The 65,082-nt window shown below is 40.2% G+C and overlaps 3 protein-coding genes across 3 annotated transcripts; 2 read left to right on the top strand and 1 right to left on the bottom strand.

The window, feature by feature from the left end:
* Nucleotides 1-12,908: 12,908 nt before the first annotated feature.
* rpgrb (retinitis pigmentosa GTPase regulator b) lies at nt 12,909-33,286 on the top strand. The gene is made up of 20 exons (XM_053314833.1): nt 12,909-12,988; nt 14,943-15,068; nt 15,202-15,294; nt 17,472-17,534; nt 17,635-17,793; nt 18,358-18,507; nt 19,277-19,435; nt 20,069-20,224; nt 20,332-20,456; nt 21,112-21,303; nt 21,904-22,087; nt 23,194-23,288; nt 23,396-23,455; nt 24,279-25,517; nt 26,013-26,558; nt 30,916-31,062; nt 31,144-31,192; nt 31,506-31,627; nt 33,052-33,123; nt 33,158-33,286. Exons 1-20 carry the CDS (start codon nt 12,958-12,960, stop codon nt 33,284-33,286), a joined length of 3,897 nt encoding a protein of 1,298 aa, XP_053170808.1. The 5' UTR covers nt 12,909-12,957.
* Nucleotides 33,287-36,634: 3,348 nt separating this feature from the next.
* On the top strand, nt 36,635-42,434 carry LOC128354532 (dynein light chain Tctex-type 3-like). Its single transcript, XM_053314754.1, has 5 exons — nt 36,635-36,767; nt 37,653-37,694; nt 40,135-40,258; nt 40,976-41,053; nt 41,882-42,434. The coding sequence occupies exons 1-5, from the start codon at nt 36,741-36,743 to the stop codon at nt 41,953-41,955; spliced, it is 345 nt and encodes a 114-aa protein (XP_053170729.1). The 5' UTR covers nt 36,635-36,740; the 3' UTR covers nt 41,956-42,434.
* A 1,784-nt stretch (nt 42,435-44,218) lies between these two features.
* On the bottom strand, nt 44,219-55,263 carry LOC128354522 (cytochrome b-245 heavy chain). The gene is made up of 13 exons (XM_053314744.1): nt 55,158-55,263; nt 54,221-54,313; nt 51,107-51,217; nt 50,405-50,489; nt 50,127-50,275; nt 49,098-49,279; nt 48,777-48,906; nt 48,515-48,607; nt 47,283-47,536; nt 46,539-46,701; nt 46,129-46,275; nt 45,787-45,911; nt 44,219-44,409 (listed from the first exon to the last, which is right to left on the bottom strand). Exons 1-13 carry the CDS (start codon nt 55,200-55,202, stop codon nt 44,292-44,294), a joined length of 1,695 nt encoding a protein of 564 aa, XP_053170719.1. The 5' UTR covers nt 55,203-55,263; the 3' UTR covers nt 44,219-44,291.
* Nucleotides 55,264-65,082: the final 9,819 nt, after the last annotated feature.

The following is a 65,082-nucleotide window of genomic DNA, read 5'->3' as shown; positions in this document are numbered from 1 at the left end:
CAAGATAGAGTGAGAAAATGTTTTAATTCACATTTTAAGTCCCATTAAAGTCATTATGCTGTTGATCACATGATTGGTTAATGAAATCTATCTCCTTTTTCAATTTATCTCCAAACAGTACCCAGCCATATGTTTCCTGCATTGAAGAAAAACCCCCAGATGTCTTCTCGATATTCATTAAAGGTACATGTGAGGAAGTGATGTGGGTGACTGAATTGGGCCAGCCTTAAAACTAGCCAATAGGACCGCAGACATCTTTGATTTGCAGCAGAATCGACCAATATAAGACTGTAAACTGCTTTCTACGGTTCAACCTCAGTTTCGTCTCATTGATGTCTTTATTGTAAACAATTAATTTAATAAATCCTTAACATTTTAAATGATACACTTTTCAACATATGTGGTCCCTGAGGAATAATAAGTAATATGCCTATTTCAAATTGGCCTGTTTTGAACAGGCACTACACTATTTAATTCAGATACCAGTCATTTGAATTATTATCGGTCTGTGAAGTCTGGATCAAAACCTGTTAAAAAATGTTTGGCTGCAGTTTCTGAGAGTAGAAAACATCTCCATCAACAACCATGTGTGCTTATCAAGTGTCATTTAACAAGATGATGAGACTCCAACCAGTGTGATCAGTGTATAAGTAACATAAACAAGAAGTAAGAATGAATAATAATCCTATTGTTTTTTTTTTATGTTCATTCTCAGGTACCAGCAGCTCTTACGGGAAATCCAATCTTGATGATAAACCTTTTGACGAAACCAAAGAATTTTATAGAAACCCCAACCCCAAGGTAACTGCTCCATGAGTTAAATGCTTTATTCTGTTATTTTTCTTGTGGGGTTTTCTGCTGTCATGTCAGTCATATATGTGCGAGTGCATCCGCCATCTTGGACATCTATGTCCAAGATGTGACATCTACAGAGTCTGACATCTGACTTGAGGTCTTTGAGAGTGTAATCATTTATAACTTTATTTTTTTTACAGATCAAAGTTTCTTTCCAAAAAACAAGGCCAACAAGATGACAATGACCAGCTGATGATGTTCTTCTCGAGTGTTGATGGAGATGATCCCAACATCCAGCCAAAAATACTCATTGTGCTCAGCTCCTTCTTTATCTTGTAAGTCTCTTCAACTTTGCTTCACTCACATTACAGAAAGCAGACTTTCTCACTTGTTCCCATCACATAGTTTTATGCAGTCTTGGCCTGATTTACCTCCAAGCAGACCCTGGGCAAAAGTCAGTTGTTGGTTACCTTTTTGTCACATCTGTTTCACAATTTTCATTCAGTCACAATTTGACTGTCAACACAATTGTTAACAGCTTGAGTTATTTGATAAAAATGTAAAGGCGTGGTTGATCCAGGAAATGTTGCTCTACATAGCTGTCCAACATGGTGCAGCAGCAGGAAGAGTTTTTTAAGAATATTAGAAAAGAAGTAATTCCAGTCATTTTGAAACTTTTCCCTCAACCAACAGTTACTTGTCTTCCAAACACTAATATACAAAACAGTTGTGAGGATTTAGAGAGGAAACTCCCCTCAGCTTTGAATATTGTTTCATTAAATGAGGTAGAATGGCTTCAGTCATTTCTAAACATTGAACTTGGCCAAAGTAAAGAAGGTAAAAATCAATTTGGATTTGCTGTTCTCCTCATGAAAAACGGTGAAGCAAATATTTCGAAAAGAGTTTATCCAGAAAACCGTACAGTTCACTCTGAGGTTATTTTAATTCAAAATCTTAATAATTTTCTTCAGCTCCATGGAGCTGAAGTGAAACGTATTTTAATTTACACATTTTACAGTCCATGTTTAAAGAGAAAAGACAACACTCAGTGTTGTTTTATTGAGCTTTCAAATAGTGCACAGCATTGGCATGATCTATATGGAATTTATACGACTGTGGGCTACACAGAGATTTGGATTTCTTTTGACATCTCCAGTCAACTCAGGGATGTTTACTCATATTTCAACAAATGTAAAGACAAATACAAATTGTATTATAAAAAGCTAAAAAATGTTGAAAAAGCAGTAAATGAAATACCCGAAATAGAATTTAAAGATCGTTTAAAGATGAAAACCAAAGGATTTCTGGATAAACTTATGAAAAAAGCCAAAAGTTCCTCTCTAAATCTGAAACAACAGCATTTAGAAAGTGGGAGGGAAAAGATTTCTACATTCAGCATTGATCCAAAATTCAGTCAGATTCTGAACAAGGCATGGGAGGAAATGGTCAACTTCAGTCACATAGAATATATTAAAGATCAAGTAAATCTAGATTTCAACACAGCAACATTTAACCGCAAAGTAAAATTTCACAAGGTTGTTTTTTAAACCTCAATTATCTTATTAAAAGGAGTGACCCATTTAGTCTTAACCCACATTAACACAAACATCTGTGTTTCAAACCCAGCTGTTGACCTTTTTTAGGGTCAACAGCTGGGTTTTGAAATATATTTCTATATTTTATATATTTGTTTATATCACATTGAGCTTGCTTTGGGACTTGACTTGGGGATGATGGGGACTGGGCATAACAGTATATTATATCTGTATTGTTATTATTTACTCTGTTCCCGGATCTTGGCAATAAAATGTTTAACTGTTGAACAAAATGGCTCTTGTCTTCTCTTCAAACTGAATGGGGTACCTCTGACTGCTTTATGTCTGTGTTTTGTTTTTTGTTTTTGTCTGTTGTGTTGTATGTGTTGTTTGCCATATTGTCTTAATAAAAAAAAAAAATAAAATAAAATAAAAAAAACCTAGGAGACGTTTTGTTTACTTCCGGGTTGACAACCAGACGGGCACTAACAACAACAACCTGACAGCGAGCAAAGCGGATTACCGTCCTGCAGAGATGGCAGGAGAGGCTGAGGACGATATACCGGGTAAATAACGGGTTATATGTTATTATTTAACGCTTCAACTGCTTTATAACTAAACGTTTCAATATAAAACCAACACACTAGTTCATGTTAGCTTCTGTTTTAGCTCGCTGGCTAACTGTAGTAAAAGTACTGCAGTATTATAGTGATGTAGTATGCAGTATTACAGTAAAAGTACTGCAGTATTATAGTGATGTAGTATGCAGTATTACAGTTAAAGTACTGCAGTATTATAGTGATGTAGTATGCAGTATTACAGTTAAAGTACTGCAGTATTATGAGTGATGTAGTATGCAGTATTACAGTAAAAGTACTGCAGTATTATGAGTGATGTAGTATGCAGTATTACAGTAAAAGTACTGCAGTATTATAGTGATGTAGTATGCAGTATTACAGTAAAAGTACTGCAGTATTATAGTGATGTAGTATGCAGTATTACAGTAAAAGTACTGCAGTATTATAGTGATGTAGTATGCAGTATTACAGTAAAAGTACTGCAGTATTATGAGTGATGTAGTATGCAGTATTACAGTTAAAGTACTGCAGTATTATGAGTGATGTAGTATGCAGTATTACAGTAAAAGTACTGCAGTATTATGAGTGATGTAGTATGCAGTATTACAGTAAAAGTACTGCAGTATTATAGTGATGTAGTATGCAGTATTACAGTAAAAGTACTGCAGTATTATAGTGATGTAGTATGCAGTATTACAGTAAAAGTACTGCAGTATTATAGTGATGTAGTATGCAGTATTACAGTAAAAGTACTGCAGTATTATAGTGATGTAGTATGCAGTATTACAGTTAAAGTACTGCAGTATTATAGTGATGTAGTATGCAGTATTACAGTTAAAGTACTGCAGTATTATGAGTGATGTAGTATGCAGTATTACAGTAAAAGTACTGCAGTATTATGAGTGATGTAGTATGCAGTATTACAGTAAAAGTACTGCAGTATTATAGTGATGTAGTATGCAGTATTACAGTAAAAGTACTGCAGTATTATAGTGATGTAGTATGCAGTATTACAGTAAAAGTACTGCAGTATTATAGTGATGTAGTATGCAGTATTACAGTAAAAGTACTGCAGTATTATGAGTGATGTAGTATGCAGTATTACAGTTAAAGTACTGCAGTATTATGAGTGATGTAGTATGCAGTATTACAGTAAAAGTACTGCAGTATTATGAGTGATGTAGTATGCAGTATTACAGTAAAAGTACTGCAGTATTATAGTGATGTAGTATGCAGTATTACAGTAAAAGTACTGCAGTATTATAGTGATGTAGTATGCAGTATTACAGTAAAAGTACTGCAGTATTATAGTGATGTAGTATGCAGTATTACAGTAAAAGTACTGCAGTATAGTTTGTAAATGAAGTAATGTTATTTCTTGGGGGTAACAGCCCAATAAATTTACAGTGCGTCACATATTCAGAATAAACTAACAAAAATTAATCATTAAACATTGGAACTCATTAAAAACAGGAACTTTTGTCCCAAAACTCACCAAAATTTGCATTCATGCCAGACGCGGTTTATATTTTAAGGAGCCAAAAAGGTGGGCCAAAATGACTTAATAGTACCCTAGAAAATGAAAGAAATTGAGCCCCTCGACTTAGATTGACATAGACAAACAACATTCAGTATGAATATGTATCATGTAAAGACGAATATCTTCAGATATTTAGATGAAAAGTTATCAAATGTTTTTGAATACTGGTTGCCATGGCGATGTGGAGAATTTTGATGTTTCACCATTAAACAGGAACTGCTGGCCAAATGGCACCACTGGACCCTGTAGGACATTAATAAAATTGAGCCCCTCCCTCCAGATTGACGTAGATTAACAAAATTCGGTACATATATGTGTCATCTAAAGACACACAAAAAAGTCTCCTGGACCCATGACGTCACTCCAACAGGAAGTCAGCCTTTTTTTTTTGTTGAACTTTTGAACGAAACTGTGTATGTATTTTATTTATAATTTTTTTTTTTAAATGAACTTTTGGTACCAATAGTAATTAAAAGTAGTAATTACTATTGTACCATAAGTGTGTCTTCTGTGTATTTTTTGAACTTATAATTTAAAAAAAATGATATATATAATATGCGTCACACAGTTGATGCCATCGCTACATAATTTGTTTCTCAACATGTTGTTGATGTTTCTCACTTCTCATGTAGAAGTGAGAGTGTATCATTATTGTCTCTGTTCTGAGCTCTAGACAATAAAATGTTGAATTGAGCAACAAAATGTATCTTGTCTTCTCTTAAACTTGATTGGATAGAGTGTGCAATGTTTCCTGTGACATTAAAAACAATGTGGTAACTTGTGCTCTCACCTTTACCATCATCACATCCAAGCAGTGACTCTCCTTCATGTAATAAAACATGATGAAACACAGAGATTCAATGTATCTGTCTTTCACGTTCAATGCCAACACTTTATTCAGGTGTGTACTGATCTGTCAGTGTCATTCACATAATTGAGTAAAGCTGTGAGGGAAATCAGGAAATACAAAAGTGTCCACAAAAGCTGCAAGTTTAAACCAAGTTGTACTAATTTATTGAACATTTGGAAGACTGCTCTACTAAAACACATTATGAGCTGATATGATCGACAGACGGCTGTAAAACACCAACAAAGGCAAAAAATCTGCCTTAAAACCTTCATTATTTCTGAAGTTGTTGTTTTATTGTTTTATTGTTTTTATTATTAATATTATATGTACACTTTGAGTGCCGATGGACTGCTGCCTGGATGAATACATGATTTATTTCCAGTGTTCAAAAGTCACCCTGATCATATTCTAGTTTTGGTAATTGCACTAACACTCAATAACTCTTACTGGTCAGTATCAAGTGTGACAGTAGATCTAAGCAGAGAATAGCACACAGAGCACGAGGCATTAGCAACATGCACTACACTACAGCACTTTACACACACACACACACACACACACACCCCTGCCTGCATTTGAGCAGTAAGAGTGTCAATATATTGAAGTTGTTATATTATTTTCATGTAGCCTTGAACTGTTGCATTGTTTAATCTGCTGAGTATACGGGAAATGACTGTGATGATTAAAGGGAGATATGTTGCAAAGGGTTTTTATAAGTGATAAGAAGTGAATGCTTGCATTATCTTAGCCAGAGTCACACCACTGTACCAAAAGAAAAACACAATGTAACTTGAAGTGGAAAAATACGGAGCGTGAAAAGATGACCTTTAATGTGTTCTCAGCAAGTATGTATCAGAACACAGAGACTGGCGAACACAAATGCAGGCAGGCAGAATCAGTTCTCAAGTGAATTTATTCAGTCCAAGAGTCGGAAACCAGGAAGTCCAAAATCACAAGGCAGAAAACTCAGAATCCAAAAGGCAAAGCGGGTCGATAACACGAGGAATCTAAACAAGGAATAACGCTGGAACTCTGACAGAAAACTGACAAGACGATCTGGCACTGACACACAGGGGAGCACTGGTTATATACACACAGGAGGGAAGGGATAACGAGACACAGGTGAAACACATAAGGGCGGGGACAGGTAATCACACGGGGAGCAGGAAGTGAGCACAGAGACTAGGGTGTCAAAATAAAACAGGAAACAGACACATGACAGACCCTGACAGTATGTGAAAGTAGGATGCTTGTCTCTGAATGGTTGTGTTTCAGGTTGGGCTCTAAGGCGTCACAACAACGGATGGAGTCAGATATCACGAGGAGAAGGAATGACACGTCTTGAGCCAATCAGAAGAGGACGCCGGCTTGCGTTACACCTATTGCTCTGTACGCTGTAAAACACTGGGTCAGGGAAGAGATAGTCAGTCAGACTTCGTGAACTGATGAACACTCTGTTGCTTTTCAGGGATACTATAAGTCAGACCCAGAGCTCTGTAACATTGCATATTCTACTGGTGTTAAAAATAAACTGATTGTTTTGAACTAAAATGCTTCTCCTCCTATTTCATTAAAAGAATATGCGAGGACAAACTGACAGAAAAGAGGTATGATAGTTACATACCAGAGTAGATTTAGGAGAGGAAGGAGCACTATGGATCCAGTATTGTGTCTGGAGGATGAGGTAAAGGTTCAGGTTAATAAAAAGTGGTGGCAGGGTTTTTTTATATGGAAAAAGTTTATGACATGTTATGTAAAGAGTTAATTAAAGGAAACAGAGATACAAAAAAAGTCACTCAAAATCAGAGAGTATGAGGATTATATGGGAAGAAATGAATAAAGAGAGAGAGCAGCACCGGAAACAGACAAAAAAGGAGATTTACAATGCTACTATGTTAAAAAAGGGTGGAGTCTGCGGGTATAAAAGTTTCTCCATCTAACTTCCCGGTACACTTCGTCCGGACATCACGCCAGGTAGGTGCTCTTCTTTAGACCAGAGTGGTAAATGAAAGATTTGTTACATAGTTGTTAAAACTGTGTTATTTGTTAAATTCTTTGTGTTTGATGAGGGGTTAAAACTTAGTTTTACTTGAGCTAGAGCTGAGATTACTTTAGCACATTGGCCAAGAAACTCAGATGGGCCGAGGCAGGCGGCGAGGCCGAAGAGCTCGATGCTGCTCGAGGTTTCTTCCTGTTTAAGGGACGTTTTTCAAGCAGAGCGGAAATGTTCTAACATAGTTTTTAATACAATAATTAACATGATTATTATAGATATAGATTACAGTCATGTCACCGACTGAAGAGCAAGTTTTTACCAGAGGAACCAAATTACATTTTAGATTTTAGTGTGCCTTTACTCATCAATTGAATAGGCCATTTCCTGTTGTTTGTCTGTGGGGTTTTTCCACTGTAGATAGATTTCAATCCAACCATTAACAATATATTAGCTGTTTAGAGCTGTACAGCTTTATGTATGTAGAGAATCTTACATCGGAACAATTAAACATAATGTTTAGTATCATTTAACCTGTGAACTCAACCTTTTTCCTTTTTCAGGATGGAGTGCCAACATCAACAGGAGACCCAACAACAGGAAGACCCGCAACTGCAAGAAGACCTTCCCTCTGGGCCTATGAAACCCATATTTGATTATAATTTTCAACAAACTAAAATATTAAATCCTAAAATGATTGACTCTGATGGTCTCAATCAAAATTCTGAAATACACCCAAATTTAAATGCTGGAAATTGTCTAGCAATATGTGACGACAAATACAAAGTGATAGCTGAGACAAACAAAAATATTTGTTATTGGTTGTTTGCAGAAGAGTCAGAGAGGTGCTGATTCAGTTCTGTATTTAATTTAATATAGTTGTTGTCCAGGACTCCGTTATGAGTAATATCATAATAGTTTGTCCATCCCAATTTTTAAAAAAGGGGAGACAATATTAGAAATATTTTCCAACTCACCACCACAAAGCACAATTAACATAGATTTCGATCCAACCATTAACAATACATTAGCTGTTTAGAGCTGTACAGCTTTATGTATGTAGAGAATCTTACATCTGAATTAATGAATAACATAATGTTTAGTGTATCATTTAACCTGTGAATTAAAATGGAACCCTTTTCTTTTTTCAGGCAAGAAGACCAGCAGCATGTGGACCAGCAGCAGGAGGAGTTTTTTAATATTAGAAAAGAAATAATCCCAGTCATTTTAAAACTTTTCCCTCAACCAACAGTTACTTGTCTTCCAAACACTAATATACAAAACAGTAGTGATCATTTAGGGAAGAAACTCCCCTCAGCTTTGAATAGTGTTACATTAAATGAGGTAGAAGATTTTGAGTCATTTCTAAACAAGCAGTTTGGTCAAAGTAAAGAAGGTAAAAATCAATTTGGATTTGCTGTTGTCCTCATGAAAAACGGTGAAGCAAAGATTTCGAAAAGAGTTTATCCAGAAAACCGTACAGTTCACTCTGAGGTTATTTTAATTCAAAATCTTAATAATTTTCTCCAGCTCCATGGAGCTGAAGTGAAACGTATTTTAATTTACACGTTCTACAGTCCATGTTTAAAGAGAAAAGACAACACTCAGTGTTGTTTTATTGAGCTTTCAGAGAGTGCACAGCACTGGCATGATCTATATGGCATTGATACGACTGTGGGCTACACAAAGGTTTGGATTTCTTTGGACATCTCAAGACACCTCAGGGATTTTAACTCATATTTCTACAAATTTAAAGACAAATTCAAATTGTATCATAAAAAGTTAAAAGATTTTTTTGAAAAAGCAGTAAATGAAATATCCGAAAAAGAATTTAAAGATCGTTTAAAGATGAAAACCAATGGTTTTCTGGATAAACTTACAAAAGAAGCCAAAAATTCCTCTCCAAATCTGAAACAAGACCATTTAGAACCTTGGAGGAAAAAGATTTCTACATTCAGCGTTGATCCAGAATTCAGTCAGATTCTGAACAAGGCATGGGAGGAAATGGTCGACTACAGTCACATTGAATATATTAAAGATCAAGTAAATTTAGATTTCAACACAGCAACATTTAAGCTCAATGTAAAATTTAATTGTGTTCTAAAGTTTGTTGAGTTGAAAGATAAAAAGACATCATCGCAATTTTATTTTTTTAATTAATTATTTTACAATAAAAAATATTTGTTGAAACATTATTTTACAAAAACAATCTATTTCGTAAAAAACCCACATCAATCAGAGGTCGTCCACCAATTGGAAGATTGGCGGTTCGATTCTGCATGTCAAGGTGTCCTTGGGCAAGATACTTCGTAATATTAACTTAAGGTTAATAATATCAATTGTACCAACATTTCCTCACCTTTAAAGCTCTCAATGATCAGGCTCCATCATATCTTAAAGGCTGATAGTACCTTATGTACCTACCAGAACACTTTGCTCCCAGCATGCAGGTCTACTGCTGGTTCCTAGTCTCTCTAAAAGTAGAACAGGAGGTAGAGCCTTCAGCTATCAGGCTCCTCTTCTATGGAACCATCTCCCAGATTTGGTCCGGGGGGCAGACACCCTCCCTACATTTAAGAGTAGGCTTAAAACTTTCCTTTTTGATAAAGTTTATAGTTAGGGCTCTTAGAGCTCTTAACTTATGCTGCTATAGGCTTAGACTGCTGGGGGACTCCCATGATGCACTGAGCTCCTCTCTCCTCTCTCTCTCTCTCTCTCTTTATCCATCTATATATTAACATTCACGTACTATTAATGCATTCAATAACCTAAACTTCTTCCCCGGAGTTGTCTGTGCTTTCTCGTCTCACAGGTAATCTGGGCCTGGAGACGTCCGGATGACGGATTCCAGTCCCGGACCTTCTAGCTTCATTGTTGATTTTCATTGTGCTTCTCTCCTCTATCCTTCTTTTCTCTCCTCTCAACCCCAACCGGTCGAGGCAGATGTCCGCCCACTTCTGAGTCTGGTTCTGCCTGAGGTTTCTTCCTGTTAAAAGGGAGTTTTTTCTCTCCACTGTTGCTCATGTGGGAATGTTGGGTCTCTTTAAAGTTAAAACCTGAAGAGTTCGGTTTAGATCCTGCTCTATGTGGAAAGTGCCTTGAGATAACTTTGTTGTGATTTGGCGCTATACAAATAAAGATTGATTGATAAAGATTGATTGATTGAATAAAATGTATCTTGTCTTCTTTTAAACTGAATTTGATAAAGTGTATAATGTTTTCTGTGACATTAAAAACAATGTGGTAGCTTGTGCTCTCATCTTTAACCATCATCATGTCCAAGCAGTGATTCTCATTCATGTAATAAAAATTGGATTATAATAATTTGGGGAGACATTTTTAAGAACACTACTACTATTAATAATACAATAAAATAAAATAAAATGAAACAAAATAAAAATGAAATTAAAACTGCAAGCAGTGATGAACGGGCCCTCGCGCCCCCACGCACCGCCTCGTACGCGCATGGCGGTGCGTGCTGCAGGCACACGGCAAACACAGCGGGCACGTAGACGTCTTGGCACCCGGGCTCGTAATGGACGTTGTGTGATGGGGCTAAGTCACATTGCATGTGTCCACTAGGTGGCGCTAGAGATGACCCACCAATGACATGTCATGTTGCAGTGTGTGATGTGGAGAACACATCCTGTAAATGTCATGTAAATCGGATAATGTTTGTCATATGAGGCTGACTTCCTGTGTCCAGTAGGTGGCGCTGTGTATATGAAGCTGTATTGATGCATAGATGTGTTCAGGGCGGGACCCTCTACATGTGTGATCAATTTGGTGTAGGTGGGACAATGTCTGTAGGAGTTATAAGGACTTCCTGCTTTATGGCGAAGCATCGAAATTGTTTGCACAGCCACGCCCAACAGGAAGAAGTCATAAAAAAGATTTTGATAACTTGTCATCTCCAATGTCTCAAGCTGACTCTGTGTGAATTTGAAGTGGATGGGATGAAATCTCTAGGACTAGTGCGTTCAAATATGAGGCCTGGAAATGACCACAAAACTCACCAAAATTGAGCATTTTTCCCAAGATGGCCGACTTCCTGTTGGACTTAGGGTATGGGTCCAAATGGCGTTTTTGTGCGTCTGGAGATGATACATAAACCTACCGAATTTCATTCTTCTATGTCAATCGGGAAGTCTGAGGTTCAATTATGAAATATTCAAGGGGGCGCTATTGAGCCATTTAGTCACGGCCATCCCATTGAAGTATATAGGATGTGAAATGACCCCACTCCAGACGTATGTGTTGAGTTTCGTTACCATGGAGGCATCCTTTGCCTCTGAAAACTGTAATCGTATTTCATGGCGTTGAATGCGTTGTCATGGAAACAGTATTTGATGATGGGTCACGAGTTGCAGAATGTAGCATCACCAAGGTCTTATGTCTCAGCTGAGTCAATTTCAGGTGTAAATACTTAAGATTATGGGAGTAATTAGTGAAAGAATGAAGCAAGTGACTTCCTGTTGCCAGTAGGGGGCGCTATGACTGTCACTAAATATGAGACTGTACATGTGTTCAGACGGGGACACTGTACAAGCATATTAAATTTGGAAAAGCTCAGACCATGTGGAGTCAAGTTATGAGGGTTTGAATTTTCATGGCGAAGGATCGAAATTCGCCACGTCACCACGGCAACCAGGAATGACGAGGGAAAAAGCTTTTGATAACTTGTCATCTCCAATGTCTCAAGATGATCCTGTGTGAATTTGAAGTGGATGGGATGAAGATTATGGGAGGAATTAGTGAAAGAATGAAGCAAGTGACTTCCTGTTGCCAGTAGGGGGCGCTATGACTGTCACTAAATATGAGACTGTACATGTGTTCAGAGCAGGACCCTGAACAAGCATCTGAAATTTGGAAAGGCTCAGACCATGTGGAGTCAAGTTATGAGGGTTTGAATTTTCATGGCGAAGGATCGAAATTCGCCACATCACCACGGCAACCAGGAATGACGGGGGGAAAAACCTTTTGATAACTTTTCATCTCCAATGTCTCAAGATGATTCTGTGTGAATTTGAAGTGGATGGGAAGAAAACTCTAGGAGTAGTGCATTCAAATATGATGCCACAATTTGCATTAAAATCAATATTTTGATTCAAAATGGCCGACTTCCTGTTGGTGTTAGGGTATGTGTCCAAGAGACTTTTTGGTGCGTCTTGACATGTTGAACATGTGTACCAACTTTCGTTTCTCTATGTCAATCTGTCACGAGGGGCTCGCTTTTATTGATTTTGTAGGGGGCGCTAGAGAGCCATTTTGTCACGCCCATTTGTGCAAACCATGAAATATCGAAATTTTCGCCGGGTCTGGCTTGCGTGCAAACTTTGGTGATTTTCGGGGCACGTTCAGGGGGGCAAAAAGGCCGTCGTCGTGCAAGAAAAAGAAAAATAATAATAATAATCTTGACAGATACAATAGGGCTTCGCGCTGGTCAGCGCTCGGGCCCTAATAAAACAAAATAAAGTAAAATTAAATATAAAAAGGATGAATAACGAATAACTAAAGCCTTAAAAACAGACGTCGTTGCTCTGTAACGGTCACGTAGGGTAGCGTCGTAACCTAGGAGACGTTTTGTTTACTTCCGGGTTGACAACCAGACGGGCACTAACAACAACAACCTGACAGCGAGCAAAGCGGATTACCGTCCTGCAGAGATGGCAGGAGAGGCTGAGGACGATATACCGGGTAAATAACGGTTATATGTTATTATTTAACGCTTCAACTGCTTTATAACTAAACGTTTCAATATAAAACCAACACACTAGTTCATGTTAGCTTCTGTTTTAGCTCGCTGGCTAACTGTAGTAAAAGTACTGCAGTATTATAAGTGATGTAGTATGCAATATTACAGTAAAAGTACTGCAGTATTATAGTGATGTAGTATGCAGTATTACAGTAAAAGTACTGCAGTATTATAGTGATGTAGTATGCAGTATTACAGTAAAAGTACTGCAGTATTATAGTGATGTAGTATGCAGTTTTACAGTAAAAGTACTGCAGTATTATAGTGATGTAGTATGCAGTATTACAGTAAAAGTACTGCAGTATTATGAATGATGTAGTATGCAGTATTACAGTAAAAGTACTGCAATATTATGAGTGGTGTAGTATGCAGTATTACAGTAAAAGTAGTGCAGTATTATGAGTGATGTAGTATGCAGTATTACAGTAAAAGTACTGCAGTATTATGAGTGATGTAGTATGCAGTATTACAGTAAAAGTACTGCAGTATTATAGTGATGTAGTATGCAGTATTACAGTAAAAGTACTGCAGTATTATAGTGATGTAGTATGCAGTATTACAGTAAAAGTACTGCAGTATTATAGTGATGTAGTATGCAGTATTACAGTAAAAGTACTGCAGTATTATGAATGATGTAGTATGCAGTATTACAGTAAAAGTACTGCAATATTATGAGTGGTGTAGTATGCAGTATTACAGTAAAAGTACTGCAGTATTATGAGTGGTGTAGTATGCAGTATTACAGTAAAAGTACTGCAGTATTATAGTGATGTAGTATGCAGTATTACAGTAAAAGTACTGGAGTATTATGAGTGGTGTAGTATGCAGTATTACAGTAAAAGTACTGCAGTATTATAGTGATGTAGTATGCAGTATTACAGTAAAAGTACTGCAGTATTATAGTGATGTAGTATGCAGTATTACAGTAAAAGTACTGGAGTATTATGAGTGGTGTAGTATGCAGTATTACAGTAAAAGTACTGCAGTATTATGAGTGATGTAGCATGCAGTATTACAGTAAAAGTAGTGATATATTATTATATATGACATCATTAGATTATTAATAGTGAAGCATCAGTGTTAGAGCAGCATGTTACTGGTGTAGCTGCTGGAGGTGGAGCTAGTTTATACTACTTTATATACAGTTAGCTAGTTTACACTACTTTATATACAGTTAGCTAGTTTACACTACTTTATATACAGTTAGCTAGTTTATACTACTTTATATACAGTTAGCTAGTTTATACTACTTTATATACAGTTAGCTAGTTTACACTACTTTATATACAGTTAGCTAGTTTATACTACTTTATATACAGTTAGCTAGTTTACACTACTTTATATACAGTTAGCTAGTTTACACTACTTTATATACAGTTAGCTAGTTAATACTACTTTATATACAGTTAGCTAGTTTACGCTACTTTATATACAGTTAGCTAGTTTATACTACTTTATATACAGTTAGCTAGTTAATACTACTTTATATATAGTTAGCTAGTTTACGCTACTTTATATACAGTTAGCTAGTTTATACTACTTTATATACAGTTAGCTAGTTTATACTACTTTATATACAGTTAGCTAGTTTATACTGCTTTATATACAGTTAGCTAGTTTACACTACTTTATATACAGTTAGCTAGTTTATACTACTTTATATACAGTTAGCTAGTTTATACTACTTTATATACAGTTAGCTAGTTTATACTGCTTTATATACAGTTAGCTAGTTTATACTACTTTATATACAGTTAGCTAGTTTAGTCCAGTGGTTCCCAACCTAGGGGCGGGGCCCCTCCAAAGGGTCACCAGATAAATGTGAGGGCTGCTGAGATGATTAATGGGAGAGGAAAGAAGAAAAAACAAAGTTCTGATGTCTTTTTTCTCTCACAGAATCAGGAGCAGTTTTCACATTTGGAAAGAGCAAATTTGCCGACAACGTCCCGAGTAAATTCTGGCTCAAAAATGACGTCCCGCTTAAAATAGCTTGTGGGGACGAACATACCGCCTTAATAACAGGTAAGAGCCTCTCCCAGCATTATATCAGTTAACTAAAGCTCTGATGCACCTGGATCACAGTTTACTTTGTTCTGCTGCTAAATGATGTCATTATGTAGATGAAGCTCAGTCCTGTCCGTCTTTGTCTCCACAGAAAATGGAAAACTCTTCATGTTCGGCAGCAACAACTGGGGTCAGCTCGGTCTGGGAACCAAACTTACCGTCAGCAAGCCCACCTGTGTCAAAGGTGGGTGTTAAAATAGCTCTGTGTTCCCTTTTTAAATCAGAAAGAAAAGAAAGAAAGAAGAGAGGAGTGTTTAGTGTGAGTGCTGCCACAGACAGCTGCTGTCAGTCTGCTTCACTGAGAGGCTGAAATAGAAACCAATTAACAAGAATAACACTTTAAAATCTTCACATTAAATATTGTTACATAATTTAGAAGGTGGAGGAGATTTAAGGGCTGCAACTATCCTTTATTTTATGATTAATCAGTGTGTTGCTTGGTTAATAAAATGTGGATTAATGTCTCTCAAAGCCAGAGCTGAAGTCCTAAAATGTAAAATATTGTGTCCACAGCTTTAAAATATTAAATTTAGTGTCACAGAGGATTAAAGATACCCCCAAATATTCACATTTAAGAAGTTTTAATGAGAGAATTTGGACATTTTCTTCTTAAGAAATGACTAAAATCTCTTGCTGGTTAATTTAATCATTGCAGCTCTAGTTCTAAATTATTTTAAACAGACTTAACCCTTTACATACTGTTCATATTCTGATTTATAATTAAAAAAAAGACATTTATAATCACCATTGTCCAGTCCAGGTGAATATTGTATAGAATATGAAGAATGCAGCTGATTTTTGAAGCTTTTTTTAAATAAACACACTAATTTTTGTACATTTGCATAAATAAAAATGTAAAAATCAGCTGCACAAATATTTAAATTAAAGGGTCCTATTATATATTCCTCCATGCTCATATTAAGTCTTATTTAAACATATATAGAAACACAGATAGAGACACATATTATACAGTAGTGATGTAGTATTATTGATATTCTCAGTGTGTGTGTTGTTGTTGTTGAGCATCGTGCTGCAGAGACCAGAGAGGATTTTAGTAATGACGGGATTATCCTGATTTTAATTGAACGTGATGAAGAAATCTGACAGGTGATATCTCCTTAGTAAAATTAATCCAACACTGCTGAGGGTTTTTTTTTTTTTAACTGAAGCATTTATTGAGACTTTATTTCACTATTTATAGGTTATTAGATGCTGTGTTTAAGTGTTAAAAAGAAAAGGAAACCTGCAGATTTGTAATCCCAGACTGAATAATCTGCTCTAATCCAGAGAAGAAGAAGAAGACAATAAGTAGAAGCTGCTCATCAGGTTTTTGTTCTTCTTCACTGATTTAAATAAATAAAATAACATGAAACTAAATTAAATATCTACATGCATACATATCCAGGATGGTAAAGTATTTATACTGAGTGGATTATAGTGCAGAAATAAATAAAAATGATATTTAAATTGAGTTAATCTCAAGATATCAGGATATAAAAATGACCTGCAGCTGTTTTTATCATAAACAGGCAACATTCACTTTTTAAATATTTTTAAAATGACTTAAAATAAGTTTAGACTAAAATCTAAACTGTGTCTATTTGATATATAGGAAGGAAGGAGGGAAGGAAAGACAGATGAAAGGAAGGGAGGACAGAAGGAAGAAAGGAATGAAGGAGGGAGGGGAGGAGGGAAGGACAGACAAAAGGAAGGAAGGAAGGAGGGAAGACCGAAAGAATGAGAGGAGGGAAGGAACAAAGGAAGGAAGGACAGAAGGAATGAGGGAAGGCAGAAAGGAAAGTGGGACAGAAAGAAGGAAGGAAGGAGGGAGGGAAGGACAGATGATACGAAGGAAGGAAGGAAGGAAGGAAGAAAGGAAGGAAGGAATGAACGAGGGAGGGGAGGAGGGAAGGACAGACGAAAGGAAGGAAGGAAGAAAGGAAGGGAGGACAGAAGGAAGGAGGGAAGGAAGAAAGGAAGGGAGGACAGAAAGAAGGAAGAAAGGAAGGAAGAAAGGAAGGAGGGAGGGAAGGACAGACGATAGGAAGGAAGGAAGGACAGATGGAAGGAATGAAGGAGGGAGGGGAGGGGGGAAGGACAGACAAAAGGAAGGAAGGAAGGAAGGAGGGAAGAAAGAAAGGAAGGACAGAGTTTATAGAGTGCTTTTAACAAAACTCAAAGATGCTTTACAAAATAAAAGACAATTAAAACAATAAAAGCAAACAGAATAACTGAATCAATAAAAGCGATGCAGAGAAGGAAGGAGGGAAGGAAGGAATGAAGGAGGGAAGGAAGGAAGAACAAACCGCCACGGAGGGATTTTTAACAGTTAATGTGAGTTTGTGTTTTTTATAATTTCAGCTCTGAAGTCGGAGAAGGTCCAGCTGGTTGCTTGCGGGAGGAATCACACGCTGATCTGCACCAGTCAGTATCTGATCCCACTTCCTCTTCCTCTTCACTTCCTCTTCTCTTCACTGAGGAATTTAAACTCTTATAGATTAATCGTTATTTTCTGTCTGTGTAGCTCAGGGGAAGGTGTTTGCCGCCGGCGGGAACAGCGAGGGTCAGCTGGGGCTCGGACACTGCGAGGAGAGGACGGCCTTCCAGAGACTCAACTTCTTTAACTCACGTGGTCCAATCAGGATGCTCGCTGCTGGCTCAAATACGTCCGCTGCTCTCACAGGTAAATTCAAGGAAGGATGGAAGGAAGGAAGGAAAGGATGGAAGGAAGGAAGGATGGAAGGAGGGAGGGAGGAAGGGAGGAAGGGAGGAAGGGAGGAAGAAAGGACGGAAGGAAGTGAAGGAAGGAAGGAAGGAGGGAAGGAAGGAAGGACAGACAGAAGGGAGGGAAGGAAGGAAGGAAGAAAGGAGGGACAGACAGAAGGAAGGAATGAAAAAAGGGAAAGAACAAAGGAAAGAACAAAGGAAGGACAGAAGGAAGAAAGGGAGTATGGAAAGAAGGATAGATGGAAGGAAGGAAGGAAGGAAGGAAGGAAGGAAAGAAAGGACAAATGGAAGGAAGGAGGGAAGGAAGGAAAGAATGAAGCAAGGGAATACAGACAGAAGGATAGATGGAAGGAGGCAAGAAAGGAAGGAAGGATAGAAGGAAAGAAGGACAGATGGAGGGAAGGAAAAGAACATAGAAAGGAGAGTGGGCCGGATTGGACCCCTCAGATGGCTGGTTTTGGCCCACGAGCCTCATGTTTAGTAACGTGTCCTGACGTCCTGGATGTGATCTCTGCCGCAGAGAGCGGGAAGCTGTTCATGTGGGGCGACAACACCGAGGGTCAGATCGGTTTGGGGAAGGAGAGCCAAGCCTCGTCTCCGCAGGAAGTCATCGTGGGACGGCCCATCACCTGGGTGTCCTGCGGGTACTACCACTCCGCCTTAGTCACAGGTGAGCCGCAGGAAAACTATAAAATGGAGAAAATCACACTTCCTGGTTTGTACTGTAAAATACTCTGAATTAAGTTTTAAATGTCAAAAATCTATCTTTCAACCACTTCTCTTCCCCAAAAGTCTCAGAAAGTCTTTTATATTCCTAAACTCATCATAATCAATCATAGTGTTTTAAAATCTGTGGAAGGACAGAAGGAGGGAAGGAAGGAAGGAAGGAAGGAAGGAAGGAAGGAAGGAAGGAAGGAGGGAGAGAAGGAAGGACAGAAGGAAGGACGGGAGGAAGGGAGGAGGGAGGGAAGGATAGAAAGAAGGAAAGAGGGAAGAAAGGAAGGAAGGAAGAAGGGAGGGATGGAAGGAAGGACAGAGGGAATGAGGGAAAGAAGGAAGGACAGAAGCAAGGAAGGAAGGAGGGAGGGAGGGAAGGAAGTAAGGAAGGACAGAAGGAATGAGGGAGGGAAGGACAGAAGGAATGAGGGAAGGAAGGAAGGAAGGACAGAAGGAAGGAAGGAGGAAGGGAAGGAGGAAAGGAAGGACAGAAGGAAGGAGGGAGGGAAGGACAGAAGGAAGGAAGGAAGGAAGGAGGGAAGGAATAAAGGAAGGAGGGAAGGACAGAAGGAAGGAAGGAAGGAAGGTGACGTTCCTCTTTCATCCCCGTCAGTAAAATCACTTCCTGTTTGTATTTGTCCTCTTCCTCTTCGTCTCTTTTCCTAAACTCGTCACAATCGATCATCATGTTTTAAAATCCGTGGGTTTGTGTCCTTCTTCAGCGACCGGCGCTCTCTACACGTTCGGCGAGCTGGACAGCGGTAAACTGGGACTGGGAACGGACCAGCTGGCCGGACATCGACTCCCTCAGCGGGTGAAGAGCATCAAGGAACCGGTGAAGCAGGTGGCGTGCGGCGGAGGACACACGGTGGCGCTCACGGGTAAAAAACCACGACGACAGGATGTTAAAGGATCACTCTGAGGATTCTTCTTCATGTTCCTCTGTTAATGTCCGAAAACTACTATAAAACACTATAAACTCTTCAAAATAAAGGAACAGACTTCATCATAAAGGCACACACTCTTCAAAATAAAGGCACACACTCTTCAAAATAAAGGAACACACTCTTCAAAATAAAAGGCACAAACTCTGTTAGTAACAAATTATTTTAGAGAGAGAGTTACTTTACTTTGAAGAGTTTGTGCCTTTATTTTGAAGTCTTTTATTTTGAAGAGTTTGTTCTTTTTATTATGAAGAGTTTCTTTATTTTGAGGAGTTTGTGCTTTTATTATGAAGGTTTTTATTTATTTATTTTGAAGAGTTTACTCCTTTATTTTAAAATCTTTTATTTTAAAGAGTTTGTTCCTGTCCAGGCTACTGAGCATGTGTGATAACAGTTCAGTTTATATCTTCACTAGTTTATACGTCAGACTTCAGACACACAGTAAATATTTGTTAGAGGATCAGTTCAACAAGGAGAAAAATATAGAATTTGACTCACCAGTCATCCTTTAAACTATCTTAAAATAAATCAAAACCACTGAGAGTGAAACTAATATTTGTGTCTTTTCAGAGGACAACGTCTTCACCTTCGGCCTCGGTCAGTTCGGGCAGCTCGGTCACGGCACGTTCATCTTCGAGTCGCGGCTGCCTCGCCCGGTGGAGCATTTCAGGAAGGGTCGGGTGTGTTCGGTGACCTGCGGAGAAAACCACACGGCCGTCGTCACGGGTAACGAACAGCTGATGAGCAGATATCAGAGGAGACGTTAAGGGTCTCAGACTGATGGTTAAAATGCTTCCTCTTCCTCTTCCTGTTCCTCTTCCTGTTCCCCTCAGACGGAGGTTTGCTCTACACGTTCGGAGACGGCAGACACGGGAAACTGGGACTGGGAGAGGAGAACTTCACCAACCAGTTCAAACCAACTCTGTGTCCGCGCTTCCTCAAATACAACGTTCAGGCGGTAAGTGGGTTTCATTTATATCAGAACCAGAATCTGTATCAGCGTCATAAATCTAGCATCAGTCAGATCTTAATTTATATTTTATAAAGGAGGTTCACAGCTGTTTAGTCTGATGTGGGTCAGAAGGAAGGAAGGAAGGAAGGAAGGAAAGAAAGAGGGAGGGAAGGAAGGTAGGATGCACAGAATGAAGGAAGGAGGAAAGATGGAAGGATGGAAGGAAGGAACGGAGTTAGAGAGGAAAGACGGAAGGAAGAAAGGGAAGAGGAAAGGAAAGAAGAAAGGGAGGAAGGAAAGATGAAAGGGAGGAAGGAAAGATGGAAGGAAGGAAGGGAGGAAGAGAGGAAAGAAGGAAGGAAGAGGAAAGGAAAGAAGAAACGGAGGAAGGAAAGAAGGAAGGAAAAAGGGAGAGAAGAAAAGAGGGAAGGGGGGAAGAAAGGAAGGAAGGAGGGAAGACAGTAAGGAAAGTGGACCAGAACTGACCCTTCGGAGGGCCGGTTCTGGCCCACGGGCCTCATGTTTAACCTCCCTGGTTTAAAGTAAGTAAAGCTTATTAATAAACTACTTTTCATAGATATTAGTCACAAAGGGCTTTTTTAAAACCAGTCCTCCAAATAACCGACACTTCCTGTCCCCCCCCCCCCCCCCCCCCCCCCAGGCTCCGTGCGGCGGCTGTCACATGGTGGTTCTGGCTCGGCCGAGGGACGAGAGCTGCGGAGACGTTTCCCTGGAGGAGGACGACGTGACGGAGGACTTCCTGGAAAAACCGTACGTGGAGCTGCTGGGAGACACGGCCGACTCGTCAACCCTGCAGAGGAGCCTCTCCGCTCGGGTCCGCAGGAGGGAGCGGGTGGGTCCGCCGCTCCGGAAGATCAGATCGGGGGGGGGGGTCAAACTCATCTTCATTCAAGGGTCACATACAAACCAATTTGATCTCATGTGGGCCGGATCATTAAAAAGATGGAGGGAAGGAAGGAAGGATGGAAATAAGAAGGGAAGAAAATGAAAGACATACAAAAGGAAGGAGGGAAGAAAAGTAGCAAGGACAGACAGAAGGAAAGAAGGAAGGACAGATGGAAGGAAGAAAGGGAAAAAAGGAAGGTAGGAAGGACAGATGGAAGGAAGGAAGGAAGGAAGATAGCAAAATAGGAAAATAGGAAGGTAGGAGGGACAGATGGAAGGAAGGAAGGAAGATAGCAAAATAGGAAAATAGGAAGGTAGGAAGGACAGATGGAAGGAAGGAAGGAAGGAAATAGCAAAAAAGGAAGGTAGGAAGGACAGATGGAAGGAAGGAAAAGAACACAGGAAGGAAAGTGGGACGGACTGGACCCCTCGACGGGCAACAAGATAAACAGAATAAATAGAAGTACATCTTCCCTCACAAGATAAAAATATGCATGCATACACATAAAATCAAACTCTCTCCTAACCCCCCCCCCCCTCTCTACAGGAGCGATCACCGGACCAGTTCGGCCCCTCGTTCCGCACGCTTCCCGCCATGACGCTCGGCCTCCTCCACCCGCCGCCCGTCTCCGGTCAGACCGTCCCGCCCAGACTGCCTCCGCCCGAGCTGAGCCACAGAAAGGTGCTCAACGGCGCTCACCAACACGGGAAAGCACGGTCACACCACAAGGGTACCTACCTCCCCTCCACCTCCTCATGCGTCCTCCGGGACTAGGACTCAATTACACACATTTTAATAATCTTAATTTAAATCTAATTAAATTAATAATCCAATATATTTAAAAAAAAAGAGTCAAAAATCTAATTACATTTCATATTATATCACTTTTATTTCTATTATCTTACTGGCCGTTAACATAAAGCTGAACTACTGTCGTCCTCCCGGGTCAAATTAACCCCGTCTGTTTTGACTCTTCCTTCCTTCCTTCCTCCTTCCTTACCTCCTTCCCTCCTTTCCTTCCTTCTTCCTTCCCTCCTTTCCTCCTTCCCTCCTTCCTTCCTTCTTCCTTCCCTCCTCCCCTCCTTTCCTTCCTTCCTTCCTCCCTCCTTCCTTCTTCCTTCCCTCCTTTCCTTCCTTGCTTCCTTCCCTTCCTTCTTCCTTCCTTTCCTTCCCCCCTTTCCTTCCTTTTTCCTTCCTTCCTCCCTCCTTCCTTCTTCCTTCTTTCATTTCCTTCCTTCTTCCTTCCTCCTTCCCTCCCTCCTTCCTTCCTTCCCTCCTTCCTTCTTCCTACCCTCCTCCCCTCCTTTCCTTCCTTCTTCCTTCCTTCCTCCCTCCTTCCTTCTTCCTTCCCTCCTTTCCTTCCTTCTTCCTTCCCTCCTTTCCTCCTTTCCTTCCTTCTTCCTTCCTTCCTCCCCCCTTCCTTCTCCCCCCCCCCTTTCCTCCCTCCCTCATTTCCTTCCTTCTTCCTTCCTCCCTTCATTCCCTTCCTTCCTTCTTCCTCCCTTCCTTCCTTCTTCCTCCCTTCCTTCCTTGACTCGAGGACAACAGGAAGGTTAATAAAGCAAATCATAACTAGATTCTTAATAGATTAAGTTACTTTTATACAGCGTGTTTCAAAGTGCCGTACAGGTGAGTGACGAGCTGATAACTGTGGACTCATGAACGCAAAGAAAAATACATAAAGAGAGAAATTAAAGACTAAAAATTAAATTAAAATATTAAAGGGAAGACTTATTATAAAGTGGTACCCATAAATAGTGCTGACATATCACTCAAGTCAGGAGAAGTCAGCTGTTCCTCTGGTCTAACGTGCCGCCGTGTTTCCTCCGTCATCAGAGCAAACAGGGGACGAGACAGACAGCGTTGTGGAGAGCCTGACGGACACCGACAGCGTCCGAGGACTGGGAGACACGACGGACTTCCTCAACATGGTGAGAGAGGAATAAACCATCATAATCCACCCCTGAATGAACGCTGTCTTCTTTGGCACATGATGAAGTTCTCATTTCTCTTCCTGTTGTTAATTCCCTCCCAATAGACGCACATGATGAAGATGGACCCCAGTGATAAAACACTCATGCTGTCTCCAGTTCAGAAGGTAACTCGGCATCATTACTATCGAGTCCCCGTCATTCTCCTCTCTTCCTGTTTCTACTTGAGTCCGATCATTTCTGTGAGGTGCATCAGGTCGAACAACTCTTCTTCACACTTGGAGTTTCTTTCCTGATCAGACTTTTGTGGCTTCCAATTTCTCCAAAACATCATCAATTAGCCAAAAGAAACATTTAATTTAAACATTTATTTGATATAAACTGAAAAAATAGGGCTGGGTGATATGGGCAGAACCAAATATCACAATATGTCTGACCAAATACCTCGATATTGATATGTTGACAATATTGTAGAGATGACTATCGATGCTTTCACAAAATATTTATGCAATGAGATTTTTGATAAGTAATCATCAGTAATGTGGATATAATGACTAAGTGGGTAAAAACAGATAATATAACAGTCTGTTAAGCTCAGTAAATTACATTTTTACTGTAATTCAGCCTTTAAAAGCAGGAAAAGACACTTATTCCATATCAACATATTACAATATTCAAAATCTAAGACGATATCTATAAAACACAAACAACCTCAAATCTACTTTTTCTAATCTACAAAATCAAATGAATCTAAATTGTCTTCTTGTTGTTAAAGAAACCTTCAAACTTTCTATATATTTTAGGAAATTGACTCAATGTTTCAACACCAAGAGGTTTGAGGAAGACTTGTGCGACTTGATGGCCTTTGGTCATTATTCCGTCTTAAACTACTGATTTCTTTCTGTCTCTTGATTTTTCTGCATGTCTCTTTTCCATCTCTAATGCATGCCTGTTTTCCATCCTCTTCTTGCTCTCTCGTGCCTGGGATAGAGGAAGGGTAAGCATGGTATGGCCTTAAAATCTCAGAAAGAGGACCTAAAAAAGGAGAGAACGCCCTCGAAGCAGAGCAGTTTCTCTTCGACGGCTTCGTCTCGTAGAAGCCAGACCGTCTCGCCTCGCCGGGCGTTACCTACCGAGCTCCTGAAGAGCCACAGCAGGGCTCGCTCTCTGTCCGCTCAGAGACAGAAGACAGCCGGCCAGAACAAAGAGAATCTGATCCTGGCTGTGGAGGAGCTGGACAGGAGCCGCAGTAAAAACAAACCTCCGAGTGTCGGCGACATTAGGAAGGCGGCGTCCACGCAGCGGTTCAGGCCGGTTCAGGCGAAAAGCCAGCTGATAGAGGTCGGCGGGAAAATGGCGCCAGACTCTAAACAGAGTAAACGTCCAGAAAGCAGAAAGACACTTTTAGGGGTTGGCTCTGAATCTGCTGAGGCGAAAGTTAAACAGTCCAAAAGCAAACCGATAGCCGTAAAAAGTCAACACAAACGAGAGAGCTCGCCAGAAATGTCAAAAGACTTAAAAAAGTCAAAGAATGAGAGAAATAAAAGAGAGGCTGAGTCCAAGAAAGAGGCTCAATCTAAAAAAGAGGCTCAATCTAGGAAAGAGGCTCAATCTAAAAAAGAGGCTCAATCTAAGAAAGAGGCTCAATATAAAAAAGAAGCTCAATCTAAGAAAGAGGCTCAATCTAAGAAAGAGGCTCAATCTAAAAAAGAGGCTCAATCTAAGAAAGAGTCTCAATCTAAGAAAGAGTCTCAATCTAAAAAGCAAACATCTAAAGAAGCTTTATCTCGCGGGTTGGTCGCCGGAGCTGCCTCTGTGGTCGCAGGATCAGCATTACTCCGAGAGGCGACGTCCAGGAGTCGCTCTAGCTCGCCGTCGCCGTCCGCATCCGAGAGCAGCCGCCGCCGCGTCCGAAGGGAAGTCACGAGGAAGTCACAGAGCGCCGAAGATTCAGGATCCGACACCGCCGATTTTAGCAACAGATCTAAAGTCAGCATCCACATCACCCCTGATTCAGAGGGTCAAGAAGCCGGGACGAGTCAGGACGAGAAGAGCGAGGAGGAAAGCGAGGATCAGACGGATTCTGCAACAGCTGAAGGGGAAGAGGAAGAGGAAGAGGAAGAGGAAGGGAAGACGACAAGTGCAGAAGGAAGCGATGAAGAAGAGGAGCACAGCAAGAGTACAGAGAAAGGCTCAGAAGAAGAAGAAGATGAAGATGATAGTGACACGGTTCAGCCAGATGATAAGTCGGACACCGATGAAGATGAAGAGGGAAGTAAGGATGAGGAAGAGGAAGAGGAGGAGGAAGAGGAAGAGGAGGAGGAAGAGGAGGAGAAGAGTAGTGAAAGTGAGGATGAACGGAAGAAGAGAAAAGGCAAAGGAGGAAATGCAGAAGAAGAAGAGGAGGAAGGCGAGGAAGGCTCGAGTCATGAGTCAGGAAGCAGAGTAGGAGAGTCTGAAAAGGAGGAAGATGAAGCTGAGGAGGAAGAGGAGGGGGAGGAAGAGGAGGGTGAATTAGAGGAAGAATCTGCAGAGGAGAAAGAAAAGAGTGATGTAGAGAGTGAGGCAGAAGAGGAGGAGGAGGAGGAGGAAGAGGAGAGAGAGAAGAGTGATATAGAGAGTGGGGCAGAAGAGGAGGAGGAGGAGGAGGAAGAGGAGAGAGAAAAGAGTGATATCGAGAGTGAGGCAGAAGAAGAAGCAGAAGAGGAGGAGGAAGGTGAGGAAGAGGAGGAGGAGGAGAAAAAGGAGAGTAGTGCTGAGGAGGAAGAGGAGGAGAGTAGTGAGAAAGCAGAAAGTGAAGAAGAGGGTGAAGAAGGAGAAGAGGAGGAGGCCGAAGAGGAGGAGCAGAGTGAAAGAGAAGAAGAAGAAGAAGAAGAAGGAGAAGCAGTGGAGGAGGAAGAAGAAGAAGCAGCGGCAGAGGAAGAGGAGGAGAATGAAAAAGAGAGCGAGGAAGAAGTGGAAGAAGAAGAAGAGGAACAAAAAAGTGAGGATGAGGCAGACGAGGAGGGAGAAGAGGAGGAAGAGGTTGACAATGAAGATGAGCAGGAGGAGGAGGAAGAAGAAGAGGAAGAGAAAGAGGAAGAAGAGGAAGAAGAGGAGGAGGAAGAAGAAGAGGAAGAGGTTGTCAAAAAGAAAAAGTCTGCTGACGTTAAAAGACAAAGTGCTAAAACTACGACCAGAGGTAAACTGAGGTCAGGGGTCAAAGGTCAGGCAGCCGGAGAAGCAGAGGAGTTCTGGGACGATGTTTTACCTCAATACCTCAACCTCAAATAATCACCAATAATCAATAATCAATAATCACGATCAGCTCTACTATCATCAGTTCGCAAAAGTCCAAGATTAACCCTCCTGTTGTCCTGGAAGGAAGGAAGGGAGGGAGGAAGAAGGAAGGAAGGGAGGAAGGAAGGAAGGAAGGAAGGAAAGGAGGTGAGAAGGAAGGGAGGAAAGGAGTATGGACGAAAAGAGGAAGGAATTAAGGAGAGAAGGAAGAAAGGAAGGAAGGAAGGAAAGGAGTAAGGACGAAAAGAGGAAGGAATTAAGGAGAGAAGGAAGGAGGGAAGGAGGGAGGGAAAGAGGAAGGAAGTAAGGAGAGAAGGAAGGGAGTAAGGAAAGGCGTAAGGAGGGAAGGAAGGAAGGAAGTAAGTAAGTTAGTAAGGAGAGAAGGAAGGGAGGAAGGAAGGAAGGAAAGAAAGAAGAGATGGGGTCAATTTGACCCAGGAGGACGACACAAGGGTTAAAAAATATATAAAACTGAGAAAAGCAGATAATCTTCACACTAAAGGAACTGGTTTATTATTGATTAGTGATCGATGAATCAGCTGACTAATTGATTAATCATTATCTGTTTCAGCACTAAAAGAAATAATGTAAGAAAAAAGCTCATATTTGTGTTTTTATCTGTAAAAAAGAGAGCGGTGTCGTCTGCAAAGAAAATCTCCTAAACAGACTTTTAACCCTTTCATGCTGTTCAGGGTCTAAAAACACCGTAAAAAAACTTTTATTTTAGCCCCAAAATGTTGATGAGTTATCCTCATGTGACCCAGGTTATACAAAAACAGGAAGATTTTGTTTGTGTTTGACTCATATTTATTCAAAAATGGTCAAAAACCACCATTTAAAAATACCGTTCATTCGAATTTAATATCACTGACTGAAAGCGTTTTGTTCTCCAGTGTAAAGTTGGACCATTATATTATATTATATACTTCTGAAATTATATATAGAGACTAAATATGAGTTGAATGTGAACAGCATGTAAGGGTTAAAATGGAAAGATGAACACAAACTGGAGAAGATAACTAATAACTGATTAAAAAATGAAAAAGTTGGGTTGGGTCTCACAAGAAACATATTTTAAGGTCAAGTAATTTTAGATTTCTTACAGTTTTATAGATAAATGTTAACTGATATTTTCAGATTATGGCAAATTTTACCTTCATTTCCAGATTTACAAAAGAGCAAGTTGTCATCTGCAAAGAAAAGCCTCCCAAAAATACTTTTGAAATAGAAAGATGGATATAAACTGGAGAAGATAACTAATTGCTGATTAGGGGGAGAGGGTTAAAAAGCAAAGTTTGGGTTGAGTCTCACCATAAAAACATATTTTAAGGTCAAAGATTACTATATTTATTAAAGTTTTATGGAAAAATGTTTACTCATATTTTTGGATCAGGGCGAGTTTTACCTCAATTTTAAGGTCAGATGCTGCCAGAAGGTTTTTTCTTACCTGAAGTTTCTGAGTTTGACTTCAGCCATCATCATGTTTACTTGAATGTTGTGCTTCTGTGTTTGAGGCTCAGTCTTCATCAACCTGAAGCTACAACTATCCGTTTACAAGTTTGAATTTTAGGAGGCAGCTGCTTATCACAAAGAGTGCCTTTCACCGTCTCCTTTATTTAACATTTATTTAACGCATTGCTATTTTTTCTTTTTAAGCTGTTTCTGTCTCAGATGTTTTATTCAGACCTGCCTCGTCTCACGCTGCTCATGTAGTCGCTGCAAAGTGAAAGCTATACTTGTTTTATTCTTTCTACTTTCTGTTTTTTTTAACTTTTCCTGTTTCTTTGCTTTTGTTCAGTTCTGCTTTTTCTAATAAATATGTTTTGTTTGTTTTATATTGTGTTTGAGTCTTTAAGAAATGAGTTCAAGTTGAAATCCTAAAAGAAAATGAAAGCAGGTTGCTAGCAGGCGGGGAGTACCGATCCTCTGAAATGAAGCCAACCAGGAAGTAACTTAGACCTGCATTCTATCAAAAGGCCACCAGGGGGCGACCGTCTCTATACAAGTCAATGGAGAATTCACCAACTTCTCACTTGATTTCTAACCTCAGTAAACGTTTTCAAAATGTGTTTATGGTCTCAATCGCTAGTTTAAAGCCTTCTTCAATGCAGTATGATGTTCATTTGGGACATTTTGGCCTCCCTGATTTTATATGTGACGATAAAGCAGGGTATGCATTAGGGCGTGGCTACGTCCTGATTGACAGGTTGATTGACCAATGTCCTCGAGATCCAGCCCTAGCAACCATAGCAACCTCCCCGCTCCGCCCATGGTCCCGCCTCATGCCCATATAAGTAGAATCTGTATTTTTATTTTTCCCAGCATGCACCTGAAATTTTCAAGATGGCGCTGCCTAGATTCGAAACTATTGGCTTCCGAGCAGCAGTCCACAAACCAATGGGTGACGTCATGGATGTTACGTCCATTTCTTTTATACAGTCTATGGTTGCTAGTTTAATACGTGTTATATAAAGGTAGAAAATATTATCCACTGTTCTGTATGTTTGAAGAAAGCTTTACTTTATTTACTATATTTATAATATTTGATATTTTGTCTTCTTTCACTTTTTGAACGCAGTTACGTTTTCATTGGCTTATTATTTCCAGTCCTTTTCTACCATGCTGTTGTCGTGTTGTTGAATCGCTGTTAATCTGCCGTCAATGAACCTCAACACTTCATGGCTTTAAGATGTTTCACACTTAAAGTTTTCCAGCAGTTCAAGTGGAACAAATGCGTCACAATTATAATGTGAAACATCTGTGCAGGAAGTGTTGGATTTCATTGACGATTGCTTAACAACGATTAAAAAAAAATAAAAAAGCCAACACAAAGTAGGTTGGAAATAATGTCTTGAATGAAAACATGAAGCTAATATATAACTAACGAGCAAAATATTAAACAATTGGAGGTAATCAGCGGTCTAAAACAGTGTTTCCTTTATGAAAAGAGAAAGCGAGGGCAGCAGACTGTGTCAAAGCCAGTAGAGTAGAGCTAATTCAACACTTCCTTTATATTTTTACTTTGCCTTCATTCATCATTCATTCATTTATTTAACCAGGAAAAGCCTCATTGAGATTAAAACGCTCTTTTTACAAGAGTGAAAAACACAATTAACCCTCCTGTTGTGTTTGAGTCAAGGAAGGAAGGGAGGAAAGGAGGGAGGGAGGAAGGAGGGAAGGAAGGGAGTAAAGGAAAGAAGGCAGGGAGGAAGAAGGTAGGAAAGAAGGTAGGAGGGAGGGAGGAAGGAAGGAAAGGAAGGGAGGGAGGGAGGAAGAAGGGAAGGAAGGGAGTAAAGGAAAGAAGGCAGGGAGGGAGGAAGAAGGAAGGAAGAAAGGAAGGACGGAGGTGGGAAAGAAGGTAGGAGGGAGGGAGAAAGGAAAGGTGGGAGGTAGGAGGGAGGGAGAAAGGAAAGGTAGGAGGAATGAGGAAAGGAAGGACAGAGGAAGGAAAGAAGGAACAATCAAACCAGACGGGTCAATTTAGGGACCCTTTAGGACGACACGAGGGTTAACAAAGTGAAGACTAACCCTCCAAACTGCAGCCTGCCACTTATTATCTGATCGGCCGCCTCCAGCAGCAGGTGGGGCTTCTTTTCTTTTCCTTTCGAGTCACGTCATTGTCTTTGTGATTATAATCCTGTAATCCTCCTACCATCAGTCCCTGCTGTAGCTGTAGTCCCTGCTGCTGCTTGTCTCCTTACCGGCTTCATTCAGCACTAAAGAGAACAGAGTTGTTACAGAGAGCCTCTAGTTCATGATGTTTAGTTCAAACATATTCCCAGTTTTATAGCGTTGATACAAGATTTTAGTTTTTTTATTTCCTGCCACATTTTTCATGCTTTCCTCCCGTTTAGAAACCAATTATCCCTCTCTCTCCACCAGTAGTTCTCATACATCATATTTAGATTAAAATAAGTTTGTGGAGGTTTTATGCTGTGAACTTTTATTCTATTCTCTTCCTTCCTTCCTCATTCCGTCTTTCCTCTCCTTACTTCCTTCCTCTTTTCCTCCTTCCTTCCTTCCTTCCTTCCACCTTTCCTTCCTCCCTTCCTTCTTTCCTCACTTCCTTCCTTCCTCCGCTCCTTCCTTCCACCTTTCCTTCCTCCCTCCTTTCCTTCCTTCCTTCTTTCCTTCCTTCCTTCCTTCCTTCCTTCCTCTTTCCCTCCCTCCCTCCTTACTCCTTTCCTTCCTCATTCCTTCCTTCCTTCTTTCCTTCCTTCCTTCCTTCTTCCTGTCCTTCATTGACCTGAGGACAACAGGAGGGTTAATTCACTTCTTTTTTCTTTTTTTTTTGGCTCAGACGTGGAGTAAAGATAAGGAGGGAGAAGATGAAGAAGAAGAAGAAGGAGGTGATGAGGAGGAGGAGGAGGAGGACAATATTGATGATGAAGACGTGGAAGACGAGGAAGAGGTGAACGATACTTCAGCGGAGGCAGAGGAACCGTCCTCGCAGAGTTTGGAGGATTCAACAGAGAAACCAGCAGAAGAGACTCCTGTAAATCAATATTTCAATATATTTTTAATATTTTTTGACTTTTTTTAATTTCCAATGTGACTTTTTATTTTATTTTTCCAGAAACCTGAAGAGCTGAAAGAAGAATCTGTGCCTGACGGAGAGCAGAGAGGTAAACGTTTGTTTTCTCTCTATGAAAAAAATTAACCTTCCTGTCGTCCTCCCGGGTCAAATTGACCCCGTCTTATTCTTCTTTCCTCCCTTCCTTCCTTCCATCTGTACTTCCTCCACCCCCCTTTCTTCCCTCCTTCTTTCCTTCCCTTCTTTCCTTCCTTCTTCCTTCTTTCCTTTCCTCCCTTCCTTCTTCCTCCCTTCCTTCCTTCCTTCCTCCCTCCCTCCCTCCCTTCCTTCCTTCCAGGACAACAGGAGGGTTAATCATAGTTTTTTTGCATCCATGAAACACAGATTTACCTTTTTTTAACCAGCAGCAGAAATCACAGAGGAGCCCTCGGACTCCGCTGCTGAAGAGAAGACGAACGACGGCTCCAAACCGGCCAACGGGACGACAGAGAGCGACTCAAAGAACCAATCAGGCTCCAACAAAAAGGTACGAGAATATATCGTTATACAAGAAAAAACTGATGAATATGAGAACGATTAGTCCAATAATCGATAAGTTGATCGATGGAAGTCTGTGACAGTAAATTGAATGAAGTGAAGACATCTGTTTGGAAACCTTGATGTAAAGAGGGTTAAAGGCTAAAATATGATTAACCCTCCTGTTGTCCTCAAGTCAAGGAAGGAAGGGAGGGAGGGAGGGAGGGAGGAAGGAAAGAAAGAAGGGAGGAAGGGAGGAAAGTAAAGGAAAGGGAAAGAAGGAAGGAAAGGAGGGAGGAAGGGAGTAAGGTATGAAAGAAGGACAGAAGAAAGAAAGAGAGAGGGGTGGAGGGAGGAAAGAATGAAGGGAGGAAGGAATGAGGAAAGAATAAGGAAGGAAAGGAGGGAGGGAGGAGGGAAGAAAGGAGGAAGGGAGGAAGAAGGAAGGAAGGGAGGGAGGAAAAGAGTAAGGAAGGAAGGAAGGATGAAGGAAGGAAAGGAGGGAGGAAGAAGGAAGGAAGGAAAGGAGGGAGGAGGAAGGAAGGAAGGAAATGAGGGAAGGAAGAAGGAAAGAAGGAAGGAGGAAGGAAATGAGAGAGGGAGGAAGGAAAGGAGTAAGGAAGGAAGGAAAGAAGGAAGGAAGGAAAGAAGGAAAGATAGAAGGAACAGTCAAAAGAGACGTTAAGGCTGAACTAAAAGGCAGATGTGTCCTTTGTCGTCCTGTCAGCTGTCTCTCTTCAGACGGCTGTCCTTCTCCAGGTCGAAGCAAGGAAAGAAGGAAAGGAGGAAGGAAGGGAGGAAAGAAAGAGAGGAAGGAAAGGTAGGAAGGATGGAAGGGAGGAAGAAGGAAGGAAGGGAGAAAGAAGGAAGGAAAGAAATGAGGAAGGGAGGGAGGAAAGAAGGAAAGGAGTAAGGAAGGATGGAAAGAAATGGAGGAAGGAATGGAAGGAAGGAGGGAGGGAGGGAGGGAGAGAGGAAGGAAGTAAGGATGGAAGGGAGGAAGAAGGAAGGAAGGAAAGGAGTAAGGAAGGAAGGAGGAAGGAAAGGAGGAAGGAAGGAAGGGAGGAAGGAAGGAAGGGAGGAAAGGAAAGAAGGAAGAAGGAAGGTATGAAAGAAGGACAGAGGAAAGAAAGAGAGAGGGAGGGAGGGAGGAAAGAAGGAAGGGAGGAAGGAATAAGGAAGGAGGGAAGAAAGGAGGGAGGAAGGAGGGAAGAAAGGAGGAAGGAAGGAAGGGAGGAAGGGAGGGAGGAACGGAGTAAGGAAGGAAGGAAAGGAGGGAGGAAGAAGAAAGGGAGGAAGGAGGGAGGGAGGAAGGAAGGAAGGAAAGGAGTAAGGAAGGAAGGAAGGAAGGAAAGAAGGACAGAAAGAAGGAACAGTCAAAAGAGACATAAAGGAGAAACTAAAAGGCAGCTCTATCCTTTGTCGTCCTGTCAGCTGTCTCTCTTCAGACGGCTGTCCTTCTCCAGGTCGAAGCAGAGCAGCGAGAGAGACCAAACCCCGGCGGAGGCAACCGCCAGCGGGGACGCAGCCGTCCAGGGAGACGCAGCCGTCCAGGGAGAGCCTCCGTCCCCCGCTGCAGCCGGCGGCGGAGGCAGCAGCAGTAACCGGGGCAACGCACAGCAAAGACCTCGCTCCGAAGCCTGCACTGTCCTGTGATCCTGAGAACTGAAGCCTCAGGTGGTTGTCATGGAAACCAAAGTGTGAAAAGGTTCGTTAGCAGTCGGTTCACGTCGGCCTGAATCACAAATTCTATTAAAGGAATACGCCACCGAAAAATCTGATCACACACTTTATACACTCACAGCAGTTACAGCAGAGATGTCAAACATGCGGCCCGGGGGCCAGAACCGGCCCGCCGAGGGGTCCATTCCTTCCTTCTGTCCTTCCTTCCTTCCTCCCTTTCTTTCCTTGCTGTCTCCTTTTCGTTCCTTTTACTTCCTTCTTTCCTTCTGTCCTTCCTTCCTTCCTTCCTTCCTTCCCTCCTCTCTTCTGTCCTTCCTTCTTTTCATCCTTCCTTCCTTCCTTCCTTCTGTCCTTCCTTCCTTCCCTCCTCTCTTCTGCCCTTCCTTCTTTTCATCCCTCCTTCCTTCCTTCTGTCCTTCTTTCCATATTTCCTTCCTGCCTTTCTTTCCTTCCTGTCTTCTTTTCGTTCCTTTTATCCTTCCTTCCTTCCTTCCTTCTTTCCTTCTATCCTTCCTTCCTTCCTTCCCTCCTCTCTTCTGTCCTTCCTTCTTTTCATCCTTCCTTTCTTCCTTCCTTCTGTCCTTCCTTCCTTCCTTCCTTCCTTCCTTCCTTCCCTCCTCTCTTCTGTCCTTCCTTCTTTTCATCCATCCATCCTTCCTTCCTTCTGTCCTTCCTCCCATATTTCCTTCCTCCCTTTCTTTCCTTCCTGTCTTCTTTTCGTTCCTTTTATTCTTCCTTTCATCTTTCCATACTTCCTCCCTCCTTCCTTCCATCTTTCTTTCCTGTCTCCTTTTCGTTCGTTCGTCCCTCTTTTCCTTCCTTCCCTCCTTCTTTTTAATGATCCGGCCCACATCAGATCGAATTGGGCAGTATGTGGCCCTTGAATGAAGATGAGTTTGACACCTCTGAGTTACAGTAAACTCTAGCAGACAGCTCACCATACACTAGAGTATTTTAGTGTATTTTAGCTCTATCTAACATCTATCAGTGATGATGTCAACCTGTTATTATTATTATAGTGTTTTACTCAACTGAAAGCAAAGGAGGAGAGATTTTACAGCATGGGTGTCAAACATGCGAAAGTAAGAGAGCTACTGGACTTTTGAACGGCTTGTTTAACTTTAAAACACTTCCAGACGCTTCAGTTGACAAGTCAAAAGTAAAATGCAACCTGTGTCAAACGGAGTTTAACTACCACCGGAGTACGTGGAGTTTGAGTTAGCACCTCCACGCTAAACACCCAGGTGCAGCCAAGCCAGCCTCAGCTCCACCAAAGGACCATTTTGGAGTGTGGGAGTCGCAGCAGAGCCGTGATTGATTCCCAGTTAAGACACTCTGGTAAGAAATGCTTTACATTATGGGCTTAAAACTGCCTTCAAATGTAAAATAACAGGATTTTAAACATGCAATTCAAAACAGGATTAATCGCGATTAACTATGGAAATTTTGCGATTAATCGCGATTAAAAAATATCGTTTGACAGCCCTAGATTTTATGCATCATGTCCATTTGAATCCACTGTAACTGCTGTGAAATGTGTTTTTACACTTTAAAGATTGTACGTGGAATATTCCTTTAAAAAAAGGGGGACACACAAATTAGGAATATAATAGATTTGTGTTTAAGTGACGCTATTTGGAGCCACCAGCATGCTACTTTAACCACTATCTCTTCCCAAGTGACCTACAGCTGAGCCTCCTCCTCTTCCACCAGTACGACCAGTATCACTCTGTTGCTGGGAGGAGTCTCTCTCACTTTAAATCTTAATTTTTGATTTGTTGTATTTTGTGTGGCACATGTTTTCTACTCATCAGCTGAGCCTCAAGGTGTGTGTGTGTGTGTGTGTGTGTGTGTGTGTGTGTGTGTGTGTGTTAAACTGTGAGGATGTAATTATGATTATTTATTGTGACATGGTCCTTGAGCACATTTGCACTTTTAATGTGATCTGTATGCATTTGAATGAGATGTGTTTTATATTCTGACATGATAATCTCATTTAACTCATGTTTATGGTTTTTTTATGATTTGGACTTTTTTTGTGATACCAGTAAAGCATTTTGATACGAAGCTGAGCGTGTTTCTTCATTTTTATTTCATTTCAGGGGTTACACATCACCAAATTCAAAGCTGTGTTACTCAAACTACTCAACTCTTCTTTAATTTCAGGGTAACGGCAGGTCTGGAAAAGTATTTAATCAAGCATTAAAACTACAAAACTCAACTCAAACTGTACTACAGTAAAATACAAGTACCTCAAACTGTACTACAGTAAAGTACAAGTACCTCAAACTGTACTGCATTAAAGTACAAGTACCTCAAACTGTACTACAGTAAAATACAAGTACCTCAAACTGTATTACAGTAAAGTACAAGTACCTCAAACTGTACTACAGTAAAGTACAAGTACCTCAACAGTGTACTAGAATAAAGTACAAGTACCTCTAACTGTACTACAGTAAAATACAAGTACCTCAAACTGTACTGCAGTAAAGTACAAGTACCTCTAACTGTACTACAGTAAAGTACAAGTACCTCAAACTATACTACAGTAAAGTACAAGTACCTCAAACTGTACTACAGTAAAGTACAAGTACCTCAAACTCTACTGCAGTAAAGTACAAGTACCTCATTAAACTCTTGTATATAGTTTATATTAATGGATTAAACACATATTAAATTAAACGGTGTAATGTATTTCCCGCCACCAGGTGTCACCGGTCGCTAACACTAACCCTATTAATGTTTTAAACCCATATAAAGTTAAACTTGTACTGTATTTCCTATTACCGCACCAAACCAGAGACATTATAATAAGAGCCTTAGAAGGACTTTGACCAAACCCTTATAAAGTTAACAGTTGTAATATATTTCCCGCCACCAGGTGTCATTGGTCGCTAACACTAACCGTATTAATGTATTAAATCCTTATAAAGTTAAAAACTGTAATATATTTCCTATTAACGTATTAAACCCATATGAAGTTTAAGGTGTAATATATTTCCCGCCACCAGGTGTCACCGGTCGCTAACACTAACCCTATTAACCGTTATGCTATTAACGGTTTGAACCGTTTGAACCCATATTAAATTAAACGGTGTAATATATTTCCCGCCACCAGGTGTCACCGGTCGCTAACACTAACCCTATTAACCGTTATGCTATTACGGTTTGAACCGTTTGAACCCATATTAAATTAAACGGTGTAATATATTTCCCGCCACCAGGTGTCACCGGTCACTAACGCTAACCCTCCCCGGGTTTCAGGCCTCTCTCTCCGGCTGTCGTTGTCTGACTTTAACAGCTGGCAGGAAGAACAGACGTGACTTTACTTCCGGTCTTTTCTTCCTTCGAGCAGCTTCTCCGTTTCTCTCTTTATTTTCTTCTGTAAATCAGAGAGTTGTAATCGCAGTGGATCCTCGGTAGAAGACAGGAAGACAGGAATGGAGGAATATAACAGCAGCAGCGAGGTTTGATCCTTTAAATTAAACATTTAGTCTCATTTAATGCAGATAGTGAGGAACATTAGCGGCCACTCCCGATGCTACAACCATCATTATTATTATTATTATTATGTGTTATATATTATTACTATTATTCTTTATTAAGGGTTAAATCAGTAGTTTAGGTTGTTTTATTAACTACTAACATATTCATTGTGTTGTTATAAGTCATGTTTTAATATTTCACTATTTATTTATCTTTTAGTTTAACGATAAAACAGGATGATTTAATTATACACACGTAAATACACACACATTAATACACACACATTAATACACACACACACTACACTGATATACACACTAATAAACACACACACACATTAATACACACAGTACACGGATACACACACTACACGGTTAAACACACTAATACACACACTACACTGATATACACACACACATATTAATGCACAAACACTACACTAATATACAGACATTAACACACACACACACAACACTGATATACACACTAATACACACTACACTGATATACACACTAATACACACTACACACTGATATACACACACTACTCTGATGTACACACACATACACAGCACTGATATACACACTAATACACACACACACACACACATTAATACACACACTACTCTGATATACACACTAATACACACACACACACACTAATAAACACACACATTAATATATTTAACTATTTTCGGGGACTTGTGCTAAATGTTGTATATTTTTCATCTTTCAGAGTAAATATTTATTTATATTGTAGTTTAATGATGAAACTCGATATTTTTATTATATATATATATATTATTATTATTGTTCGATATTTAAAAACCTTCACTGAGTATTTGTCTGTTTTGTCTTTTTTTCAGAGCTCATTCAACTCTGAAGAAGTTGATAATATTGTCAAAGAGGTAAAAGTTTAACCTTTATATATCAAATGTACTTTTATTTTCCTTTTTAAATAGATTGTAAGATTGTAAAAAATACTATATTCTCCTTTTATAATAAGAGCTTAATAATGTAGGAAGCTAACAGGAAGTTATAGACATGAATGTGCTTTTTTACACTAGATTTAAAATAGATTACTTTCACACACAGATATCATAGTTTAATTTATCACAAAGTAAACCAAACATATTTATTATAAATATATATATATAAAACAAACTATTAAAGACTTTAGATTAACCCAATCATTTACACATATTTTTTTATCATAGTGTGAATTAGAACTGCAATGTTTAGTCCATTAATAGAGTCGTCAAATGGTCATTATAATAATCATATAATCGTCATTTCCTGGTTGCAGCTGATGATTTCAAAGCTTTTTTATGACATAATTTATAATAATCAGATTATTTTAGGATATTGGACCAAACAAGACATTTAAAGGCTTCATTATCAACTAGAAATGAACTCATTTTGATCATATTTTTTTACTGTTTTCTGCCATTTATAGACAAAAAAATGAATTGAATTGAACATTAAGAGTGTAGGACTGCAGCTTGTGTGTCATTAAGTCTGAAACCAGTGAAAAAGACCCAAGTTAATATTATTCACAGTCCAAACCTCAAAGATAACCAGGTTAAAATGACTTGGAACAAAGAAAAAGCTTAAAATCCTCCACATTCAAGAAGCTGCAACTAGTGAATACTGATCTGATTAATGACCTCAGCTCTATTAGAGATGTTAAAATGTTTAAATTAGTCATATTATCTCATTAAAAAGATTAATTAGTTGATTAATTGATTATATGAGATGTTTAGTTGTTGAGTGAGAGAAGGAAGGGAGGGAGGGAGGGAGGGAGGGAGGGAGAGGGAGGAAGGAAGGAAGGAAGGAAGGAAGGAAAGGAGGGAGAGAGGGAGGGAGGGAGGAAGGGAAGGAAGGAGGAAAGGAAGGAAGGGAGGGAGGGAGGAAAAAGGAAGGGAGGAAGGAAGGAAGGAAGGAAGGAAGGGAGGGAGGGAGCAAAGAAGGAAGGAATGAAGGTAGGAGGAAAGAAGGGATGAATGAAGGTAGGAGGAAAGAAGGAAGGAATGAAGGTAGGAAGAAGGAAGGAAGGAAGGAAGGAACAAACAGTCAAAACAGACGGGGTCAATTTGACCCGGGAGGACGACAGGAAGGTTAAGGATGCACTGATCCGACTCTCTCACTGATACCAGGGCTTTATGTATCATGTATATAGTCTATATAGCTACATGCTCTTATTTTGAAAGCGCATAAATAACATTGATTATTAAAAAAGATGATGAATTAGTTGATTAATTGATTATATGAGATGTTTAGTTGTTGGGTGGAGTTCCTGTGCTGCTGTGAGGAGTCAGGTTTATAGATGGTGATTTAATAAGAAGCTATAAGGTGAATGATGGCAGATGAATCAAGTTGACTTCTGAAATGCATGCATTAAAACACTGTCAGCATACGATAAAGAAACAAACCTCACGTCCACGACTAGAAGAGTTAACGTGAGTCTGTAACGTTTGAGCTGCTCCTCTGAAGTTTAACTCTGAAGTTTAACTCTGAAGTTTAACAGGAAGCTGAACAGTGATTTCTCTTCTTCAGCTGAGTCGCCTCCAGTTAAACAGCAACCGGTGATTCCCTCATGACTGGAAACACTCTGCTATTATCTGACTCTGTGTGTGTGTGTGTGTGTCTCTCCTTCTCTCTCTCTCCCTCTCTTTCTCTCTCCCTCTCTCTCTCTCCCTCTCTTTCTCTCTCCCTCTCTCTCTCTCCCTCTCTTTCTCCCTCTGTCTGTCTCACTCTCTTTCTCTCTCTCTCCTTCTCTCTCTCTCTCTCTCTCTGCCTCTCTGTCTCTCTCTTTTCCTCTCTCTCTCCTTCTCTCTATCCCTCTCTCTCTCTCTGCCTCTCTCTATCCCTCTCTCTCTCTCTCTCTCTCTCTCTCTCTCACTCTCTCTCTCTGCCACTCCCCCCCCTCTCTCTCTCTCCCTCCCTCTCCTTCTCTCTATCCCTCTCTCTCTCTATCTCCCCCTCTGTCTCTGTGTCTCTCTCTCCCTCTCTCTGCCTCTCTCTCCCTCTTTCTCCCTCTCTCTCCCTCTCTCTCTATCTCCCCCCTGTCTCTGTCTCTGTCTCTCGCTCTCTCTTTCTCTCGCCCTCTTTTTCTCTCTCTCTGTCTCTCTCCCTCTTTCTCTCTCTCTCTCTCTCCCTCTCTCTATCCCCCTCTCTCTCTCTCACTCTCCCTCTCTTTCTCTCTCCCTCCCTCCCTCTCTCTCTCTCTCTACCTCTCTCTCCCTCTCCCTCTCTACCTCCCTCTCCCTCTCTACCTCCCTCTCTCTCTCTCTTTCTCTCTCTCTCTCTCTCTCCCTCTCTTTCTCTCCCTCCCTCTCTCTCCCTCAGTGTATTGAAGGAGTGGTGGGAGTAGACGACTACAGCCAGGGTCAGGTGAACAAATGGACCGCCAGCATCGTGGAGCGCTGCCTCACTCTGCTGGTCAAACAGGGGAAAGCCTACAAGTACATCGGTGAGCAACGAGAGGAACAAACTGAATCCTCTAAAACGGACATATAAGGCTCCGTGTTCTGCTTCCAGACGTCAGGAGACAAACACAGAACTCATTTATAAGTGTGGATACAGCTAATTAACCCTCCTGTTGTCCTCTAGTCAAGGAAAGGAGGGAGGGAAGGAAGGAAGGAAGGAAGGAGGGAGGGAGGGAGAGAGGGAGGAAGGAAAGAAGGAAAGGAGGGAGGGAGGGAGGGAGGGAGGGAGGGAGGGAGGGAGGAAGAAGGAAGGAAAGGAGGGAGGGAGGAAGGAAGGAAAGGAGGGAGGGAGGGAGAGAGGGAGGGAGGAAGAAGGAAGCGAAGGAGGAAAGGAAGGAAGGGAGGGAGGGAGGAAGAAGGGAGGACGGAAAGAAGGAATGAATGAAGGTAGGAGGAAAGAAGGAATGAATGAAGGTAGGAGGAAAGAAGGAAGGAATGAAGGAAGGAAGGAAGGAAGGAAGGAAGGAAGGAAGGAACAAACACTCAAAACAGACGGGGTCAATTTGACCCGGGAGGACGACAGGAAGGTTAAGGATGCACCGATCCGACTCTCTCACTGATACCAGGGCTTTATGTATCATGTATATAGTCTATATAGCTACATGCTCTTATTTTGAAAGTGCTGCATAAATAACATTGATTATTAATATTATAATTATTGTGATTATTGAAGTGTTGGTTGTGGCTGTTTCTCCGTACAGTGACGTGTGCCGTGATGCAGAAGACCGGCGCAGGCCTCCACACAGCTAACTCCTGCTACTGGGACACTGCTATGGATGGTAAGACCAACCCTCCACGGCTCAGACCCTCCACAGCTCAGACCCTCCACAGCTCAGACCCTCCACAGCTCAGACCCTCCACAGCTCAGACCCTCCACAGCTCAGGCCCTCCACAGCTCAGACCCTCCACAGCTCAGACCCTCCTCAGCTCAGACCCTCCACGGCTCAAACCCTCCACAGCTCAAACCCTCCTCAGCTCAGACCCTCCACGGCTCAGAGTCCACATTCAGCTCAGACCCTCCTCAGCTCAGACCCTCCACGGCTCAGAGTCCACATTCAGCTCAGGCTAATCAGCTGGTTTATTGTCGTTAAAGAAGTCCTGATCAAGTCTTACTGACTCTGATCTGACATCTTTTAATTTCGGATATCTGCATACAACATTTTTCACACGTAGAAGATACAATATTCATTTAAAGTGAATCTGTCACATTGAAATAACAGCTAGAGCACATTTTTATTATTATTATTATTATAATTTATGTGAATGTGACTCCTAAAACTGATGTGATCCTCTCGAGAGAAGATGTATCACTCTGTTGGATTTGTTTGAACTACATAAACACTCTTGGAGTACAGAAAAATAAAGGATATATAGTAATAATAATAGATAATTGTAGGTCTTCTGTCATCATACTTTCATACTTTGGCCAATTTTATTGCGTGGCTCCATGTAAAAAGGGTTAAAGCGGAGATGAATGTATATAGAAATGTTCCTTTCCTGAGGATTTATATTATGTGCATCAAGTTTGTGTAGTGTTTTTTTGACAGTTGAAGGCTTTCAGCTCTAATTTTCTTCTTCTAACACTTTTTGTTTTTTTGTCCCTGCAGGAAGTTGCACTGTTAGATGGGAAAACCGCACCATGTACTGCGTGGTCAGTGTGTTCGCTGTGGCTGTCGCATAGAACACACATACACACACACACACACACACACACACACACACACACCTATACATACATATATATATATACTGTATATTAATAGATGACCATCACTACCACCAGAAGCTTGCAGTGTACTCATGCGACCAGCAGGGGGCAACCAAGTGCCACAGAGTCCATGCTGCCTCATTGTAGCTCGACCTTTGACCTCGAAGGAAAAGCTGCAGAGACAACAGCTGTTTGATTTTTTTTAATTTTTCCTGGTTTTCAGCCTTTAAACATCTCTCTGTTATCTATCTATCTTGTCACTGCAGTGCTTTATAGCTTCACAGTTAACTGTATTTATCACCAACGCCTGACTGCATGCAACAGCTGCAAACACACACACTCAATTCATTTCTTCTTCTGTGGTTTTATTTTATTTTGTGCATCATGTCAAAGAGAGAAAGAGGATTTTTGTACCCAGAAGGGTTTCCTGCAAGGTAATAAACTTATGATTTATGATCAAACAGGAAGTCATTGATTATTTTTAGCGAAACACCGCAGCAGCTGGATTATTCTTTTATTTCATTTTCATCCCTGCAGGTGTGAATTTCCACTTTTTTATTTCTATTTTTGTAGTTTTGTTGAATCACTTTGTTTGAATTCATCTCTAATTTCTTGGTGGATCACAAAATGTCGGTAACTTTGAACACAGTAAGTTCCTTTTTTGGTTACACTGTAATGATTACGAAATGTTGCTTAAAGGCCTCAAAAAGTTCATCTCAAATCGTCAAAAAAAAAAAAAAAGGAAGTTCACTTGGTCACACTTACTGAAAGATTTCATGGTGGAGAAGAAATGTTTATGGATTTATTTTAAAGCTTTTAAATTAAAGATGTCATGGAAACACAGGAAAGACTCTCCACAAAATAAGAATAACAAATAATCTTTTATTGCTGTAATTTCCTGCATCCTTTAGAGCTTTAATGACATTTCTTACACTGACACATTTAGTTTATTTGTATTCTTGCTTTTAATGTAACATGAAATTTATATTGAGGCATTAATGACAGAAAATTTGAGCTTTAAAAGTTTAATATTTACGATGAAAACCCACGAATTGGACATATTCCTGAGCTTTCAGCCACATCACATGACCCGACTGATTCCACGCTTTGGTCATGTGATGAACAAATGAACCATGACATGAAATATGGATGAAAGCCCCGAGAAGCCTCTAACCAGTGGAGCTTGTGCTAATGAGTCATAATTAAATAACAGACAATGATTATTTCAGATGAACTGAGAATTGATCCAGCTGCAGAAGAGATGCGACTAATTGGGTTTTTTAAAATGAAATGCCAGAAAATTATGAATAATAATATAAAACATGCATAAATAAGCACAGCTGTATTAGAAAGCATGTTTGTTTAATGAAGCTCAAGCAGATCCACTTGCTCAAAAGCGATTTTTGTTCTTTCTTTTTTATAAAATAATGACTTTCTTCACCACATTTAAGAACTTATCCAGACATAGTGACTTTGTCCGAGTGCAAAGTAAATGACAGAAACAGGAAGGACAGTTTTGAAACCAGCAAAGCTTAACCTTTTTCTTGATGAAACACAAAACGAGAACAAGCTCTCTTTTTTTGAGCAAGAACCGTCTCTTTGCAAAACCTGGCAAGAAGCAAAAATGGCGCGCTTTTCCACTACACAGTTCTAGCACGACTCAGCTCGCCTCGGGTTTTTTGCGTTTCCATGGTGATAGTACCTGGTACCTGCTCTGCTGAGGTTCCAAGCGAGCCGAGCCGTTACTAAATGTGACGTCAACAGACTGCCGGCCGCTGATTGGTCAGAGAGGCGTCACTGGATGAGTCATGAGCCGTCCCACACAAGAATCAAACCCGCCATTTTTAAATACCGGTAACAGCGAAACAGTCATACAGCTCAATTTAGTTGCTTTGTGTGTGACAGAAAGCCTCATACAGCTGCAAGTACACCACGGCCTCCATGTCCTCCATTGTTTAATGTGTTTGTGTCGCGTATAAAACGAAGTCACGGCAGTTTCGCGGAGCCGTTGCTATGACGACCCCGCCCACGTTGAGTAGGTACCTTTTTGTAATGGTAAAAGGTCGTTCCTGGAACCGAGTCGAGTCGTGCTGGAACTGTGTTGTGGAAAAGCGCCAAAAGAGGAGGAGGAGGTGATGAGGTTATTAAGTTTTAACATGGAGACACTGCAGCTTCATAACTAAACTCTACAACATTAAAAAAAAAAACAACAACCATAAAACAAAGACAAAAAATATTGTGGTGTAACACGTGACCCCTGCTGCTACTTGGGAAATTTCCTCGCTGTTTAAGAAGTTTTTTGGTTTTTTTTAGAAGTTTTCTTTGTTGAAGATGAACTTGACGTCGGCCTCAGTGTGAGAATGACACTGTTTCTCCAGAGACTTGCCGAGCTGAGGCGGACCGCACAGGAAGACTCCAACTTTGGTTCTGAGGAAACAAAAGTCAGTTTATTATAATCATTTTTTTCATGGTATTATTTAAGGTTATTAGATCTACAGTATATAAGTGTCCTAGAATGACTGAACCCAAATATTACACTTTGAAGTCTTATTGTCGCCTACATGCCTCGCACATTAAGACCTTAAAAGTGTGATGTTTCAAAAAGATTAAAATCACGAGGCATCCCTTAACTTTGTAAAAATATTGAGCAGCAGTAGTAGCCGAAGTAGTAGCAGTAATAAAAGTAGCAGTAGTAAAAGAAGTGGTGGTAGTAGTCGTATTAGTGGAAGTAGCCTAGTAGTATTAGTAGTGGTAGTAGTAGTATTAGTAGAAGTAGTAGAAGTAGCATTAGTAGTAGTAGAAGTAGCATTAGTAGTGGTAGTAGTAGTATTAGTAGAAGTAGTAGTAGTAGTAGTAGTAGAAGTAGCATTAGTAGTGGTAGTAGTAGTATTAGTAGAAGTAGTAGTAGTAGTAGAAGTAGCATTAGTAGATGTAGTAGTAGCAGTAGTAGAAGTATGAAAAGAAATGGTAGTAGAGGTAGAAAAAGTTGTAGTAGTAGTAAAATAAATGGTAATGGTAGTAAAAGAAGTGGTAGTAGTATTAGTAGAAGAAGAAATGGGAGTAGTAGTAGTGAAAGAGGTGATAGGAGTAGTAGAAGAAGAAGTAGTAGGATTAAATGAAGTGGGAGAAGTAATAGTAGTAAAAGACATGATAGAAGAAGCAGTAGTAGTAGTGGTAAGTAGTAGCAGTAGTAGTAATAGTGGTAGTATTAGTAGTAGGTAGCAGTAGTACTAGGAATTGTAGTAAAAGTAGTGGCAGTAGTAGTAGTAGTAGTAGTAGAAGTAGTATTATTAGTAGTAGTACTAGCAGTAGTAGTAGTAGTAAAAGAAATGGTAGAAGTATTGGAAGTAGAGTAGTGGTTGTAGTCTCCATAGTAAGACAAGTGGTTTAGTAGATGTAGTAGTAGTAATAAAGTAAGTTGTAGCGACAGAACAAGTGGGGATAGTAATAGTAGAAATAGTTGTAAAATAATAGTAGAAAAAGTCATAGTGGTACTGTAGTAGAAGTTGTTGTAATGGTAGTAGAAGTGGTCATTATAGGATTATTAGCTACAGTATTAGTAGTAGTAGTTGCACTGTAGCAGCACTAGTAGCCACTTATACAGCATCAGTAGTTGTACAGTAGTAGTAAAACAAAACTACAGTTCAGATATTTCCTTTTAGTATCATTAGCTGATTAAATGATTTCCTTTAGATATTCCAGTCAGTGATTTATAAAGTAACTGGGTGTGTTTGACATCACAGACTGAATAATGTAGATCAAGTGTGTTTGCATTGTGTATAGCAGCGTGATAAAGAACCTCACCCTGGGTGCTTTGTAGCAATATTGGTAAACTCATTGTCCCAGTTGGGTTTCCCATAAAGAGTCTTCTGTTTGAGCCCTGTGATTGGATCGTTCTCTGCTTCGTGGTGAACACGGAAGTGAGCGGCCTGACAAAGGACAGAGACATTTCATATTTCAGTCAACTTTTAGCTTGAGTAAGACTTGATGATAGTTTCTAAAGCCTGAAAGGTCACAAGAGTTCCTCAACAGACACAGAACTTCTACATTTAAGTGAAACCACAAAACTAACCCCCAATGTAAAGGGCACTTCATAGCTTTATTACTCTTAGTTTCTCAGTTGTATCAGTCTAAGGTCCCCAGTACCTCGGTCTCCTTCCAGCGGGTGAGGTAGATGTTGTAGCTGAGGAAGTCGGTCACGCCCTTCTCCGCCATCTGGTTCTCCAGGACCTGCAGCAGATCTGCAAACCACTCAAAGGCCTCCGTCTCTGGGCACAGCCAGTAGAAGTAGATCTGGGAAGGATGGAGAGAAAACACACGAGAATCACTTCATTATTATCTCAGCACTTAGAGTCCAAGACAAATTTCTCTTCAGGGACAATAAAGTATCTATCTATCTATCTATCTATCTATCTATCTATCTATCTATCTATCTATCTATCTGTCTGTCTGTCTGTCTGTCTGTCTGTCTGTCTATTAGCCTAAAGGTCCTACTGTATAAAAGTGTTAACATATTTTATCTCTACGATGCTTCATGTCCTTTTGGTCTCTCTCACCTTCTTGGTGAAGACGTCCTGGTTGTTCTGGATGCGTTTGTACCACACAGACTTGAGGATGGAGGCAAAAGGAGTCACACCGATTCCTGCTCCCACCAGCATGACCACCTCGTAACGAAACACGTCCTCGCTGGCCGTACCAAATGGGCCGTCTATGGCCACACTGAGAGAGAGAGAGAGAGAGAGAGAGAGAGAGAGAGAGAGAGAGAGAGAGAGAGGTCAAAGCACAAACAGTTATTCATTGTCATTTGTTTATTTTTGTTGCTGTTTAGTAAATCCAACCCACCATACACAAATTCTCTTTTCGTATTTTTGTAGCACGTTTGCAGACCTGACTTGTTTGGTCCCTTTTTTATAACATGAACAGTCAGAGTGTAACCAAGAAAGCAGCAAATTGTCCTCAACATCATTTCATTACATGCAGCAGCTCTGAATAAAGGCACCGTTCTTTGTTCTTATTGTGCCACAAAAACTGTAAATTGCTCAGTGGGACCACTGCCAAAAACGGATTTGATATTGAGAGGATATTATTGTTAATATTGCAAGATTTCTCCAGTCTCTTTTCTTCTCTGCTCAATCCAGAGAGGGAAGGAATTACAGCCACACACAATGAACCACTGAGAGCTGTAAATGCGACCCCCACTGCCAGCTGTTCAAAATAGTCCATCAAGAAAGCGAGAGGGTGCAATCAAGTATAATCAACCAGCAATTTCAGGCACAATTTTACTCTTTCTGTTGTCATACCTGGGTAGTTGCCATGCCGCCTGAGTCTCGGTTTTGTCTCCTCCACAGGCCACATACAGAGCCTGAGTCCAGTCGCCAACAATACGGATGTGGGCGCTGAAGAAGTCCTCCTCGGGGGCGGAGGTCAGGGTGAACGGGTGCCACTCCAGCCTGGAGATGGACGGACACTTGATGAAGACATACTGACCCACCTCCATGTGGAAACCTTTCCTCTTCATCTGCAGCTCCAGCGTTTTGGAGGGGTGCATCACCACCTGTGGGAGGTACGGTGTTATGAGAGTTTGGGTTCAGATCAGTATGAAGTATAAATAACATCTAGTGCTTCTACGTGTCATTACTGCCATATCGATGAGTTGTTTAGTGTATACTGTTTAGTCTATTCATCAGAAATGCCCATCAAAACTTCCCAAAGTCTAAAGTGATGTCTATAAACGTCTCATTTTGTCCAACCAACAGTCCAAAACCCAAAAGTATTCAGTGTATAATGATAAAGAACTGAGAAAACCCAGCAAAACCTCACATTTAAGAAGCTGGAACCAGTGACAATTTGACATATTTGTTCAATAAATGACTTAAATGATTAATTATCAATAAAAATCATGTTCATTTGTTGCTCAACAAGCTGATTTATTAGAATAATTAGCTCAAAGCTGTGTAATCCTCTAAATTTGTTATCTTAATATATATATTGTATCTGCATTTATTATGTTTGATAAACTTTTACAGAAGTATTCATTCTTACAAGGATGAATCTGACTCAACTAGTGAGTTATAAGTATTTGCATTCATAATTTGTGTGCTGTATTGTCATTTTGAAAGAAAAAAACACCATATAATAGATAATTCTGGGTTTATATGTTCATATATCAAAAAGTTGCTTCTCATGCCACATGGTTGTGCTATTTGCATTGGGGAAAAGCAGCTTTTTCTTTCTACCAAAGTTTCTTGAAATCTGCCTTGTAGTTTTTGAGATAACTTGCTAAAAGTCAAACAAGCCTCCAAAGAGAGCATATCCTTGTTTTTGTCATAGGTATAAATAATAATACTTTTACAGATAGCTGCAGGTTAGGAGTTTTTATTTAGTTACATTTCAAGAATTTAGTTGGAAAACAACATATGTAGGTCCTGAAAGTCTTGCTCAAAGACACTTCAACAAGCCTGTCATCCTTACCTTTAGAACAAGTCATGACTGTTTATATCTATTTTTAGTTTTAGTGATTAAAAACACAAACCTTGGTGATGACGACTTTCTGGAAGGAGCGATAGAGGCGGACAATCCTCTCACACACATACAGGAACATGGGGGCCACAACCCACTTCCATGTCTGCAGAAAAGAAATATGTTTTAAGAATTTACAACATTATTACTAATAGTTTCTTGATAGTATAACATTTACAGTCCTTTCTAAATAACATAACTTGGAAAATCAATCATTTTAAATATTTCCCATTAGCTGTTAACAGTGACGATAGATGAAGAATTGCATAGATTACCCCCGGCGGGTTTCCAGCAAATGTTGGCACAGCACAAGTGGAGTTTTTCCCCCACTCCATAAATTGTTCGGCACAGACTTTCGGATTGTTTGTCTCCAAGCTTTTTGGTGTCTGTCCTCGCACAATCCGCCTGAAGCCACAAAACACATGAATATTTAATAATGAGCAGTATTATTATAACTATTGGTAAAACTTAATTGTCTCCAATGCTCAAATTATTGTTTATTTTTGTCCAAAGTGAATGCACTGGTAGGATGTTGGACGTTGAAAGTTAAATCACAATTAAAAAGTCATCATTTCTTTCAGGTGTTGGCATCCTACCCGTAGCCATGGAACACCAGCCCGATGAAGAAGATGACAAACAGGTGGTGCGTGTACCAGAACACCTCGAAGTACGACCTGCGGATGACCTCCATGGATGAAGTGATGATGAGGATGAGGGCCAGTGTGATGGCCACGCCCGTCAGCCCGGCGATGGTGGTGAACATGACGATGGTAGGGTTCTGCGTTATAATTAAGTCGGGTTAACCCATTATTTCAACTCTGGTAAAGTGTAATCACTGAAGACAGTTACACAGTAAAACTAGGTGAATATCTGAGACCTGAAGTGTTTGGGTTGAGTGATGTTTAGTGTGAAGTTCAGACTCTACAGGGTGATGAAATCATGCAAGTGTAGGTGATAAATTTAGCTGAGTTATCAGATAAAGTCCTGAAAGAAATGAGAGGCTATAAATTATAAACCGTAAGGAGATGTCAGTTGAAGTGTGTAAGCAGTATATTTTATTTAAATTTGAAAGTTATGGGAGTAAGATAAGCTGATGTTTAATTTTAATGTTCATCTGAAAGCAGCAGCAGCACTCTTTATTAAAAAATAAGGGCCCTATTAGTCAACATGTGAAAGCAGGAAGGAGATATAGTAAGAGCAAGAAATGTTAGTTGTGCAATAGCACCTGTACAGAAAGGCTGCAGAAGGGAACTAATGCAGTAAAACAGCAGTAGCATCAATATCAGTACCAGTGTATCAATATAGTATAAACAGAGTATCAATGATGCAGAGTGTGCAAAAAAGTCCACATTTCAATTGTTTCTCATACTGTAGCTTTTTAAGAAAAACAGAAACTAAATCTACAAAGAGGAAGTTTCTCATGTGACAAAATATCTGGAAAGACAAATATCATCATAGAGGAAGTTTGTGGGATGAAGTAATGCAACTTTTTTTTTTATTGACCCAAGATTTAGAAATTTAGCATAGGGAAATTAACAGATTTCAGCAATAAGAGAAGCATCCACAGACATATAGAAACTGAAAAGCTGAACAAGCTGCATGTTTTTCCAGTAACCACAACTCACAGTCTCATTGGTCCGGATGGGGTTTAGGAAGGGACGGCCATCTCCGTTACCAATGTCAGACAAGAAGAAGGGCAGGTTTACGGGGTCACGATTCAGCTGGGCATCCATGAAATACTCAAAGTTAAACAAGTGTGCAACGATGTGCACGGCTACAAGAAGGTGAGAAAGGAGGAAAGGAGAAGCATATTAGGACAATGAGTCACATGAGAAGCTTTGATGATGCCTAATACTGCTCATCATCACTAATAAAATATAACCACCATAGAACTGTATAATACCTGTATGAAAGGCAATCATATAAGCCACCAGTTTGTGAAAAGTGATGTTTCGGTCCAGCTGACGAGCGGCTGTGCGGCTACATAACTAAACACAAACAAGAAAGACAGATGATGAGAAATTAGGAAAGTCTTATTGGACGATAAATTCAGTCCTCTAATTAAAAAACTGACAGCAATCATTTGGATTAAAGACTGTGTAAAGTGGGTTAGGGTTAATGTATTTCTAAAAAAGGTGTAAAAAGCATTTCAACCATTTAGATTTGAATTGTGGCGCTAGGCTTCACAAACTGTTTCAAGATTTCTGGGTTCGGGATTTAGTAGATTAGCATAAACCCGCCCCTGCTGCTGTAGAGGTATAAATATATCCGTTAGCCTGTTAGCTGAGTTAGCTGCCGAGTTAGCCACCGAGCTAGCAGCTGAGTTAGCAGCAGAAAGCTCTCAAACCTAGCGTCCATGTTTCGGGTAGAGGTGGTGACTTTGATTGACAGGTGACACTTGGTAGGGGGCGGGGCTTCAGTGTTTGGTAGCAGAGAAAGAGGCTGATTTTTACACAACTTTGAAGCCTAATTTCATATATTTGACAATTTTTTTAATCATTCAAATTTAGCAGGGTGGTTAACAACACACTTTTCTGTGGTATGTCAAACTCAGAACACATATTTATTCTTAATTTCCACAGACTTTAAAGTTGAGTTTTTATACCTGAATGGTGCCACGGAGGAGGGAGAGCAGGTTTCTGCAAACTGGCAACAGGATGAGCATACAGTTGAAGTTGAGGCAGGCAGCAGGAGCTCTGGCCCAGGAAAGAGCTTGCTGGAAGTAAGAGAGTGTTGAGTTACTTCACAATGTAATCAGATTGTAGCTTCCTTATTTTTAAATTGATACTTATAATAATTTCACAATTCATAAAATGGGCTTACAATAGGATTAATCTAGAAAATAACAGGGAATTGCAGCCCAGCTGTAGTCTTACTGATAAGCTTCATACAGGCTCAATGTAACCCAGACATTTACCATGTAAATCTAATATTGTCTTTAACCTTACACTCAACCTGTAATCCCTAAATCTTAGCCTCAACCCTTACCTCAACCGAATTTTCTACCCTTAACCTATTGACCCATTTCTTCACCTTAATCCTAAAAGCTCTGTAAAGAACACCAACCTTGGATACTGCTTATCTTTCCATATGCTGGCGGTGACATATTGTCCCTATAGCTGTATGTTTAAAGAACAACTGCAACTAAAGAAAGTGCACAAAGGCAAAAGAAAGTAAGAGCCACTCTGTTTCACTTCTGCTGACTGAAACCCAGCTGGGCAGTCGACTCAGAGTATGATGAAGCCAGCTGTGACCACAGAGCAGACTTAAATCCTAGCATCAGACTGACTTCCTTCTCCAATAAGAAACTGTAGATGGTGTAAATAATATGTGAATCCAGACACAGAAATGCGTGTGAATAATGTGTCATATGATTGTAATTGATTTTGTTTGGTTTGTGTTTTTCTCAGTACAACTCATTAAGATGTATTATGCTGAGCTGAATGGATCTACAGTGGTGGCCATGAGCCTTTACACAAGAAAGCTCAATGTGCTGCAACTTAACAACACAAGTAAAGACTTTAAACACACACATCGCAAGTTAATGAAGAAACATTTACTTGAAAGCAAAAGGAAATAACAGAAGTTTTTGGTCAATTTCAGCACAACTGCTACTCCTCTTTGGGTCATTAGGAACCACACATTAAACATACTAATACAAATATAAAACATTGCACAATTGTATGAATCATATCAAACATGATGACTGCTATACATGAAGTAACTTCGGTTGCTCTGTACAAACTGCAGTGTTTCAGTAGTCGCTGCATACGTGCTTCAAAATTTGTGATGTGACTGATTTGCAGCATTTTCTAGTGTTAATAATCAGTATATAAACAATAAGCAGATATTTATTACTAACCCTAACCCTTTATTCATGTATTTGTTTATTATAACTCCTCCAGTGGGCACCCTTAAGTTGAGGCTGCTGTTTAAACAGATAATGAATGGCAATATAGCAAGAAGCACTTTGGCTGGAAAACATGGGCCAAGAAATGTATTACGACGATGATGGGTGTGTCCTTATGTTGAATGAGCAGTGAGATACAGCTCCATTAACTTAAGCAGGCTGTTCCAAACCCTAAAATAACTCAAGTCAAGGCCCTGTACCCTGCAGTCTCAGTATATTCCTCTTCTTTGCCGGAAGAGCTGACAAATGGCCTCAGACAGACCTCAATCATTTAGTGATGAGGGATGGAGTATTTCTACATAGGGTGCACTGAACCTCTGCAGAACTGCATAGGGTCGGGTTAAGAGATGTGACCATTTTGTTATAGTGCTGCTCCAAGGCTCAGAGATGGTTGACATGAGAATATTAAACTGATCATGGGTCCGGATATTGGGGGGATTCCTGAACCCTAGAGAAGGTGGCTCCACACAGTCATCGTGCAGGATTTGAAAGCTCCTTATTAGGGAATGGAGATCGGTGGTTCTTCCTTCACTCAGTTAAGTAGAGTGGCAATGTTACAACCCAGCTCGTTAAAACTTCTAGAGGGCCGTAACAGGCAACCTCTAAAGCAGAGGTGTCAAACTCATTTTCATTCAAGGGCCACATACTGTCCAATTTGAACTGATGTGGGCCGGTCAATTAAAAAGATGGAAGGAAGGAAGGAAGGAGTCAAGGAGTGAGGAAGGAAGGAAAGTAAGAAGGAAGGAAGAAAGGACAACTGGAAGGAAGGAAGGGAGGAAAAGGAGGAGGAGAAGGAACGATGGAAGGAAGACAGGACAGGTGGAAGGAAGGAAGGAAGGAAAAGAAGACAGAAAGGAAAGATGGAAGGAAGAAAGGAAGGAAAGAGAAGAAGGAAGAAAAGATGGATGGAAGACAGGACAGTTGGAAGGAAGGAAGGTAGGAGAAGAAGACAATGGAAAGATGGAAGGAAGGAATTAAGTAACAAAGAATGAAAAGAAGGAAGGAAAAGAAGACAGGAAGTGGGCCGGGGCGGACCCTTTGGCGGGCCGGTTCTGGCTCACGGGCCGCATGTTTGACACCCCTGCTCTAAAGACTTAATACACAGGAGAGGAAACCAGCCAAGACGCTAAATGGGGGGAATATATCGATCCTATGATAGACACACGCCCCATATGAGGTTCTGCAAATCACTGAACCCTGGACTGTCAGGGGTTAAAAGTTAGAAAGCACCATGTGAGTATTTTGATGGGCTTTGACTCATCTCGGTGTGGTGATGTAGGCGTTTGAGCCCCGTGGTTTGATTTTGACATGAAGTCTGTAAACAGTAGATAACTAACACACATCCTTTTTATCCTTTTTCTGTCACTGTTGGAGAGAATTGCTTCATCTGGTGCCGTTTTCTGTCTATCTATTGTGTTGTGATGTCATGGAAACACATGAACTGAAACTATACTTGTTATAAATTAATGTAAATTTGGTAAATTACAGTTTAGATAGTATAAAATTGGTGTTGGGAATTTCTCAGACGGCAGCCGCTGCATTTTGAGGAAGTGAAAAAGGGCCAGGTCCTGTTTTCACAAATAACTAATTTCATTTGTCCCACAACTGAATTATTAGAGTCTATATAACTCTCTGTGTTGAAGCTAAAAAAAATAAAATAAAAGTAAATCACACTTTATAGACTTCTTCAAAAACAAGCAGAAGATGATTTTGAAGTCAGAAAAAAAGACTTAATCTACTAAATGATTCATAATTTAAGTGATAAAATAAAAAACTTGAAGCAGAAGTGATGCTGCAGGAAAGACTCACCCCGAGAAGCACCCGGGTATAAAACCATCTCTCCACCAAGAAGTTCAGGTAGAATTGGACAAACAGGTACGCGTTGATCCCCAGCCAGACCAGCTGCAACACACATCCAAACACTTACATCAAAAAACACAAAAACACAGTCTGACTAATGCAAAACTACCTCTGTTCACTCATGCATGGATCAAGAAAGGTTATACAGTAAGGAACTCATTTTTGGATTGGATATCGTGTTAAATATTTTTGATTTTCAGCGTTTTTTCCCATCCTATCTTTGCTTCGAGAACTCTAAACATGTCTATTTTTACACTTTCCTGCACCAAAAAAAAAGCCCCAAAGTTAAATATATAAACACATGCAGTCATACAAATGTCTGTCAGGTCACACAGATCATGCACTTTGTACAAAAATAACAACAATTTATCATTTTACATCACATATATTGAGCTTTTTTAAAAATGTGACCATATTTAGACCAAGAAAAATAAAGTCCATCACTTAACAACACAGTTTCCCACCAGTGTTAATATTTAGCCCAGCATGAAGATGAACTGTCAGATCAAACATGTATAATCATTTAAAATCTTACTAAATATATTAGATGACAAATTAATGGCGTTAAATATTAAAAAAGTATCCAAGCTAACATAAAACTTTGCAGGGTTCTGATCTAATAACTTAATTCTGGCCTTATAAGCTCTTTGATTTAGTAAAAATGGTCCAAAAAAATAAATAAAGAAAAATAAAGTTTATGAATCGGACCAGACATTTGATTTTTATAACGTTTTATGCATTAAAATCATTCAAGTTACATTTCCATATACATTTCTATATACTGCTAATCACTGTAAGAGGCGTTATCACCACACTGATGGTATTTACAATGAGAGCAAACACATATAAAACTGATAACCGTCCTAATTAAAGCAAATTTACTCACAATAACAAAGACGGAGAGCCCCTCATTGGCAGCAAAGTTCCCCATGATGAAGAAAGGTGTGTGTGAAGTGAAGGATTGTGTTAATGTGATAATACAGAAGGAAGCAGGAAACAGCACAGGGGGAGAATGAAGAGTGCAGAGGACTGATTACTCATTTTATAACCTTTGCTAGAAGCAAATAAGGAAGTGGCCCTCTGCTTTTGTTTCAGTGGAAGGTCCGTCGCTCTGCCAGCTGCTCGTATCTCCCCCAGTTACTCCTCCAGTCATACAAACACACACACACAGCTTCCTTATTGAGCCTTGAGTCAGTAAAGTGTAAATCTTTATCTACTCTAATCACAGGTAAAGCAAACAGCTGTTCTGAGGTCCCGAAAGTAGAAATATGAATCTTAAAATCAACATTGAGTCATGTTTAAAACTTATTCTGTAAATCCCCCCCATTTGTTTGTAGGTGATTTGATTAATTGCACATTTAATCACGTAAATTGCACCTTAACCTTAAACTTAAGTACTTTATATGAACTGAGGAGTGTCCTGCATTATGACCATATCTCTTGACCCAGTTTTAAGTTCAGTGCCTATCATAAAATAAAAGTGTCATATGATATAAAATGTTTAAATCGTCATGATCAGCCAGTAGAAACACTGATCCAGTTTGTGTAAATCACTGAAGAAGTCATTATTTTAAGGTTGTGACATCAACTCATTTACATTATTTAATTAAAAAGGTCAGTGTTTAATTAATTATCTGTTCATTTGTCTGTTTCTGCAACCAATTAGTGTGTAAAAAAGTCTTGAAAAATGAACAAAATAGTGAATACCTACAGGCTGCTAAATGCTCCACTATACAGATCACACACTGTTATAAATATATTAATTATAATATAACTGCTTTAATTATTAATGACTAGGAAACATTCATCTGCTGTTCATCTGCTTCTTCAGGACTGCTGGGTGTAGTCTGACTAGATGTTTGATTGACAGGCCGCCGTCGCCGCGGCAACAACGGCTGTCATCAGAGTTCCGGAATGATGCTGTTGCTAAATTCTGATTGGTTCACAGAGGAGGTGTCATCATCGCATCTCTCCTGAAATAACTTCATCGGCTTTAACGTTAGCAGAAGAGTTTGAGTTGGTGTTAGACTAAAATCACTTAAATCTGAAGTTTATTGAGAAAAACTTGACTTTTAACTGCAAAATATCTTCAGTCAGAGCAGATTAGAAAGCAAAAATAATGAAACTTTGAAGATATTTGCAAACCTAGATCTGCTTATCTGAAATTTTAGGAATATATTTGTGATCTTAAAGCCCAAACTGCAGAGTAACATTGAAAAAAAGGAGCACAAAACTATAAAATAATGCCATATGAATAATTTTGTGAGATGTGAGATCATGAAGTGGATCTTTGAGGCGATGCTCTTCAGTCTAGCAGCAGCAGCAGCAGTGGATGAGCCCTGGATGTGTTAACGCTCGCGGCCAGGTGACCGTTTAGGAGGAACTTGCTACTCGATGGTGACATTGTGAATTATAGGCGGAGGAAGTGGCATATTTCTAAACGTGAAGTAAAACAGAAGATATCTTGCCACATGCTTCCTGTTTCAAACTAAACTGCAGAAAGGGAAACACCTGAACTGACTTCTAAACTAACACAGCATCAGAAGAGTTCACTAAAAGCAACAAAGAACAAAGCAAACAGTTCCTGATCTCACCGTCACAGTAAAACGGACGGTTTCATTTAAAAAAGTGAGGGTGACAAGAGTAATCTGAGCTTTTATGCCTTTTAAAGCAGAGCTGAGCTGAGCTGCAGCCTTTTAGTTTTCACTCTGAGTAATGAAATGAGCTTTCAGGCACAGACACACTTCCTGCTCTAAATGAATTGTTTTTCTCTCACGAGCTCCTCTCAAGCGTCTCAGTGGGTCCTCGAAGGGGTTGCAGGATTTAAAAGGGTTTCATGGGGTCAAAATAAGGAACATTTTTAATTAGATTATAATTTAATTCAATAGAAACAACCATAATTAAAATTAAATTATCCCAAATAGAATGATATTAACATTTTTGAGACTAAAAAAGCACAAGTTTAATCCTTAAAAACATCTGCTTGTCCTCAAAATCTTCCACATAAGACAAGTAAATTAATCTACATCGGTTTTATAGTAATCCTCTGGAATAATATCATATATATAAAATACAAAGCATATATAAAAACTATCACCAGTGTCACATTTTTTAGTGCTTCTCTCGGGTTATTTTAAGCCACTTTAGTCCAAGTCTCCTTTGTAAAGGAGCTAATGTATGTTAAGAAATCTGGACGTAGCTGGTCGTAAGCCGAGCCTCCAGTAAAGAGCTGCAGCTTTCAGCTTTCAGCACAAATTGTATGAAACTGAAAATCCAACTTTCACTCTGGATTATTGTCAATCAGATGACTGCTGTTAGTCCCGAGGGATTTAACATCAGTGATTACATGAAACCAATTGAGGTTAAATCTTAAAATGGTGAGCCGAATGCTGCCAGTACCTGAAGTCCTGGACTGGTTCACGAGGAAATCCCCAAATTTTTCCACAAGGAATGAAGACCAGTCTGCTCTAGATTCTCTGCTGCTCAGTCAGTTCATTAGTTGTATTTAACCAGTGAGCTCTGTTTATTTATGTGTGTGTTTTAATACGCTTTAAGCCTGTGATGTCTTGGAAAAAAGCTTTTAAATACACACAACACAAAGATGATTACAATGACATGAAGATTAGTGTCTGCTGATGCAACAGATCACATAACCTACAGAAGCAGGGTTAGGGTTAGGGTTAGAGTCACACATGAGACAACACACACAAGTAAACCAGGTAATTCAGCTTATATTGGGGTTTTTTGGTGAGTTCAGTTTTATGCTATATGTCAAATATTAGCTTTGATATTCCCAGGTTAACAGACAGCAAACAAAGAGTTAAACAATTCATAATTTTGGATTATGAATTCAGATAAACAGGAAAAAAAAGTTATTTCTTTAGGCTGATATTTGGACCTGTGGTTATAAGGTTAGGATTAGCATAAGTCTCCAGGAAATAAAGGTCTTTGTAATGTCCCAAAGGTGGATTAACAGCATGTGTGTTCATCTGCTTGACAGAATAATAGTGTGACCCATTGCACAACCTAGTGGTGGATAGGTCATATTAAACCCGGGAAGACTACAGATTATATAAATGTGAATAAAACACCTCAAATTCAATGAAAGTAGTGATCATTTGTATTATTTATGAAGAGTGTGGTCTGGATTTTGACCTGTGGATGACAGGAAAGGGAGACTAAAGCATGAAAATGGCCAAATATTTATAGAAACATCCTTTTTTTTGAGTCCTACTTTGAGCTGGTAGATGTAGGTTTGGTTTCCAGACTATATAGATGCTGTTTCCTTCATCATTCAGCCCTTCCTTCTTGTAAAATAACAGGCTCCATAAGTGGATCTACCCACTGAGCTCCACCAAGAACTACAGTACATATCTTCAAGGTTTTTTTTGTGTTGTTTGCATTCATGCCGTCCAATACGAGCGCTGATGTGACATAAGCCGGCCAGTGGTTGGTATAGCAACATCACTTCTGCGTGAGATATACCAACAACAAAAAGCTGGAGGACAATACACTTTTATTTGTAATAATGACAATTGCCTGTGCTGCCTTGGCTCAAGTGTTCAACCAATCAATGCACATTTATGTATTTCAAGGTTCCTCCTCTTGTGCTGGTAGACGAACAAACCCTTAAAACGGCGTCTAAACCACAGACTGTATAAAAGAAATGGACGTAACGTCCGTGACGTCAGCCATTGGTTTGTGGACTGCTGCTCGGACGCCAATAGTTTTGAATCTGGGCAGCGCCATCTTGAAAATTTCAGGTGCATGCTGGGAAAAATAACAAAAATTTTAAAAATTAAATAAAAACACGGATTCTACTTATATGGGCATGAGGCGGGGCCATGGGCGGAGCGGGGAGGTTGCTATGGTTGCGAGGGCTGGATCTCGAGGACATTGGTTAATCAACCTGTCAATCAGGACGTAGCCACGCCCCCTAATGCATACCCTGCTTTATCGTCACATATAAAATCAGGGAGGCCAAAATGTCCCAAATGAACATCATACTGCATTGAAGAAGGCTTTAAACTAGCGATTGAGACCATAAACACATTTTGAAAACGTTTACTGAGGTTAGAAATCAAGTGAGAAGTTGGTGAATTCTCCATTGACTTGTATAGAGACGGTCGCCCCCTGGTGGCCTTTTGATAGAATGCAGCTCTGAGTTACTTCCGCATTGGCCTCATTTCAGAGGACCAGAACTCTCCGCCTGGTCTAAACAACTACGATCGTTCGTGTCTATTATCTCATAGCGCAGTAACACTGACAATGTAAAGAGACTAAATGCTTGTAACAGTCTGATCAATGAAGCATGAAAAATAAGAGTAGAAACATGTAGTATATAAATGTAAACATGCGCGTGTGTGAAGTATTGTTCTCATTCTGTCACATCTCACGTATGTCAAATTTTATCCTGGTTCAGTTTGAATAATGCATTTCCTCCACTCATTCCTCCCACAGCCATCTGCTTGTTTAACACAGGAAACTGACACATACACAGTAAAGATGAACAATGTGGAAACAATGTTCTTTCTCCTGAGTATCGATACTACATTATGAATGAAGTCGGGACGTTGTGATACGTAGCACGACACGCTCGGTGGCGTCTGCTGTAGAAGGAGCTCGTTACAATCTTTGGCTGTTTTTCGTCTTTGGAGCCTTTGAAACAAACTGACATGATCAAAACTCTTTCTTAGTAGTTTTTGGGCACACAGAATACTTGTTAGTAGATCAGTTCATCGTTGGTTTGGATCCAAACATGATCGCCAGCTGTGTCCTTTAACCCTCCTGTTGTCCTCGAGTCAAGGAAGGAAGGGAGGAAGGAGGAAGGAAGGGAAGGAGGAAGGATGGAAGGATGGAAGGGAGGAAGAAGGAAGGAAACAGGGAGGGAGGGAGGATGGAAGGGAGGAAGAAGGAAGGAAAGGAGGAAAGAAGGGAGGATGGATGGAAGGGAGGGAGGAAGAAGGAAGGAAGGAAGGGGGGATGGAAGGGAGGAAGAAGGAAGGAAAGGAGGATGGAAGGGAGGAAGAAGGAAGGAAAGGGGGGAAGAAGGAAGGATGGAAGGGAGGAAGAAGGAAGGAAATGAGGAAAGAAGGGAGGAAGAATGGAAGGAAACAGGGAGGGAGGAAGGATGGAAGGGAGGAAGAAGGGAGGAAGAAGGAAGGAAGGGGGGATGGAAGGGAGGAAGAAGGAAGGAAAGGAGGATGGAAGGAAGGAAAGGAGGAAAGAAGGGAGGAAGAATGGTAGGGAGGAAGGAGGGAGGGAGGAAGAATGGAAGGGAGGAAGAAGGAAGGAAAGGAGGGAGGGAGGAAGGATGGAAGGGAGGAAGAAGGAAGGAAAGGAAAGAAGGACAGAAGAAAGGAAGGTAGGAGGGAGGGAGGAAGGAAGGAAAGAAGGACAGGAAAGAAGGAAGAAAGGAAGGTAGGAGGGAGGGAGGGAAAAAGGAAAAGAGGAAGGAAGGAAGGAAGGAAAGAAGGACAGAGGAATGACGGGGTCAATTTGACCCGGGAGGACGTCACGAAGGTTAAAGTGGTCTAAAGGTTCACACCAAGAGCGATGACGCGATGTCGTGTGTGGAGATTACATTTAAAGTCAATACACCCCACACTTCCAGAAAGCTCTGCTCATTTTACACTTTACATATAAAATAACATTTCCATCATTATGTCTATGTTATATTTTCATGTCTGAGGTAAAATAGGGAGGGAGGAAAGAAGGTAGGAAGAAAGGAAGGAAGGAAAGGAGTAAGGAGGGAGGAAGGAAGGAAAGGAGTAAGGAGGGAGGGAGGAAGGAAGTAAGGAGTAAGGAGGGAGGGAGGAAGGGAGTAAGGAAGGAAGGAAGGAAGAAAAGGAGTAAGGAGGGAGGGAGGGAGGAAAGGAGTAAGGAGGGAGGGAGGAAGGGAGTAAGGAGGGAGGGAGGAAGGAAAGGAGTAAGGAGGGAGGGAGGGAGGAAAGAGAGAAGGAAGGAAGGAAGGAAGGAAAGGAGTAAGGAGGGAGGGAGGAAGGAAGGAAGGAAGGAAGGAAAGGAGTAAGGAGGGATGGAGGGAGGAAAGAAGGAAGGAAGGAAAGGAGTAAGGAGGGAAGGAGGAAGGAAAGAAGGAAAGGAGTAAGGAGGAAGACTAAGTTTACACTTTACATATAAAATAACATTTCCATCATTATGTCTATGTTATATTTTCATGTCTGAGGTAATAATAGGACATGATATTGTGTGATAGGAGCTGTTTAGTCTCTCTGCTGCTCTCTGAAACATGAATCAAGCTTTAATCACATTTATTGATCAGTCAGATTATTGATTATTGATGCTTTCTAAAACACATCTGTGCTTTAACATTTGGTTTAGACACTTTTTTACGAGGGGAAGATACTGTAAAGGTAGAGAATAGGAACATTATGTGAGGGTTAAATACATTAGTCTCCTAATAATAAAGTTCTTTTATAGTCCTTGCTTGACTTTCTTTCCTTCTCCATGCATCTTGGAAGTATCTGAAGTCGTGCCAGAAATCTCCACCACTGTTTCTAAATCTCTTCTTCTATCTGCACATGTGTGAAGCCGGCAGATGTAAACAATTTCCATCATGAAGAACCGTGAAAAACACCCGACAACATCAAACATGCTGACTTTGATCTAAACTATTCCTGGAGCTCGGAGATAAGAAACAAAACTGATCCCGCTGAATCTGTGATATCAAGACTGAGAATGACTGTGAATTCATTTTCCACACTGAACTGGACTCACTAGTGACCTCATCACTGTGTCAGATCTCTCTTTGACACAGAAATGCTGGAGAATTTGTAGTGAAATATTATGAAACACACCTTTACTGGACCTTTGATAGGGTGGAAATTTGGTAAATGGACCTTTAAGACTTGTATTTGAGTAGCCCTGGTTTATTATACTGTGTTTCTGTATCTGGTATTAAATGGAAGTTTAATAGACTGTTTTTTAAAATTCACTTTAAAGGGCCAGTGTGTAGAATTTAGAGGCAGCTAGCAGGACTGCCTTGGCATTTGATCTTTTAATAGTCAGTATGAACAGGAGGAATGATTACAGAGAGGAAAACCATGTGAACACCTGACTGCTGCTTTAATTTAGAAAAACTGTGAACCTGTCCTTTAATTATGTCTAATTTCTTGTGCCCGATAAACTGTTTTCTCATTATCTGTAAGTCATTTTAGACAAGTGAGTTTTCTTAGCTCTGCATCTGTGTCAAAACTTCAAACTGAGAGGTTTTTAGGAGGACTCCTAGTGGTAAGAAATGGTACTCAGTGAACCTGACCTCCTAAATGTCCAGTGTCTGCTGTGGTTGTGGTGTTCAGACAGACGGCTCGGCTGCAGCGTCCTCAGAGGCTCAGACGCATAAAAGGAAAAATCACAACAAGGCGCAGCACTTTGTGATTATGCATTGTGAAATGGGTCGGTGGTGATGTCACTGTCGCTATGCAACAGATTTAACCTAATCCCCTCCTCTCAGATTAGGAGGGAAAATCACTAGAAGGCCTTTTGTCTAAATTACATGCCATGTGAGAGTTGCTTTAACCTTCACCTCCAGCAGCGGGCTACATCTTTTAGCATATGCTGTATGCTGCAATGCTTCAGCTCATTTTAACTTGACAATTTACACAATGTGCTTGCTTCATGCTTCACTGCTGGGAAGTTGGGATAACTGCTGCACTATTGTTACAGCTAAAGAAACATATCAAGGAAACAGCTTGAAACAGCAGCAGCAATTATTTACTAGACTCCAAGCACCAGCTCAAAGGTGTTCAGGCAAACAGAGAGCATGCTATTTTAAAAGGAACTATTTTGGGGTTCATGCTTATTCATTAAAAAGAAATGAGTCTGTCATACATCTGAGAATTGATACAAGTTGTTGCCAATTTGCTCCAACATGGATGTGAATATGAATCTAGCTGCATACTTTTGGAAATCAGGAGAAGAACAAAACATGCCTCCTTAGCCGAAACATCCATGAGAGTCCAGGGCTGTCAATCATACGGTCAACAAGGCACTTTAATGGGGACATATTGTGTATTTTGTGTTATTTACATCCCGTCCTGATGCTGAATGGTCAAAGTTCCAAAACTTAAGGTTAACATATGTACAAATAAGTCAAAAGTCAGTCTTCCACCTGCTCTGAACGCTTCATCTGTGACATTTTGTCCTACCTTGCAGACAGAGCTGACATCGGCTTCACTCACACGCCCATAAATGGCCACCCGTTCTGTAGCCAAGGTTGCTAAGGTGGTTGCTAAGGTGCTATTCATATTGTCTGATTATATATTTCAGATCTGACCCAGCTCCAACATGTATGGATGCTCGGGACGGAAGGGAGGAAAGTGGAAGGAAGGAAGTGGGGAAAGAAGGAAATGAGGAAGGAACGAAGGAAGGGAGGAAAGGAGGAAAGAAGGAAGAAAGGAAGGGAGGAAAAGAGGGAGGAAGGAAGGAAGGGAGGAAGGACCTAACCCTAGCAACCCTAGTTGCAGCTGCAGTCAGGAAAGGAACAGAATGTGTATTGAAGTGACGACTGTCTGCAAAGAAAGGATATCAGATAAGACCACGATTCCTCCACTCTTCTTTTCATCTCTGACCGCATCTACAAAGACTATCCTGGTATTCCTGTCTAACCAGATTTCTGTTGAAAACATAAAATTAAGTTCAAGCGTAGTACGAAGATCATTAATTTAAATTTGATTTATTTGAAAGGGTCAGTTTGAAGTTATTTTGTAACAGAGCTGAAGATAGTGGATACCGCATTTAATAAATCATCTTATTCACTATGTTAACATCACATCCAGCAGGCTTATCTCTGATCTCAGCTTGTTATAGATCAGCAGACTGATGAGGAATACTTTGGAGGATCTCGCTGGTCTTATCGCTCCTATCAACCCCGGGCAGGAGAGGGCTGTTTGCTCTTTGTGATGTTTTTTTTATTTTTAGCCAGTTCAGTGTCAAAGAATGTGCTTGGAAGTTGGTGAAGGGAGATGTTGTGCCAAGGCTCGAGGGGTTAGTTTAATACCGGCGTTAACAAGAAGACTGATCTATGAGCTGGTTGTCCACACGCTGACCCCGAGGTGCTCTATTCACGGAAAATGTCAACATCCCCAAAACAGATTAAAGTTACCAAAGCAGTCGAACCGTTTCAGGCTACAGGTTTTTGCTGTGTCGTGTATTCAGTGATAAAAAATAAAACAAGTTCACAGATTCCAATAAAAAGTTATGCTTTAGCACCTATTTTGTAATTGCAAGACAATTAAAGCATATTAAACTGATATTTGACAGCCCTATATTTAGATTTGCTAAATATCTGACAAATAATATACCTAATCAAGTAATTTAATGACTGTAATCAGTATTGAGGGACTTTAAAGTAAGTCTTGGTTTCAGCTCATAGATAATGACAAAATAGCTTAACTTAGTATTTAACTATTAGCATTTCTCCCAATGACTTTCAATTATGCAAAAATGCTGAAATATTATTAAACATCATCAAAACTTTTATAAAAGTTAGGCGACTAATAAGAAGAGCGTCAAACAAAAGAAAACAAAAGCAGCTTCTCCCACAAAGTCACAGGCCTTGCTTTCTTTTTTTACTTTTTACTTTTGGATTGAGCTCATCAGCTTCCATCTCCATTTTGTTGTCATGGAGATTTATTAACGGTTTAAACCACAGACTGTATAAAAGAAATGGACATAACATCCGTGACGTCACCCATTGGTTTGTGGACTGCTGCTCGGAAGCCAATAGTTTCGAATCTGGGCAGCGCCATCTTGAAAATTTCAGGTGCATGCTGGGAAAAATAAAAACACGG

The sequence above is a fragment of the Scomber japonicus genome, chromosome 24 (genome assembly GCF_027409825.1).
Source record: "Scomber japonicus isolate fScoJap1 chromosome 24, fScoJap1.pri, whole genome shotgun sequence".
In the NCBI taxonomy this organism is placed as follows: domain Eukaryota; kingdom Metazoa; phylum Chordata; class Actinopteri; order Scombriformes; family Scombridae; genus Scomber; species Scomber japonicus.
Note: the sequence above shows the minus strand (reverse complement) of the source record. Positions and strands in the feature narration are given on the sequence as shown.

Coding starts and splice junctions, on each gene's coding strand:
- rpgrb (XM_053314833.1), top strand. CDS start 12,958: ATGGCAGGAGAGGCTGAGGACGATATACCGG. Junction 17,794..18,357: donor TACGTCCGCTGCTCTCACAG/GTAAATTCAAGG, acceptor TCTCTGCCGCAG/AGAGCGGGAAGCTGTTCATG. Junction 33,124..33,157: donor GAGACCAAACCCCGGCGGAG/GCAACCGCCAGC, acceptor CCGTCCAGGGAG/ACGCAGCCGTCCAGGGAGAG.
- LOC128354532 (XM_053314754.1), top strand. CDS start 36,741: ATGGAGGAATATAACAGCAGCAGCGAG. Junction 36,768..37,652: donor AATATAACAGCAGCAGCGAG/GTTTGATCCTTT, acceptor TCTTTTTTTCAG/AGCTCATTCAACTCTGAAGA. Junction 40,259..40,975: donor GAAAGCCTACAAGTACATCG/GTGAGCAACGAG, acceptor TTCTCCGTACAG/TGACGTGTGCCGTGATGCAG.
- LOC128354522 (XM_053314744.1), bottom strand. CDS start 55,202: ATGGGGAACTTTGCTGCCAATGAGGGGCTCTCCGTCTTTGTTATT. Junction 50,276..50,404: donor TATGATTGCCTTTCATACAG/GTATTATACAGT, acceptor ACCTTCTTGTAG/CCGTGCACATCGTTGCACAC. Junction 44,410..45,786: donor ATTGCTACAAAGCACCCAGG/GTGAGGTTCTTT, acceptor TTGTTTCCTCAG/AACCAAAGTTGGAGTCTTCC.